Here is a 72,089-nt window from a genome sequence, read left to right as displayed (position 1 = left end):
AAGAAAGGCTTCCTAAACCTAAAGATAACTGATGGATGGTAATTATTTGTTGAGAAGCCACTTCCTCTGCCTTCAGAGGCAGAGTTCCAAAGTCATACAACCCCCTGAGAGAAAAGGGGCGGGATTCTCCGACCCCCTGCCGTGTCGGAGAATCGCCGGGGGGCGGCGTGAATCCTGCCCCCGCCGGCTGCCGAATCCTCTGGCGCCGGGGATTTGGCAGGGGCGGGAATTGCGCCACGCCGGTCGGCGGGCCCACCCCCCCGGCGATTCTCCGGCCTGCGATGGGCCGAAGTACCGCCTGTTCTATCCAGGTCCCGCCTGCGTAAATTAAAGTTGGTCCCTTACCGGCGGGACCTGGTGGCGTGGGCGTGTTCCGGGGTCCTCGGAGGGGCGCGGGGTGATCTGGCCCTGGGGGGGGGGGGTGCCCCTACGGTGGCCTGGCCCGTGATCGGACCCCACCGGTCCGTGGGCGGGCCTGTGCCGTGGGGGCACTCTAATCCTACGCGCCGGCCGTGCAAACCTCCGCGATGGCCGGCGCGAAGGTGAACCCCCCCGCGCATGCGCGGGGATAATGTCAGCAGCCGCTGATGCTGCCGCGCATGCGCGGACCCACGCCGGCTGGCGGAGTCCTTTCGGCCCCGGCTGGCGCGGCGCCAAAAGCCTTCAACGCCGGCCAGCGGGGAGCAAACCACTCCGGCGCCGGCCTAGCCCCTGAAGATGCGGAGGAGTCCGTACCTTTGGGGCAGCCCGACGCCGGAGTTGTTCCCGCCGGGACCCCCCGCCCCGCCGGGTACGGGAGAATCCCGCCCAAGATTTCTCCTCATCTCTATCCTATAAGGGCAATCCCTAATTTTAAAACAGTGCCCCCTAGTTCTGGACTCACCCACAACAGGAAACATCCTTTCCACGTCTGCCTTGTCAATACCGTTCAGGATCTTAAAGAAATAAATAATCTTTATTAGTGTCACAAGTCGGCTTACATTAACAGTGCAATGAATTATCTGTGGAAATCCCCTAGTCGCCACACTCCGGAGTCTGTTCGGCTACAATGAGGGAGAATTCAGAATGCCCAATTCACCTGACAAACATGTCTTTCGGGACTTGTGGGAGGAAACCGGAGCAACCGGAGGAAACCCACGCAGAGACAGGGAGAACATGCAGACTCTGTACAGTCAGTCACCCAAGCCGAGAATCGAACTTGGGTCCCTGGCGCTGTGAAGCAACAGTGGTAACCACTGTGTAATCATGCCTCTCACTTCATATGCTTATATACCGTAATCAAGTTACCCCTCATTCTTCTAAACTCCAGTGGAACAAACTCAGCCTTTCCAAACTGTTCTTCTAGGACAACCCATTCTAAGTATCTCCAATGCATTTGCATCCTTAAATAAGGAGAACAAAACTGCACACAGTATTCGAGATGTCATCTCAACAATGCCCTGTACAACTGGAGCATAACACGCTTAGTTTTGTGATCAATATCTCATAATAATGGATGGCATTCCATGAGCCTTCATGATTGCATGCTGCACCTGCAGACTAACTTTTTGTGACTCATGCACGAGAATCCCTCTTCACCAGCCTTATGTGGTCATGCTCCATTTAAGTAATATTCCAGTTTTTTATTCTTCCTGCCAAAGTGAACAACTTCACTCTTTCTTAAACATAGTGCAGCTGCTCTGAATTCCAGCCAGCATTCTTGGCCATTGGTTCTCACCGCTCTTTCGGCCTTTCCCTGAGCTTATGGGTGAAGAGGAGAACTGATGACATAGCTGATCCTATCGTCATTGACAAATTTTAAAAAGCGGTCATTGGTGAATTGAGGCCCATTATCAGAGATAGTTTCATCTGGAAACAGGGGCGAAATTCTCCGTTATCGGCGCAAAGTCCGCCGATCGGCGCAAAAAACGGCGCAAATCCGACTTGCGTCACGCTGCAAAAATCGTCGCGAGGTCTCCGGCCCGAAATGGGCTAGCAGCGACGTGACGGGATCCGTGCTTGCTCACGTGGTTCACGCCGTGCAGCGTCATACGCGCCGCACGGCTTGACGGCTCATAAGGACGCGCTGCTCCCCCCCACCCGACCGGAACACCTGACCGGAACACCCGACCGGATGGCCGGCCGCCGCTCAGCTCCGAGGTTCCAGTCACGGGATGTGGAGGCGCTCCTGGACGCAGTGGAGCAGAGGAGGGACGCCCTGTATCCCGGGCATGGCCGCAGAGTTGCCCCACGCCACAGCCGGCGTCTGTGGAGGGAGGTGGCAGAGGCCGTCACCGCTGCGGCCCTGACACCACGGACAGGCACCCAGTGCCACAAGAAGGTGAACGACCTCGTCAGAGCAGGCAGGGTGAGCCTCCCTCCCTGCCCGATATCCATATCCCCCATATCCCCCTCCCCATCTCCCCATATCCCCCATCTCCCCATATCCCCCCTCCCCCATATCCCCCCTCCCCCATATCCCCCATATCCCCCCTCCCCCATGTCCCCCCTCCCCATAACCCCCATATCCCCCCTCCCCCATATCCCCCTCCCCCATATCCCCCCTCCCCCATATCCCCCCTCCCCCATATCCCCCTTATCCCCCCACCCCTATATCCCCCATATCCCCCCTCCCCCATATCCCCCCTTCCCCATATCCCCCATATCCCCAAGTGAATCCAGCCCTAAACTTAACCTCTGCAATACACGCGCAAGCGATGGCGTGCATTCATATACCTGTCTAACACTGTTGCCTTTTACCCCTGCCACCCCCTCCACCCCCCGCCACAGGAGAAACGCGCACACAACACCAGGGAGCATGTGAGGACTGGCGGAGGCCCCGCTGATGAGAGGCCACTGACCAAACACAAGGAAATGGCCCTGGAACTGACTGGCGGACCTGAGGACCGGGAGGTTGCTGATGCAGAGGTCGGGGGCGTAGCAGCAAGTGAGCCACCGACAGCCCGTCCCCATATACCCCCTCCCCTATATCCCCCTCCCCCATATCCCCCCTCCCCTATATCCCCCTCCCCCATATCACCTGATCACTGCCTGCGTGTCTAACTATTCATGCTTCATTGTGTATCGCAGGAGCAAACGTCGAGGCACCCATCCCCGCAGATGCAGACCTCCCGCAGGATGCCCCTCGGAGGCCACGGGAGATGGAGAGACCCGGACCCTCCGGCATGCGACGCCCGCAGGATGCCCCTCGGACAGCACGGGAGACGGAGAGACCCGGACCCTCCGGCATGCTACGCCCGCAGGATGCCCCTCGCACACCACAGGAGACGGAGAGACCCGGACCCTCCGGCATGCGATGCCCGCAGGATGCTCCTCGCACACCACGGGAGACGGAGAGACCCGGACCCTCCGGCATGCGACGCCCGCAGGATGTCCCTCGGAGACCACGGGAGACGGAGAGACCTGGAGCAACAGGGAGACGACGCCCCCGTCACGTGCGGGTGCAACGACGCAGGCGTGTGCCACCCAGCGACGAGAGGGGCAGCCACAGGCCCCCGTCACAGCCGGGCCAGGACACCACTACCCAGGACACCCCTACCCAGGACACTCCTACCCGGGACACCCCTACCCGGGACAGCGCTACCCAGGAAGACGAAATACCGGACAGTGACACAGAGTGGATGGGTGGAGACGAACCCCCACCCCAAAGTGCCATGGACTCAGAGTGGGACAAAGAGCACGACACAACGCCACTGCTGTCACCAACACCCTCCACCATCGCAGAAACACTCACCTCGGTTGGGCACTTTAGTGATGAGACGTCTGGTACACTCACTGGTGCGCACAACACAGCCGTCCTGGTACAGCAGGTGGAGGTAGGAGCAGCAGAGGGGCCGGGCGGTCGGAGGGCAGCCCAGCCCAAGCGAACATCTGCCGCCCAGATGGATCCCGGGTTCCTGGAGTTATCACACCCACCCATAGATCCGATGCAACCACCGACCAGGAGACGAGCGAAGAGGTTGACGGGAGGCTTGCGGCGGCTGCGGTCGCAGGTGGAGGAGTCCACCCGCGTCCAGGAGCTGGGAGTGGTCCCGGTCATGCGTGCCACCCAGGCCGACACCGCACGGGTGGCGTCCGCGGTGGAGGCAATGGGTGCGACGGTGTCAGACATGGGGAACGGTTTGCGAGGCCTGGGGCTTTCTGTGCAGGCGGCGTCTGTGGCCCAGGACATGGCTGCCCTCTCACAGGAGGCCATGAGCCAGTGCCAGCGCCAGATGGCAGAGGCGCTCAACGCCATGGCCCAGTCTCAGCAGGCCATAGCCCAGTCTCTGCAGGCCATGGCCCAGTTTCAGCAGGCCATGGCCCAGTCTCAGCAGGCCATAGCCCAGTCTCAGCAGGCCATAGCCCAGTCTCTGCAGGCCATCGCTGAGGGCATCGGCGCCATTGGCCATGTGCGAGCCAGCGTCGCACAGTCACAGACAGGGTTTGCCAACCCCCTGGGCTCCATGGCTGCAAACCTGCAGACCCCTGTCGATACCAGCACGGGACTCCAGGACTGGCAGCGCCAGATGTCGGGGGGGCGTCGGATGGCCAGTCCGTTCACATCCCCCACCCATGTAGAGGCCTGGGGGCCATCGGGCACCCCGAGGGAGGAGGAGGTGGTGTGGTCCGTCCCGGGTCCCCCTGTAGGGGAGGTCCCGGAACACCACGACACCTCGGACTCCCCCCCTTCCGTCCCAGGTGCATCGGGTGGGTAACGGCAGGACAGGCTGGCAGCTCGCCATCCCAGTCGCCCGGGCCGCAGCCTGGCCCATGTAGGCCAGGACGCCCCAGGAAACAGCCGCCAAAGGGATCCCGTGTCAGAGGGCAGGAATCACAGGAGTCCACCTCCAGTTCTGCTGTACCGTCTGGGGAACCACGTAGACGTAGTCAAATGGCCCGTAAGGCCAAACAATTAGACACTGAGTAAGTTGGCACGGGTGCAGGGCACAGATGAGTTTTAGGGGCTAGGGCTCGTGCATGAACTCCTTTGGTTATTAAAGTCAATGTTACACCTACAAAAGCTGCCTTTGTGCTCTGTCCAAAGCGTGCGGGGGTGTCATGTACGTTGAGCGCAAGTATGTGTATGTGAGGGGTGGTCTTACCTCAGCCCCAGGTGAGTCTGCCCCTTCCCCCTGGGCCGTCATCAACATCCCCTCGGGCAGAGGACGGGACCGTGCGCTGCAGTGTCACAGCCGCATGCAGGGATCGTCCGGGTGGATGGTGGTACTGTGGCCATGGGTCAGACATAGTCCAACGATGTGGAGCCAGGAGCTCACCGCAGGGAGGGTTGTCAATATCCTCCATGGCCTGCAATAGACACGCGTCCACCCGCAACTGTGTGAGCCCGGCCGTTGTGCCGCAGGTGGATCGGCAATGGGGGGGGGTTGGTGTGCATGCGGGTGGGGTTGGGGAGGGGGGTGAGGGTGCTGGGTGGATGGATGGTTGGGGGGTGTGGGTGGTTGGCTGTTGCCATGGTGTGCAGTCTGTGGCCATACTACCCGATTCCCACGCCTATCTAGTCAGTGAAGCGGGCGGCTATCAGCCTCTCCCGTGCCCGCTGGGCCAGCCGGTAACGGTGGACAGCCACCCGCCTGTGTCTAGCCCGTCTTCCCTGACCATTGCCCCCATCCCCCTCATCTGGGGAGGACTGCGCCTCTTCCTGCTGCTCCTCCACTCAGCCCTCCTCTGCCTGCGGCACATCGCCCCTCTGCTGGGCTATGTTGTGCAGGACGCAGCACACCACAATGATGCGGCCGACCCTATCTGACCGATACTGGAGGGCGCCCCCAGAGAGGTCCAGGCACCTGAAACGCATCTTCAGCACGCCAAAGCACCTCTCTATCACTCCCCTTGTCGCTACATGGGCATCATTGTAGCGGTTCTCCGCCTCATTGCGTAGCCTCCGTATAGGCGTCATCAGCCACGATCGCAATGGGTAGCCCCTGTCGCCCAGCAACCAGCCCCTCAGCCGGGGATGGCGTCCCTCGTACATGCCGTTGATGGATGACAGCGACAACACGTATGAGTCGTGTACACTGCCCGGGTAACGGGCGCAGACGTGCAGGATCATCATGCGGTGGTCGCAGACCACCTGTATGTTCATCGAATAGGTCCCCTTCCTATTGGTGAACACGGCCCTGTTATCTGCAGGTGGCCGCACGGCGACGTGCATCCCATCAATCGCGCCCTGGACCATGGGGAACCCGGCCACGGCAGAGAAGCCCACGGCACGGGCATCTTGGCTGGCCCGGTCCACGGGGAAGCGGATGTAGCGGTGCGCCATGGCATATAGGGCGTCTGTCACTGCCCGGATGCACCGGTGCACCGATGTCTGCGATATGCCGGACAGGTCCCCACTTGGTGCCTGGAATGAACGTTGCATAAAAGTTCAGGGCCACCGTAACCTTGACGGACACGGGGCGACGGTGTCCCCCACCAGTGCCACGCGGTGACAGGTGTGCCAGCAGGTGGCAGATGTGTGCCACGGTTTCCCGCCTCATCCGGAGTCTCCTCCTGCATTCCCGGTCCGTGAGGTCCTGGTATGACTGCCGGGGCCGGTACACACGGGGCGCCCTCGGGTGCCTCCCTTGCTGTGGGGTCGCAACGTCCTCCTCCCCCTCCTCGTCCTGTCGGTCAGGTGTCCCTCCAGCCTGGGCGGCTGCCGCCTGCCCCTCTGCGGCAGCCTGCGCCGCCTCTCTGGCACGCTCCTCCTCATCCAGGGCAACATAGACATTAGCGGACATGTCATCATTGCCCATACCCCCTCCTCCCCCCAGCCAGGTGGCATGAACCGCATGGGTCCAACTGTTGGAGGCTGGCACCTGGCCAGGTGGAGCAACTCACTTGCCCTCGCACCCCCCCTCCCCGTCACGGACCCCATCCTCCTCCCCTGCACGGACCCCCCCATCCTCCTCCCCGGCCCTCCCGGGCATGGACCCCCCCCATCGTCCTCCCCGGCACGGACCCCCCTATCCTCCTCCCTGGCACGGGCCCCCCATCCTCCTCACCGGCACGGACCCCATCCTCCTCCCCGGCACGGACACCATCCTCCTCCCCGGCACGGGCCCCCCATCCTCCTCCCCGGCACGGACCTCATCCTCCTCCCCGGCACGGACCCCCCCATCCTCCTCCCCGGCCCTCCCCAGCACGGATCCCCCCATCCTCCTCCCCGGCATGGACCCCCCCCCCATCCCCCTCCCCGGCACGGATCCCCTCATCCTCCTCCCCGGCACGGACCTACCCCCCATCCCCCTCCCCGGCACAGTCCCCCCCCATCATCCTCCCTGGCACGGAACCCCTCCCATCCCCCTCCCCGGCGCTCCCCGGCACGGACCCCCCCCCCATCCTCCTCCCCTGCACAGACCCCCCCCCCATCCTCCTCCCCGGCACGGGCCCCCCATCCTCCTCCCCGGCACGGGCCCTCCCATCCTCCTCCCCGGCACGGACCCCCCCCATCCTCCTCCCCGGCACGGACCCCCCCCCATCCCGGTCCCCGGCCCTCCCCGGCACGGACCCCCCCATCCTCCTCCCCTGCACGGACCCCCCCATCCTCCTCCCCGGCACGGGCCCCCCATACTCCTCCCCGGCACGGCCCCCCCCATCCTCCTCCCCGGCACAGACCCCCCATCCTCCTCCCCGGCCCTCCCCAGCACGGATCCCCCCCATCCTCCTCCCCGGCATGGACCCCCCCCCATCCCCCTCCCCGGCACGGATCCCCCTATCCTCCTCCCCGGCACGGACCTACCCCCCATCCCCCTCCCCGGCACAGTCCCCCCCCCATCATCCTCCCTGGCACGGAACCCCTCCCATCCCCCTCCCCGGCCCTCCCCGGCACGGACCCCCCCCCATCCTCCTCCCCTGCACAGACCCCCCCCCATCCTCCTCCCCGGCACGGGCCCCCCATCCTGCTCCCCGGCATGGGCCCCCCCATCCTCCTCCCCGGCACGGACCCCCCCATCCTCCTCCCTGGCACGGACCCCCCACCCCATCCCCATCCCCGGCCCTCCCCGGCACGGACCCCCCCATCCTCCTCCCCTGCACGGACCCCCCCATCCTCCTCCCCGGCACGGGCCCCCCATACTCCTCCCCGGCACGGCCCCCCCATCCTCCTCCCCGGCACAGACCCCCCCATCCTCCTCCCCGGCACGGACCCCTCCCCCATCCCCCTCTCCGGCCCTCCCCGGCACGGACATCCCCATCCTCCTCCCCGGCATGGACCCCCCAATCCTCCTCCCCGGCACGGACTCCCCCCATCCCCCTCCCCGGCCCTCCCCAGCACGGACCCCCCCATCCTCCTCCCCGGCACGGACCCACCCCCCATCCCCCTCCCCGGCACGGACCCCTCCATCCTCCTCCCCGGCACGGACCCCCCCATCCCCCTCCCCGGCACGGACCTCACCCCATCCTCCTCCCCGGCACGGACCCCCCCCCCCCATCCCCCTCCCCGGCACGGACCCCCCCATCCCCCTCCCCGGCACGGACCCCCCCCCATCCCCCACCCCGGCCCTCCTCGGCACGGACCCTACCATCCTCCTCCCCAGCACGGACCCCCCTCCCGGCACTCCCCCGGAGCCCAGCCCACTCTAACCACCCCCCAGGCCGTCACCCACCTCCACGCTGGTCGGCGTGAACCTGGAGCACAGGTTGACGTCGATTAAAAGGAGGTTTGATTTACGTCGACGTGACCAGTCATCACGTCGACGGGACTTCGGCCCATCCGGACGGGAGAATGTCGGCAGGCCCAAAATCGGCTGCCTTGCGCCCACCCGTGCCATTCTCCGACGTCAGCGGCACCATTAACGCTCCGCCGACTTTTCTCCCTTCGGAGACTTCGGCAACCGGCGGGGGCGGGATTCACGGCGGCCAACGGCCATTCTCCGACTTGCTGGGGGGTCGGAGAATGACGCCCCAGGTGTTTGTAGAACATGGTTTGCAGCACTCTGATCACCGACTTAGTGGTAGTGGTGTGAAGTCTGGCCATTTCCAACTGCCTGGATAGTGATCTTACAGCATTGAGGTATGCCTTGCACAAAAAGTCAAAGAGGTCAAGCTCTGGTTCTGTCTGGGAAGAGGGAGGGGACTGGGGGCTCTGCAGGTGGCTGGCTGTTAATTTTGCAGGTATGGCAGGACACAGCTGACTCCTGGATGGCCTGTATAATGCCCGACCACCTCACCACCTTCTCAGCACTTTGCAGTCCCCAGGTGGTCTCCATGGAGTCTGTGGAGAATCTCTTCCCGTCTCAACTGACCAAGAGACCACCCGCAGTGGTTAAGTGCGTTGTTCATGGTATTGTTGGAGGAGCTGATCAGCAAGACGATATTTGGACCAACCTTTATGGCAGAGTTCTCAGACGTGGGCATGTCCCATGTCTTCTTTCTATGCTCCTCGGACATTTTTCAGCTTTTTGGTGGAGATCAGTAAGTTTATTCTGGTTGATGAGAATGCTTTCTCCTCGAAAGGAAGTATAAAATGCTGGGTAAGATCCCGGCGCACCATAGATCTGGGTAGGGCATCGGCCATGGTGTGTGACTTTCTTGGAGCTTACATAGCTATGTGCTGGTAAAACATCAACTAAACCCTGAACTGGTGAATACGTGAAGGCATTTTGAGTAACTCTGCGGAATTCAATAGGGGTATTAGCAGTGTAGGGTCAGTTTCAATGTGGAAAGGTATGTCTATCAGATAGTCAGAGAACATCCCTAATAAGAACATAAGAACTAGGAGCAGGAGTAGGTCATCTTGCCCTTCAAGCATGCTCCGCCATTCAATGAGATCATGGCTGATCTTTGTGGACTCAGCTCCACTTTCCTGCTCGAATACCATAACCTTTATTCCTTAATTCTTCAAAAAACTATCAATCTTTGTTTTGAAAACATTTAGTGAAGGAGCCTCAACTGCTTCACTGGGCATGGAATTCCATAGATTCACAGCCCTTTGGGTGAAGAAGTTCCTCCTAAGCTCAGTCCTAAATCTACTTCCCGTTATTTTGAGGCTATGCCCGTGTGACTGTCAGTGCTTCCTTTTCCATGGTGATATATCATTGCTCTGTTTCTGTCAACACGCTGGAGGCAAGGTACACAGGCGTTCTGTTGCCATTCTTTTGGACTTGAATGAATTCAGCTCAAAGGCGTGTTGAGGAGGCATGGCAGCCACCACTGTGGGCAATGTTGGATCAGAATGTGCCAGCACGTAGAGACCAATCTTTCTATGATACATTGAAATGCCTTAGTTTGTTCAATGCCCCAGAATCACGGTTGACTCAATCATAGATGATCTCTTAAAGATTCTGTATTGGTGGCTAGATTTGGAATAAATTCACCAAACTAATTGATGATTCCAGGAACTTCTGGACATCAGTGACTTCAGTGTGGGAGGTCGCTGATGACTTTAGTGTGTTGAAGGTCTACTACAGTGGGCGGCATGGTAGCACAGTGGTGAGCACTATTACTTCACAGGTTCGATTCCAGGCTTGGGTCACTGTCTGTGCGGAGTCTGCACGTTCTCCCCGTGTCTGCGTGGGTTTCCTCCGGGTGCTCCGGTTTCCCCCCACAGTCCAAAGATGTGCAGGGTAGGTTGGCCATGCTAAATTGCCCTTCGTGTCCTAAAAGGTTAGGTTGGGTTGCTGGGTTACGGGGATCGGGTGAAGGTGTGGGCTTAAGTAGGGTTCTCATTTCAAGGGCCGGTGCAGACTCAATGGGCAGAATGGCCTCCTCCTGCACTGTAAATTCTATGATTCAACTATGATACATATCTTTGAACAATGTCGAGGTGAATTCACACTCCTTATTTAAATTGAAGCCTGACACTTATCCGCCTTTGAATATACTCTTTTGAAGCAATAGTATTCTGTTCGGGAGAAACAAAAAGGTTGAAGTTATGCTTCTGAGATAATACTTGAACGCATACTCGCAAATCCAGCGGGATGAGAACGTCCAGAGATGAGATTGAAACCCGTGATTTGTGGAGAGAATCCCCAGTTTAGATCTTTGAAGATGACAAATGGAATTTCATGAGATTCAGTGAGATTGGTCAACTCAAAATGTTTACTGAGGTCATCGTGAGTTTCTGAGAAATCCGTGGATTTTGTCTTGGTCACATCTGCCATTTATTTTGCAGTGTGGTGTGTTCGACCACAGTTTGTTTGTTAATTCACATTTACCTAATGGTTTACCATGAACGTTAGCGTATAAGTTAAATATTGTAAATTGTTTTATCTTTCTGACCACGTATAATAAAGTTCATTTTTCTTTGTTCAAACGCCCCAAGAAATTTTGTGGCTTTATTCACTGAGGAAATGTGTTGAATCTCAAACTTTGTCTACCTTAAACAAAACGTTATTGGTCCATAACTGGATCTTACCAACAACGTGGGGCTCTGGCCTAGGATAATAACATCATCTATGTTCTGCGTGGTCTGTAAGCCGCTTTGAGTTGTTTTCTTCCCTTAGAGGAGTATTTAAATCTACAGAATTTTGGACATTGGCAGTGTCCTATTTTCCCAAATCAGGAACACTCTGCGCCCCCTGCTGGGAAGTCTTGCTGGCTGTGCTGCTTCTTTGTGCCGCAGTGTAAGCCCTTCAAGATAGCTGCTGTAGCGTTACCCGCCCTTTGGCCAGTTTGGTGGGCTTCTTCATGGGCGTGGCTAGCACCTTTGGGCCGAAATGGTTAATAGATATCTCCAATGCTTCCGTGTATCAGCAGATGAGAGGCTAATTTCACTTTCTTAGTTTGGTCTGGCTAAAGCCGTGAAGTGGTCGATCGAGTGTGCCATTGATTTTCAATGCCCCATGTTCATGACTGACTTGAGCAGGTCAGAGAGGAGCAATATGGTGGATTCACATGGTTTTGCGGGACCTCTGGTTGAGATGAGCTCTCCCAGCAATGAGGTTTCATTTCCAATGTTTAAAAAACTCATGTAAGCCATTTAAACAGATTCAAAATCTGCCAAAATCCCTTCTACTCCCTATCTGAGAAGGACTTTGTAGGTGATAAGCCCTGCAGCAGAGAGAATGTACTAACCTGGTGCTATTGCTCTTTGGCAAGAAGACCCAAGGCTACTTGATATCTCAAGAAGTTCTCTCACCACATCATCCAATTTTGGTCCCTGTTTGGGCCCGTGACACTTTTGATCGGGCGGTGTAAGTACAGTTGCTGCTTGTTGAGTGCTGCCATTGCTACCACTTCTCTGGTGGCTTCCTTCTTCGGGAAATTCGATTTTCCTTCTGATGGTGGTTTGTTGCAGTTGTGGGCGTTGGGTGTTCTATTGATGGCACCAACACTTGGTTAGATTGGTGCCATCCCCATTGCTGTCATGTTTTATATACTTGTGCCATTGGCTGTCTCATCTGGAGACAATAGCCTGACTTAGGTAGTTAGTTCAAATTGGTTTACTTACATTATGCACACCATATACATGGTGAGCTATTCAGTAGGCAGATCTCTTCTGAGTGCTGACTGCTCTATCTGCTCTACAGTGTATCTAGCACATGACTGCTAGTATCATTGCTACATCATGTTCTACCTCATTTATTGCCATTATTATTCTATTAACCCAACAGAGGCTCTCTTTCAATCTTTCCATTGAGAACAGTGTGATATCGGCTGCCTCAATTTCTCAGCACCTCTCACACATCTCCCTACAGCAAAAAAACTGATGAAAGGACATGGCAGAAATATTAACTCCATGTTTCCCTCTCCACAGAAGTTGCCAGACCTGCTGAGTGTTTCCAGCATTTGCTGTATTTATTTCTGATTTCCAGCATTATTTCGCTTTTGATGTTGGTGGCACTGGTGACAAAATTACAAGCGTGCTTCTTCAGGGCTGGTGAATATTAAAAAACAAATCACTGTAAACAAAAAAACAATGCTTTGAACAGAAGAGCCGTAAGAGAATTTTAAACGGGTGCAAGCTGAGAGACGTGGGGTGCGATTTTCCGCTCCCCGCGCCAGTTGGGAGAATCGCCGACGTTGAGTTGGGTCCGACGCCCTCCCGCGATTCTCCCAAGCGGCGAGAACGGCCCCGTCGAGTTCCACGCGGCGCAGGCCGGAGAATCGCCCGAGACACCCAAAGTGGCGATTCTCCGGCACCCCTGCTATTCTCAGGCCCGGATGGGCCAAGCGGCCATCCCAAAACGGCGGGTTCCCCCCGGCGCCATCCACACCTGGTCGCTGCCGGCGGGAACAGTGCGGGAACGCTGGGGGGTCAGCCTGCGGGCGGGGGGGGGGGGGGTGGATCCTGCACCGGGGGGGGTCTGGCCCGCGATCGGTGCCCACCGATCGTCGGGCTGGCCTCTCTGAAGGAGGACCTCCTTTCTTCCGCAGCCCCGCATGATCTGTCTGACATCTTCTTGCGGGGCGGACTCGGAGAGGACGGCAACCACGCATGCGCGGGTGACGCCAGTTATGCGGCGCCGGCCGCGTCATGTATGCGGCGCCGCCTTTACGCGGCGCCAAGGTCTGGCACGTGTAAATGACGCGGCGCCGCTCCCAGCCCATTATCGGGCCCTGAATCGGTCGGGAGAGGGGCCGTTTCGGCCGTCGTGAGCCTCGACGGCGTTCACGATGGCGCGAACACTGCCTCCATTTTGGAGAATCCCGCCCGTGAGCTTCGATCACAACCCAAGCTGAAGTGAAAATTAATACAACTTTCTTTGAATAGTAACTTTCAATCAAAAAGTACCTTTGACGCACAAAAAATAACCCAAGTCATTCACAGAGGCAGAATCAAGAATTAAGGACAACAAGCCAGGTAACTAATCATTAGCTAATAACGGGCGGCTCGGTAACACAGTGGTTAGCACTGTTGCTTCACAGCTCCAGGGTCCAGATTCGATTCCCGACTTGGGTCACTGTCTGTGCGAAGTCTGTACGTTCTCCCCGTGTCTGTGTGGGTTTCCTCCGGGTACTCCAGTTTCCTCCCAGAGTACAAAGATGCAGGTTAGGTGGATTGGCCATGCTAAATTGCCCTTCGTGTCCAAAAAGGTTAGGTGGAGTTAATGGGTTATGGGGATAGGGTGGAGGTGTGGACTTAGTTAAGGTTCTCATTCCAAGGGCTGGCGCGGACTAGATGGGCGGAATGGCCTCCTTCTGCACTGTAAATTCTATGATAAATCTATGATTAGAGCGATGCTCAAAAACCGCCCCGCCGCTCCGACGCTAGCTACCGTATTCTCCGGAGCCGGTTTTCGGGCGGGGACAACGCCACGCCGGTCGGAGGCCATTGGCAGCGGCCCCCCGGCAATTCTCCGGGCCCCGATGGGCCAAGCGGCCGCCCGTTTTTGGTCAGTCCCGCCGACGTAGATTGGACATGGTCCCACACGGTGGGACCTGGCAGTAAGTTGGCTGGTGCGGTCCTCGGGGGAGTGCGGGGGGATCCGACCCCGGTGGGGGGGGGGGGGGCACGGTGGCCTGGCCCGCGATCGGGACCCACCGATCTGCGGACGGGCCTGTGCCATGGGGCCACTTCTTCCTTCCACGCCAGCCCCTGTAGAGCTCCGCCATGGCCGGCGCGGAGAAGACACCCCTCTGCGCATGCGCCAGAATACGCCGCCCGGCCTGCGCATGCACGGAACCACGCCTGCTGTTCTGCGCATGCGCTAACTCGCACAGTCCCTTCGGCGCCGGCTGGCGTGATGCCAACCCCTCCAGCGCCTGCCTAGCCCCCGGAAGTGTGGAGAATTCCGCTACTTCCGGTCGGCCCGACGCTGGAGTGGTTCGTGCCGTTTATTACGCCGGCGTCAGGCCATCGCACCGATTCGGGAGAATCCCGCCTAATGTGTGTGTAAGACTTTTGGATTCTTGGGCCACAGAATTTTTGGATTCTGTGCTTGCATTCTTCATTGTTTGGAAGTGATAAAACACTTCAATAATTAATGCTGTTTAGTGAATCACATAGGAGTTCGATAGCATGCAGAAAATACCAGTTTATTAAAGACCCCAGTTTCTTACAGTGGGATTAAGCGTGGGATAGGATATGTGCAACAGAATTTAGATTAGCTAGCAATGAGAATTGTGAAAGGGTGAGTCCAGGGGGTGAACACCCTTATTCTCTATTGACTAGATACAGCAGGAAATGCCAAAACTGCAAGGATTGTAATCCATAGAATCCCTACAATTGAGAAGTATAGGGTGGGGGAGTGGGCCTAGGTAGGGTGCTCTGTCGGAAGGTCGTTGCAGACTCGATGGGCCAAATCGTCTCCTTCTCACCCGAGGTGGGAATCGAACCCGGGTTACTGGTGCTGTGAGGCAGTGGTGCTAACCACTGTGCCATCAAGCCACCCATGATGTCAGTCATGGTTTTTGTCCTTGCAAGCCTGCAATGGGAAGGCTGTGTAAAGATGCTAACCAAAAGCCTTTCAGGAGTTTGCCCATCTGGCCATGTTCCCAGCTCCTGCAGTCAGCTGAGTTAAAAGGAGAACTGGGAATATTTTCAGGGTATAGTATGCCAGCGTATAATCCTGAGCTGAGCTGGCTCTCATTTTTTCTGTATGAAAGCTACATGCTGTAGCTTTGAAATTCCCTGTTTGGCTCAGTAGGGTCAGAGGTGAGTTTGCCATCTGTTCCCGTAATTGATGCCACCACTCCACTTTGCATTTGCTTTTGGAGAGTGTATGCAGGTAGCTTTCCTGGCTTCTTGCCCTCATTAATATCATTGATAGTGCTGTGTCAGGAGAGCTTTACAGCACCAGTTGCCAAATATCATTTCTGGTGGACTTTGAAATGATTTTCATCTATTGCTTTGTGTTTGGGTTTGATAGATTACTCCAGAACCTTTCGATTTTGTTATGTTATGTATCAGAGGATATATCTCTGCTGATGAAGCATCACGTGATCTGTAGTGGCATCAGCAATGAGTGTATGCGTGGGCTTCAGTTCTCCATCTTAGATTGTGTGAGAGAAATCCCTAATAAATCCTCTCATCATGTTTGTGTGAATCCAGAGTGTGGGATCTCCATACCGTCCCTCTTTGTGGCAAACTCAAAGATATAACTGATTTGAAACCACCTACATCTCTGACAGATGAGAAAATCATGACATAACTCCCACAGAAATATCAAAACTCTTACTCTCAGTTAGGCATTTGATCCGTACCTGTAAAAAGGATAAGAAATCCAGTTCACCAATTTGTTTCTCATATAACAATTTTGTATTTTTTACATGAGGGAGAAGGGGCTGGTTTAGTACAGGGCTAAAGGGGCTTTTCACAGTAACTTCATTTGAAGCCTACCTGTGACAATAAGCGATTTTCATTTCATTTTCACTTCAAAACATGTTAAGGGAATTTCAAATCTGCCAGCTTAGCATTGGCAGCAGTAAAAATAATAGAATCCCTATGAAAGAAAAAAAGAACAAAACATCTTGAAAACCCAAGTACAATAATGAATAGTCAATGGGGATTTCAAAAAGGGAAAGTTTTTCTTGACACAACTTTTTTTAAACAGTTAACAGAGAAAGTAGACAAGGTAATGAGGTAGGTGCATTATATTGAGGTTTCCAAAAGTCATTTGTGAAGGTGCCACAGAAAAAATAAGCGGAGCGTGTAGAGTCGAGGGACAAGTAGCAGAATGGATAGCTGGCTTGCCCACCTTCTGAAGAGCAATTAGGGATGTGTTATAACCTGCATGGGTCTTACAGGGTAGGGATGATTAACTATCCCATGGATCTTGCAGAATTTGAGCTCCCCGATAAGAGGAAAGGAGACAGTTAATAATGTCTGCCTATGTATATATAGAGTCAGCCAGTAAAACACCAACTAGAGAATACGCAGTCGGGAACCATTGGAGCTGTATATAATAGTTATTGTCATTCATGAGTGTCCCGCCTTCTCAACCTTGCCCCTCGCCTTAGGTATGTGATCCTCAGATTAAATCACCGCCGGTCAGCTCTCCCCCTTAAAGGGGAAAGCAACCTACAGTCATCTGGGACTATAGTGACTTTCCTTACTTTTCTTGTATGATAGTAGTTGTAAAATAAAGGAAGATTTTATTTCAACATACTCGGTGTTGATTCTTCATGGCCCGTACAAAAGGAAGGCCAATAAAGGGCGGCCTACCCAGTGACGTCCAAATCCCTTCAAAATTACTTATAAAAGAAAGGAATAAGAGTTCGGAAGTGGGATCTCAACAGGGTCAGCACTGGAAACACTGGGTGGGATTCTGTGATCCTGAGGCTAAGTGTTGATGTCGTCGTAAACGCCGTCGCGTTTCAACAGCATCAACATGCCCTCAGGAGCTGAAATTCTGAACCCTACAGGGGGCCAGCATGGCACTGGAGCGATCCACGCCGCTCCAGATGCCGATCCCCGGCGTCAGATGGGCACTGTGGATCTGCGCATGTGTAGTGGGACCGGCGCCACCACGCGCATGCGCAGTGGCTCCCTTCTCCGCGACGGCCCTGATGCAACATGGCATAGGGCTACTGGGGCCGGCGCAGAACAAAAGAAGCCCCCAGCCCGAGAGGCCGGCCCGCCGATCGGTAGACCCCAATTGCGGGCCAGGCCACAGCGGAGGCCCCCGCCTGGGTCGGACCCCCCTCATCCCCACCAGGCCGCCCCCAGATGCATCCACGCCGAGATCCTGCCGGGTAAGAGCAGGTGTGAACGGTGCTGGTGGGACTCGGCTTTTCTGCCGTGGCCGTAGAGCGGCCCCCGACTGGCGTCGCACCGGCGTCGCGTGATTCACGCTGGTCCCGGTGATTCTCTGGCCTTGCCCCGGGGTGAGAGAATCCCACCCAGTATTGCTGAAATTTATTCTCAAAATGTGAACTTATAAAAAAATGGAGTGGTGTTCGTTAACATTGAGGTGGATTGAAAGAGGTTGGAAGAAAACATTGGTAAACTTGCAGAGTAAATTTCAACACATCCAAGTGTGAAGTGGTTATATTTTGGGAAGATGAATCAGGAGATCACCGACAGGGTTTTCCGGCCTGCCTGCGGTGGGGTTTCCGGCAGCGGTGGCAGCTCATTATTTGCCGCCTGCTGGCTCTTCCGTGTCAAGAGGGCTACAATACAAGAGCAGGGATGTACTTCTTTTTTTAAATTTAGAGTACTGAATTATTATTTTTTCCCAATTAAGGGGCAATTTAGCGTAGCCAATCCATCTATCCTGCCCATCTTTGGGTTGTGGGGGTGACGCAGACACGGGGAGAATGTGCAAACTCCACACGGACAGTGACCCAATGCCGCGGTCGCACCCAGTCCTCAGTGCTGCAGTCCCAGTGCTATCCACTGCGCCACATGCCGCTCTGCAGTGATGTACTTCTGAGGCTGTTTAAGGCTCTGGTCAGACTCCATTTGGAGTATTGTGAGCATTTTTGGGCCCGGTATCTAAGGAAGGATGTGTTGGCCTTGGAAAGGGTCCAGAGGATGTTCACAAAATTATCCCTGGAATGAAGAGCTTGTCGTATGAGGAATGATTGAGGACTCTGGGTCTGTACTCATTGGAGTTTAGAAGGATGAGGCGGGATCTTATTGAAACTTACACTTACATCTTATTGAAACTCTGTGGAGAGGATGTTTCCACTTGTAGGAACAACTAGAACCAGAGGACACAATCTCAGACTAAAGGGACCTTTAAAACAGAGATGAGGAGGAATTTCTTCAGCCTGAATCTGTGGAACTCTTTGCCGCAGAAGGCTGTGGAGGCCAAATCATTGAGTGTCTTTAAGACAGAGATAGATAGGTTTTTGATTAATAAGGGGATCAGGGGTTATGGGGAGAAGGCAGGAGAATGGGGATGAGAAAAATATCAGCCATGAGTGAATAGAGGAGCAGACTCGATGGGCCGAGTGGCCTAATTCTGCTCCTATGTCTTATGGTTTTATGGTCTTATGGGATGAACTTTTGGAATTCTGTTCTCGGGACTTTAAAGGTGCCAGGATGCCCTTTCACATACATTACTATCTCATGCATACTCATTAAGAGGCCATCTGGAATTACGTTTCCTGCCAGTCAGAAACTAGAACATTCAGTTTTACAACTGTAGATAAGTGCTGTGCACCTGGCGAACTTCACATCTTCTGTGGCTATGAGGCCCGTAAATGCTGTTTTGTTCCTTCTTGTGAATCACTCATAGCTTCACTCATATTGTGTGCTGGTGGCAAAAGCAGCAGCAAGTCTGGACACAAGAGGCAGGCAAAGAGTGGAAAGGGGGGTAGGGTGCGGTGAAGGAGCAGGAGAAGGTAGAAATGGGGTGTAGGGTGCAATGAAGGCTAGGCAGGGGAGGTAGGTGAATGCTGGAATGCGGGGAAAGGGTAAAGCAAAGATTGGACTGGGGAGGCAGGCTGAGTGATGAAAGGCTGTCTGGGTGCCTTTTAAATATAGCGACTGGACAATAGACCCAATGAGATAATGATGGGAATGGCGACTTCTTACCCACCCCCACCATGAGGTGCGCTGTGCTCTGCATAGATGCATAAGTAATGAGCTGAACAGTGCAAGAGTGCATATTTTCAGCCATCCCGCTCACCCACCACAGTGAGAATCACTCCCGCCTCTGTGCCTACCGCTGAACTTGGACTTCAGAGCAAAATGTCCTGCTCCCAATCTATGACAAATCTAATTATTGCTGGAAGGGGAAAGGGGACGGGGCATGACTTACACAGGAGGTAAATCCAAATAGAGCATCAGGGAGCAAGGTTATTACTGATGTGGTGCCACTTCATAGCTCTGTTGGTGACCCCTTCCATCACTTTACTGATAATCAAGAGTAGACTGATAGGACAGTAATTGGCCAGGTTGGATTTGTCTTGTTTCTTGTGTACAGGACATATCTGAGCAATTTTCCACATTGCTGGGTGGATGCCAATGTTGTTGCTGTACTGAAACAGTGTGGCTAGGGGTGTGGCAAGGTCTGGAGCACAAGTCTTCAGTACTATTGCCGGAATATTGTCAGGACCCATAACGTTTGTTGTATTCAGTGCGGATACAGCCATTTCTTGAAATCATGTGGAGTGAATCATATTGGCTGAAGACTGGCATCTGTGAAGGTGGGGACCTCTGGAAGAGACTGAGATGGATCATCAACTTGGCACTTCTGGCTGAGGATTGTTGCAAATGCTCTAAGGTTATCTTTTGCATTGATGTGCTGGGCTCCCTCAGCATTGAGAATGGGGATATTTATGGAGCCTCCTTCTCCAGTGAGTTGTTTAATTCCACCACCACTCATATTTGGATGACACAGGGCTACAGAGCTAGTTTAGATCAAATCCATTGGTTGTGGAATTGCTTAGCTCTGTCTATAAATTGCTGCTTTTGCTGTTTGGCACAGAAGCAGTCAGTCCTGTATTGTAGCTTCACTGGGTTGACACCTCATTTTTAGGTACGCCTGATGTTGTTCCTGGCATACTCTCCTGCACTCTAGGCTGATGTCCTGGCTTAGAGGCAATGGTAAAGATTACTGGTAAGACAAAGGATTGGGAAAGTTTAAAAAAAAACAATAAAAGATGACCAAAAAATAATAAAGAGGAAGAAGATAACCGATGAGAGTAAACTAGCAATTAATATAAAAATGGACAGTAAGAGCTTCTTTAAAGACATAAAAAGGAAGAGAGAGGCCAAAGTGAAGATTAGCCCCTTAGAGAATGAAACTGAGGAAATAATAATAGAAAACCAGGAAGCGGCAGAGTAGTAAACAAATATTTTGTATCAGTCTTCATGGTGGAAGAAGACACAAATAACATTCCAAAAATACTAAATAATTCCGGGGCAAATGGCGGGAGGAAAGAAATACAACAACTATCACTAGAGAAAAAGAACTCGGGAAACTAATGGGGCTGAAGGTCGATCAATCCTTTTCGCCTGATGGGTTGCAAGCCAAGATATTAAAGGAAGTAGCTACAACGACAGTGGATACAGTGATAGTAATCTCCCCAAAACCTTTATATTTTTGATAGAGGAATGGAAAACTTACATTGTAATATCATTATTCAAAATGGGAGGGAGACAACAAACAGGTAACTATGGGCCTGTTAGCTAACACCTGTCATTGTGAAAATGTTGGGTCCATCATAAAGGATGTAATAGCAGAGGAGCATTTGGAAATACATAAATAATCACGCAGAGTCAACTTAGCTTCATGAAAGGGAAATCATCCCTGAAAGATTGATTAGAATTCTTTGAGGTGGCAACGAGCAAATGGATAAAGGGGAACGAATAGGTGTAACATACTTGGATTTCCAAAAAGCATTCAATAAGCTACTTAATAAGAGGAGAGCCCATGGTGTTGGGGGTTGAATATTAGAATGTTAGAGGATTGGCTAACTAATAGAAGGCAGAGAGCTGGGATATGAAAGACATTTTCAGGATGGCAAACTCTAACTAGTGGAGTGCCAAGGGATCACTGCTGGTGCCATAATTATTTACAATATATATTAATAACTTGGATGAGAGTTGTAGGGCTGGATTCTCCACAGCCCTGTGCCGAGGGGCGGAGAGTCCAATTTCACGCTGAAATCGGGCCCGGCGCCCGTCCGGTGATTCTCCAGGGCCCGGGAATCAGCGTGATCGCGGAGTACGCCGCACGGCTGGGGGCCCATTGACAAAGGCCAGTCCAGCGATCCACCACTCCCAACTGGCCGAGTTCCTGACAGAGTGGAACTTGGAATTGCCGGTCGGGTTGCTGGCCTAGCGGCTGCAGACTCAGTCCATGGCCGCCCTGATGGGGGCGGGGGAATCGGACACAGAGGGGGCCATATAGGCGGCCGGGGGTTAGATCCACGCGGTCAGATGCTCGGGCACGCGGCCGATCGGGGGGGTCTAATTTTCATGTCTGCCTCCGCGGTCCAAGTCTGCCATGGAGCAGCAAAAGCTGCGATAAACATGCCAGCTTCCTGTTAGCCCCCTGCAGGGCCTTGCGTATGGGGCCTTTACACGCAATTTTCTTTGGCGTGAAACTCCACTGTTTTTACGACGGCGTAGAACATAGAACATAGAACATAGAAAATACAGCACAGAACAGGCCCTTCGGCCCACGATGTTGTGCCGAACCTTTGTCCTAGATTACTCATAGATTATCATTGAATTTACAGTGCAGAAGGAGGCCATTCGGCCCCCTGAGACTGCACCGGCTCTTGGAAAGAGCACCATACCCAAACTCAACACCTCCACCCAACACCAAGGGCAATTTGGACATTAAGGGCAATTTATCATTGGCCAATTCACCTAACCCGCACACCTTTGGACTGTGGGAGGAAACCGGAGCACCCGGAGGAAACCCACGCAGACACGGGGTGGACGTGCAGACTCCGCACAGATAGTGACCCAAGCCGGAATCGAACCTGGGACCCTGGAGCTGTGAAGCAATTGTGCTATCCACAATGCTACCGTGCTGCCCTTAAGAACAAATAAATCTACACTATATCATTTTATCGTAATCCATGTACCTATCCAATAGCTGCTTGAAGGTCCCTAATGTTTCCGACTCAACTACTTCCACAGGCAGTGCATTCCATGCCCCCACTACTCTCTGGGTAAAGAACCTACCTCTGATATCCGTCCTATATCTTCCACCTTTCACCTTAAATTTATGTCCCCTTGTAATGGTTTGTTCCACCCGGGGAAAAAGTCTCTGACTGTCTACTCTATCTATTCCCCTGATCATCTTATAAACCTCTATCAAGTCGCCCCTCATCCTTCTCCGTTCTAATGAGAAAAGGCCTAGCACCCTCAACCTTTCCTCGTAAGACCTACTCTCCATTCCAGGCAACATCCTGGTAAATCTTCTTTGCACCTTTTCCAAAGCTTCCACATCCTTCCTAAAATGAGGCGACCAGAACTGTACACAGTACTCCAAATGTGGCCTTACCAAAGTTTTGTACTGCTGCATCATCACCTCACGGCTCTTAAATTCAATCCCTCTGTTAATGAACGCGAGCACACCATAGGCCTTCTTCACAGCTCTATCCACTTGAATGGCAACTTTCAAAGATGTATGAACATAGACCCCAAGATCTCTCTGCTCCTCCACATTGCCAAGAACTCTACCGTTAACCCTGTATTCCACATTCATATTTGTCCTTCCAAAATGGACAACCTCACACTTTTCAGGGTTAAACTCCATCTGCCACTTCTCAGCCCAGCTCTGCATCCTATCTATGTCTCTTTGCAGCCGACAACAGCCCTCCTTGCTATCCACAACTCCACCAATCTTCGTATCGTCTGCAAATTTACTGACCCACCCTTCAACTCCCTCATCCAAGTCATTAATGAAAATCACAAACAGCAGAGGACCCAGAACTGATCCCTGCGGTACGCCACTGGTAACTGGGATCCAGGCTGAATATTTGCCATCCACCACCACTCTCTGACTTCTATCGGTTAGCCAGTTCGTTATCCAACTGGCCAAATTTCCCACTATCCCATGCCTCCTTACTTTCTGCATAAGCCTACCATGGGGAACTTTATCAAATGCCTTACTAAAATCCATGTACACTACATCCACTGCTTTACCTTCATCCACATGCTTGGTCACATCCTCAAAGAATTCAATAAGACTTGTAAGGCAAGACCTACCCCTCACAAATCCGTGCTGACTATCCCTAATCAAGCAGTGTCTTTCCAGATGCTCAGAAATCCTATCCTTCAGTACCCTTTCCATTACTTTGCCTACCACCGAAGTAAGACTAACTGGCCTGTAATTCCCAGGGTTATCCCTAGTTCCTTTTTTGAACAGGGGCACGACATTCGCCACTCTCCAATCCCCTGGTACCACCCCTGTTGACAGTGAGGACGAAAAGATCATTGCCAACGGCTCTGCAATTTCATCTCTTGCTTCCCATAGAATCCTTGGATATATCCCGTCAGGCCCGGGGGACTTGTCTATCCTCAAGTTTTTCAAAATGCCCAACACATCTTCCTTCCTAACAAGTATTTCCTCGAGCTTACCAATCTGTTTCACACTGTCCTCTCCAACAATATCGCCCCTCTCATTTGTAAATACAGAAGAAAAGTACTCGTTCAAGACCTCTCCTATCTCTTCAGACTCAATACACAATCTCCCGCTACTGTCCTTGATCGGACCTACCCTCGCTCTAGCCATTCTCATATTTCTCACATATGTGTAAAAGGCCTTGGGGTTTTCCTTGATCCTACCCGCCAAAGATTGTTCATGCCCTCTCTTAGCTCTCCTAATCCCTTTCTTCAGTTCCCTCCTAGCTATCTTGTATCCCTCCAATGCCCTGTCTGAACCTTGTTTCCTCAGCCTTACATAAGTCACCTTTTTCCTCTTAACAAGACATTCAACCTCTCTTGTCAACCATGGTTCCCTCACTCGACCATCTCTTCCCTGCCTGACAGGGACATACATATCAAGGACACGTAGCACCTGTTTCTTGAACAAGTTCCACATTTCACTTGTGTCCTTCCCTGCCAGCCTATGTTCCCAACTTATGCACTTCAATTCTTGTCTGACAACATCGTATTTACCCTTCCCCCAATTGTAAACCTTGCCCTGTTGCACGTACCTATCTGAAAGTCACAGAATTGTGGTCACTATCTCCAAAATGCTCCCCCACTAACAAATCTATCACTTGCCGTGGTTCATTACCCAGTACTAAATCCAATATTGCCCCTCCTCTGGTCGGACAATCTACATACTGTGTTAGAAAAGCACAGGGTTAGGGTTAGGGTTAGGGTTAGGGTTAGGGTTAGGCATGGGGATATAGTCCCAAAATCATGAAATCCAGCCCCATAACTTCACATTTTCCGACATTACATTCCATCTCCCACTTAACCTGTCGACGTCCCTCTGTAGACTCTTTATGTCATCCACACCACTTGCCTTCACAGGTATTTTTGTGTCATCTGCAAATTTGTATACCACAGGCTGGGTTCTCCCAAAATGGAACTATGTCCCCATGCCGGCGTAAATTCTTGGACAAAAGTACAGCTAATTCAATGCCCTGCAGGGGGCGAGCAGGGACCCGGAGTAATTCATGCAGCTTTAGTTGCGGATATGGGCCCCCGCATGTCCGGTTTTGAGTCCAGCTTGCGCACGCGCACGGCGGCGGCATTCAGTGGCGGCATTTTCAGGGGGCTTCACCGGTTAGATGCTGAGAGGTTGTTTCCCCTTGTGGGAATGTCTAGAACCAGAGGGCATAATCTCAGAGCAATGGATTATTGGCCATTTGAGACAGAGATTAGGAGGAATTTCTTCTCTCCGAGGGCAGTGAATCTGTGGAATTCATTTTTTGTTTTATAAATTTAGAGTGCCCAATTCATTTTTTCCAATTAAGGGGCAATTTAGCGTGGCTAATCCACCTAGCTTGCACATTTTTTTGGGGGGTTGTGGGGGCGAAACCCACGCAACACGGAGAGAACGTGCAAACTCCACATGGACAATGATCCAGAGCCGGGATCGGACCTGGGACCTCGGTGCAGTGAGGCCGCAGTGCTAACCCACTGCGCCACCGTGCTGCCCTCATCTGTGGAATTCTTTACCGCAGACGGCTGTAGAGGCTGGGTCATTAAATATGTTCAAGGCTGAGATAGACAGATTTTTAATCAGTAAGGGAATCAAGGGTCTGGGGATAAGGCAGGAAAGTGGAATTGAGGATTATCACATTAGATCAGTCATGACACCGTTGAATGACAGCAGACTTGATGGGTTGAATGGCCTACTTCTGCTCCCACGTCTTATGATCTCATGGTCTTATCGTAGATCAGGAAAAGGCTGGGCCATTAGGTTACAGATTGCGGTTGTATACAATTATACTGCTGCTGATGGCCCACAGACAGTCACTTGGTTGCCAGTCTTGGGTTGCTAGGTCTGTTTGAAATCTATCTCATTTACCACGGTTGTAGTGCCACAGAACACAATGGAATGTATCCTTAATGTGAAGGCGGGACTTTGTCTCCACAAGGACTGTGCAATGGTCATTCCTACCGATACTGTCATTTTCAGTTGTATCTGTGGCAGGCAGGTTAGGATGTCAAGTATGTTTTTCCCTGTTGTTGGTTCCCTCACCACCTGCTGCAGACCCAATCTAGCAGCTATGTTCTTTGAGACTCAGCCAGCTCAGTAATGGTGCCACCAAGACACTCTTGGTGATGGACATTGAAGTTCCTCACCCAGAGAGCATTCTTCAAGCTTGATACCCTTAGTGCTTCCTCCTAGTGGTTTTCAACATGGAGGAATACTGGTCCCTCAGCTGAAGGGGAAATGGCACGTTATTCAACAGTAGGTTTTCTTGCTCATGTTTGACCTGATGCCATGTGACATCATGGGATCCGGAGCTGATGGCATCCCAGCTGATGTATCCAGGAAGGAAGGGACTCACATAGTCAGGAAGCTCATTAGTCTCTTCTGCCTAATTGGGAACCAGCGGCTGTGCCCCAAGGCTACAAGGATGCTCCATGCCTGATTTCTACAAATGGAAGGAAGTAAATCCACCTATGACAATCATCATGGAATAGCACGTCTTTCAACAGCAAGAACAATTCTTGCAAGTGCTATTCTTAATCGGCTTGTCACTCACCTCACTGACTCTGTACCCAGAATTACAATCTGGTTTCCATGCCAAATGGTGAATGGTAGACACGGGGCCGGATTCTCCGCAGGCCCGCTGAAATCGTGTTCAGCACGGGGGCGGAGAATCCAATTTCACGTCGAAATCGGGCCCGGCGCCGGTCCTGCGATTCTCTGTGACCTGGGAATCGGCGTGATCGCGGAGTACGTCGCACGCCTGGGGGTCCCTTGTCAGAGGCGGGCCTGGCGATCCTCCTCTCCCGACCGGCCGAGTTCCCGACAGCGTGGAACTAACCTGGAATTGCCAGTTAAGATGCTGGCGTGGCGGTTTTGGACTCAGTCCGCGTCCACCCTGGTAGGGGATGGGGTGATCGGACACTGGAGGGGGCCACATAGGCGGCCAGGGTTAATATCCACGCGGTCAGATCCTCGGGCGCACGGCCGATCGGGGGGAGTCTAATTTCTGCAGTCCGAGTCCGCCATGGCGCTCGGCGCGGCCGCTGCCGTGCGCATGCGCGGACGCAAAACCAGAAGTGCAGGGGCCCGTATCCGCAGCTAAAGCTGCGTGAATTAGTCTGGGTCCTTGCTCGCCCCCTGCAGGTCAGTGAATTAGCTGATCTTTTTTGCAGGAATCTCCAGCGTAAAACTCCAGCGTTTTTACGCCGGCGAGGGGGACGTAGTCCCATTTTGGGAGAATCCAGCCCATGATCTTTGGAGCATCTCAAATTCAAGAAAAGTCCCATGAACAGAATAAGGGGCCGGGATTGGCCGAAAACCCGGCCAAGTGTTTACGCCGGTGTAAACACCGGAGTGGTGTACGCAGACGTCGACTGGCCTCCTGGCCCAGCGATTCATCGGTCTTCAGGGGGCGATCAGGGCGACGGAGGGCTGCGTGCTGCTCCGGCGCCGAAAGGCGGCCCTGCACAGCCAGCGTGGATCCACGCATGCGCGTGGTTGCCGCCTCCGCACATGCGCGTAGTTGCCGTCTCCACGCTGGCGCGGAGCAACGTGTCGAGGATCTTACAGCTGGCCGCGTGGAAGGAGGTAGGCCTCCTCCAGATTGCGGCCGCCCGCCGATCGGAAGCCCCCGATCGCGGGCCTGAACCCCGTGGAGGCTCCCCCGCAGTCAGATACCCCCGCCCACCCCCCCCCCCCCCCCAACCAGGACGTCCACACGGCCGCGGATTCCGAGCTACCACCGGGTGGTACCAGGTTGGAACCACGCCGGCGGAACTTGGCGGAACTTAGTGGGTGTTTGGCCTGTCGCTCGCGGATAATCGCCGCGGGGGCCTATTTCAGCGGCCCCCGACCGGCACCGCAGTGATTGCGTGGGCGCGATTGGCGGTGATTCTCCGGTCGCCGGAGAATCGCGTCCCTCCGTCGGAGCGGTGTGGCGGGAATTTCCCACGCCCCCAGTGATTCTTCGACCCAGCTGTTGCTCGTTTTAGCCTTAGTTTAATTGCTCTTGTTCTATCACCTTTGCTCTTGAGTCGCCAGGTATCTTTCTGATACCGCCACGTGGTTCAAGTCCGAGTAATAATCAATAATCCAACACACCGCTTAGTAAGAGTTAAATCAACACTCATTTATTATATACAGTAATCAATACTTATACATCAATTCTACTTCTAAGCTACTTCCTACAACTAACAGGCCAATACGTAACTTTGGAAATGGCCCACCAGGTCAGGGAAACGAATGGCCTTTCGTATGGGTTCTGAGCCTGCGGGATTCAAAGCGGGTACAGGTCGATAGTCAGGAGCGCCTATCTCGTAGCGAGCGTTGAAGTAAGACTCACAATTTTAGCGGCTGCCGCAGAAGGTCAGCAGAAGGGTCTCAAAGGATGGAGAGGAGAAGAAGGGTCGATTTGAACTTGGACTCTATTCTTATAGTGCCCAGGGGTTTCCCGCCTTTCGGAGTGGACTCTGTACCTGGTTCCAAGTGATTAGACTTCGTCCCAATCACTTGGTTCGATATTCTCCAATGCTGGAGCGATTCCTTGATCGATGGGCGGTTTTGGGGTGGTCGTTCACCTCTCTTTTGTGTAGGCTCCTGCTGGCGCTGAAAAGTCTGGGTTGGCTTTGTGTGTCTAATTTGTTTCACATTGTTCCCGGGGATTGCTAATTAATATTCAGATGGCTGGTGTGTTGTTATGTTGATGGCTGCAGGTAACGATTCTGTCTGGCCTCCCCAGAGGCGAATACACAGTTTTGCCTGCAGCTGCCTGTTTGAGTCCTGCCTCTTCCCTTTGCCATTTTAAATCGGGGTTTGGCCATTCTAATCGGGAGTTAGCCATTTTAACTGGCTACACAGCGCGGGCTTGGAGAATCCCGCCCAGGATCTCCATGTGGTGTTTGTTAGCGTGACAAAGACTTTGGACCCAGCAAACTAGGAATGCCTGTGGAATATTCTGTTCACGTATGGTTGCCCTGAAAAGATGATCAGTGTCATTTGCTCATTTCCTGATGGCCTGATCACCAATGTGATGCAAAGAGGCACTTCATTAGATGCCTTTCCTGTCATCAAGGCTGAATATTGACTCCAGCTCTGTTTGCCATTTACTTCTTAGCTATGTTCCAATACACACTCAAAGATCCTGATACAGGAATACACATTCAATTCAGGACAAATGGCAACCTCTTCAACTTGCAAAGACTCAAGGCCTGCAGAAAGGTTGGCGAACAACTGCTGGTGAACTCCTGTTTGTGGACAACTGCTGGAGTTGCACAAATAGCACAAACGCTGGAGGGCATTCAGCTGCTTGTTGATCATTTTGCCCTCGTCTCAGAACACTTTGGCCTGCTAGTAAGTCTGAAGAAGACAGAAATCTTGCCCCAATCTGTCCCTGGCCACACACTCCAAGACTCTACAGTCAATATCAACAATGCATCCCTCTACTTTCTCACTTAATACAATATGCTGGGTGTCAATATCAGTCACCACCTGGTAAAAGCAAATTCAGTGTTTGGCTGACTCACTCACAGACTTTGGAAAGAGCATGGAGTTTGTGTCGGAACAAAGATTAAAGTCTACCAGGCAGTGGTTCTTAAATCTCTTCTATATGGATGCGAGACAAGAAAAACCATACAGCAACTAGAAGCATTCCACCTTCGCTGTCTGAAGTCTATTTGCGACATTAGATGGCAGGGCAGAATCCCCAACACCGAGATTCTACCTGGCATCGAGAGCGCGCTCATTAGAGCTCGGCTTCGCTCATCTAGATCAGACATGTGTTTCACACGGAGGATTCGCACATACGAGGGGCAGTACTTGACAAACATCTGAGCATGGGAATTCACACCACAGGACGTACAAAACTTTGATACAAAGACAATTTGAATGCTAACCATAGAACTTGCAAGCTGGGTCACAAGGCATGGGGTAAAAAACAACCTTGGACAGACCCAAATGACACAGATGGATGGAGATGGTGGCATAACGATAAAATCATTGGATTCAGTAATCCAGGGCCCAACTAATTCTCTGGGGGCACAAGTTCAAATCCAACCACGGCAGATGGTGAAACTTAAATTCAATTAATACATTTGGAATATAGATCTAATCTCAATTTCATTTCCAGTTGCTTCACCAATGACCTCCCTCCCATCATAAGATCAGAAGTGGGGATGTTTGTACCATTCAGCACCATTCACAATTCCTCAGATACTGAAGCAGTGCATGCCGAAATGCAGCCAGACCTGGACAATATCCAGGCTTGGGCTGACAAGTGGCAAGTTACATTCACGCCACACAAGTGTCAGGCAGTGACCATCTCCTAAAAGAGAGGATCAAACCATTGCCCCTTGACATTCAATGGCATTACCATCGCTGGATTCCCCACAATCAAAATACTGGGGGTTACCATTGATCAGAAACTGAACTGGACTAGCCACATTAATACTGTGGCTACCAGGGTAGGTCAAAGGCTAGGAATCCTGCGGAGAGTAACTCACCTCCTGACCCCCTAATGCCTGTCCACCATCTACAAGGCACAAGTCAGGAGTGTAATGGAATAATCAACACTCCAACAACACTCAAGAAGCTCAACACCATCCAGGACAGTGCAGCCCACTTGATTGCTCCCCTTCCACAAACATTCAAACCCTCCACCACCGACAAACAGTGGCAGCCATGTGTACCATCTACAAGATGCACTGCAGTAACTCACCAAGGTTCCTTAGACAGCACTTCCAAACCCACAACCACTACCATCTAGAAGGACAAGAGCAGCAGGTACATGGAAACCCCACCATCTGGGGGTTCCCCTTCATGTCACTCACCATCCCTGACTTGGAAATATATCGCCGTTCCTTCACTGTCGCTGGGGCAACATCCTGAAACTCACTCCCTAACAGCACAGTGGGTGTACCTACATCCCTGTGGGCAGTCTCCCTATTACATGGGTCCCTGGGGGACCCCCTATTACAGGGGCCTGTTTGGGGGTCTCCCTATTACAGGTGGCCCTGGGCGGGGGGGTCCCTATCGCAGAGGTCCCTGTGTGGGGGTGGTCTCCCTATTACAGGATTCTGTGTCATGGTTCTCCCTATTATAGGGGTCCCAGGCGGTGCGGGTCAGATCACCCCTATTATTGGGGTTGGATGTGGGCTCCCAGGCAATCCAGGGGTGGGGGCTGCTGTGCAGTATGGGCGGGGTTTGGCCCGAATTGTGGTGCAGGAGGTGTAGCTGGCCGCAGGACCTCGCTATCAGGCTGCCCACTCAAGATTGCGGCCAGATAGCAGGATTCTCTGGGAATCCCTCTACGTCCATGCCATGCATAAATTTTCATGGCATGGAACACTGAATTGCTTAGTGGTTCCCAGGGGGAATGTAAACCAGTTGCAATTCAGCTCCGGCGGGAGATCATAGTCTTCCTAATGGAGAATCCAGCCCATGGTATCTCATGAAGTTGCCCCTTGCATTTCCTGAACTCTGAGATGCCCCTTTTTGCCAACAACGTCCAATATTTTATAAAACTCTGAACTGAATGCAGCAGGTAGTTACCATGCACATGTTACTTGCCAACATTTGCGAAAGCCGTTTTCAGTTTCAGTGAAGAAATAGTTTGAGTTTTTAATTTTAACAGCAGTCTTTTAGCAATAACCTGTTTTCACACGAGACTGTTTGTTGCAGCTGGGTGTGGGTGAGATAGTGCCTGATTCTAATGTCTCCCGTTCTCCAGTTATCTTGCTATCGATATATAATTTTTTTCCCATTGATGTTACCCACCCTGTGGACCTTTTAGCATATAAGTGCTTTTAGCATATATTTTAGCATATAGGCTTTTAGCATATAAGTGCCAACTCCCTTATCTCTCCACTTTGATGTCACCTCTTCTACACCAGTGTTTTCCCCTGTGGTCACATAGGTAAAGACTCGTTTGTCTCACCGCTATGCTAATTCACATCCGCATCAAAACAACCCTTCAGATTGCTGCACTTATCAATCCCCTTTATCCCCTTTCTTTTACTTAATACCAATTTAATTTTTTTATCTTAATTTTCCTCAATTCTTAACATATGTAATGCCTCAAAGTTCAAAATTATTAACTGTTATGCAATGGACTTTCTTTAAACGTTCATTTTTGAAATATGCGCACTGCTGGAAAGTCCAGCATTTATTGCCAGTCTCTTGAGAAGTGCCTTCATAGAACATAGAACATAGAACATGCAGTGCAAAAGGAGGCCATTCGGCCCATCGAGCCTGCACCGACCCACTTAAGCCCTCACTTCCACCCTATCCCCGTAACCCAATAACCCCTCCTAACCTTTTTGGTCGCTAAGGGCAGTTTTTCATGGCCAATCCACCTAACCTTCATGAACTGCTGCAGTCTGTGTGGTCGAGGTACTCCCACACTGCCGCTTTCCTTTGGTCATATAAGTTCTGCGGAAAATTCTGCTTTCCCACATAAGTAATAATATCTACTGACCCAGCTATTCTACCTATAATATCTCAGTCAAATAAATAATAGGTAGAGCAAATATTAGGGCTTCTTGGGAATAGCCCCTTTGATCGCAACTCCCAATAAGACCAATTACCACTAATATCTGTTTCTAAATATGTGGATGATTCAATGGCCTACTTGAAGCTTTGCAAATTTAAGGTACACCAACAATAACACTAGCTGTCACTCAGGGAATCTACTATTACCTCAAAGCATATTGTTTGCTCTGCTTTCCCTTTCATCAACTCATGTTGGTTTAGATTTATTGCTTTCATCAATAGATGCTTTTTTAAGCAGTGCCTTTTATAATGGAGTCCAGTATTTCTGTTGCTGTAGATGTCAGTAACCTTCCCAGCATAGATGTACAACCAGCAAGCTTGTCACTTTTAGACTTGTGCCTTTGACCTTGATTTTAGAAGATTGGACTAGCATTACATATTTTCCAGAGATTGTATTGCAATTGACAGAGCAGCAAACTAATTCTGAAGTGAAGAGGAATGCGGAATTTCCCCACAAAACTATTTGGTGCCCAACTTCAGAAACATGGTGAACATGGTAGCGCCAATACTGCGAACCTGCCACCTCACACTGGGCCACATTCACCCATTTCAGTCACAGGGTGCCTGACTTGAAAAATAAAGCATTGAAGTTAGAACCTGGCATCTGAGGATTTTGACCTTCTGCAAAAATAAAATGATATTTTCAAGTATTACCTCAAAGAGGGCGAAGTTGAGCATTAGTAAGTGCGCAAAAGGGGCATTAATTTAATGGCCACCTGGCATTTTCACAGTAAGACGTCTTACAACACCAGGTTAAAGTCCAACTGGTTTGTTTGGAATCACTAGCTTTCGGAGCACAGCTCCTTCCTCAGATGAGTCACCTGATGAAGGAGCTACGCTCTGAAAGTTCGTGATTCCAAACAAACCTGTTGGACTTTAACCTAGTGTTGTAAAACTTCTTACTGTGCTCACCCCAGTCCAACTCTGGCACCTCCACTTCATCACATTTTCACACTTTCATTTTTCTTTGCCTTGGTTTCAACATGCAAAACAAGTGTCCAATTCACAACCATCCATCCTGCCTAATGCTGAAGTTAAATCGCAGCCCTAATAAGTTTAACTGATGGCATGATTTCATGGGCCGGATTGTCCGTTTTTGAGACTAATGTTGTCACCAGGACAGGATTTGTGGACTTTCACGACAGCAAAACTGGCACTGAACCTACCCGATTCAGCAACTGTGGGGGGGCTGGCACCGGCGTCACATGGAACACAATCGATTCCAATGAAAAATGGTGCAGGATTCGCTGGGTCCGTGATTGACACTCGGGAGGATGACAAGCTGCAGTCGCATATTCATGGGCAGCATAGTGGTTAGCACAGTTGCTTCACAGCTTGGGTCACTGTCTGTGTGGAGTCTGCACCTTCTCCCCGTGTGTGCGTGTGTTTCCTCCGGGTGCTCCGGTTTCCTCCCACAGTCCAAAGGTGTGCAGGTTAGGTGGATTGGCCATTCTAAATTGCCCTTGATGTCCAAACAGGTTAGACTGGGTCACGGGGTTAAAGGGGATAGGGTGGAGGCATGGGGCTTAAGTGGGGCGTTCTTTCCAAGGGCCGGTGCAGATTCGATGAGCTGAATGGCCTTCTTCTGCACTGTAAATTCTATAATTCTATGATTTACCCATTACAATCCCCACACACACTCATCCCAGCCAACAAGATGGAACTGGTTGTGCTGGAGCGCATCCATACAACTAGTGGGTTGGCTGGGGCCAGAGGTCACCTAGGGGAGTGGCCTGGGGGGGGACTCCCATAGCGACCCGTGGCCCTAAGTTCCCAGTGGGCTATTAGCGGCATGTGCAGCTGTATGGCTGTCTTGCAGGATGCGGCAATAGTATTCCGTACCTTTACACACCGACCCCACAGCCTACCACCTGGCCACGCCCCCACTACTCCCCCTGGCCCTGGCAGAAGCCCCGCAGCCACTGGCACAACTGTCAGCAAACTATGGCGATGTTGGATACTTTCCGTACCCCCTCTCCCTCAGCAGCGTCAACGGCAGTTTCATGATTGACCGCGCTGTCGGGAACTCGACCCATCGGAGACGGAGCATTGCGGAGGCCCCGGAGAACATTGGGTCTGGCCCGATAATGACATGCAAATGGTTTTTACTGTACATGCGTTCCGGATCATATTGATGTCACTGTCGAAGTGACGAAGAATTGCGATTAGGCGTCAAATCGGCGCCCGCTGCGATTTTAGCGTTGGAACCTATTCTCCCCCCAATCACGGTTCACGATTTTGGCGTCAGTCAATGGAGAATCCCGCCCCATACATCGCAACAGCAGTTAATAGTGCAAAGTGGTTTTCTGCCCATAACCATGGATGTAATGGCCATGAATGGATTTGTTTTGGCTGGGCCAGCACCTACTACCCATCCCTAATTGTCCTTGAATGGCATAGTTTGCTAGGGCATTTCAGAGGGCAGTTAAGAGTCAATCACATTGCCGTGGATTTGGAGTCGAATGTAGACCAGACCAGGTAAGGATGGAAGATTTCCTTCCCTAAGGAACTTTAGTTGTTTTTTTACGACAATCACAATGGTTTTATGGTCATTAGCCTTTTGATTCCAGATTTTTTTATTGACTTCAAGTTTCGCCATCTGTTGTGATATTACTCTGGGTCTCTAAATTGTTCGGCCAATAACAATACCACTACGCTACCGTCCCCCCTTAATGAATGATGAATTGCAGTGAAAAAGGAGGACAAGAGAGTGCCCAGAAATCATCACATGACTCTCAGAAAATCCTCAACCACAACAGAAGTAATCAGTGAGCGCAGCATGGTGGAGGAATGTCAGGCTCACTCGTGGGTTGTGACAGAGGCGTGTCATCTAATCACGATTTATTACAAAATATCCGAGCTGTCGAGATTACTTCTGCCACAAGGTTCTCCGAGGCATCCACAAATAGTTCAAGAATCAGCTGCTATATATTTCTCCTAATGCTCCTTACAATGAAAGAATGGCATAACAACATATATAAAAGTGAATATTGTAAAAATTAATATTATTACATTTACCAGTGCTGAGGGCATTATGTTTTGAGTGTCTCCTTTCCTGTCTTCCTCATGTGTGTTAGTTTCTGCATTTTCACTGTCCGTTTGCCTTACCATTTCAGTTTAACAAGCACAGGAACGAATAACTGAATAGAAAACTCAAGAGCTACACCGGATGTAGAAGGCCACTTAAGGGCTCCTCTCACTACCACTGGTATCTTACCAAAAGCAGGAGTTTCCCGCATCATTCAGTGAGGTTATCATGTTTCACCTCATCGCGTTTTGTGGGTTGAGAGGGACATCCCTCTCGTCCGGGCACCCTATGGAGGCCCTCCACCGCAGTATTTGCCCCACTGCTGCTTGTTTATCTCTCTGCCCTCCCATGGGGGGCATATGGGGATAAGGTGGAGGTGTGGGCTTCGGTAGGCTGACTCGATGGGCCAAATGACCTCCTTCTGCACTGTAAATTCTATAAAACCCAGTCCTCCGATCTACTCTTTGCTGGGACCCAGATAAAACACCCCTCACTCACCTTCTAATCCAGTTCATGGGACCCTCAGTAATAATAATAATAATCATCTTTATTAGTGTCACAAGTAGGCTTACATTAACACTGCAATGAAGTTACTGTGAAAACCCCTAGTCGCCACACTCGTGCGCCTGTTCGGGTACACTGAAGGAGAATTCAGAATGCCCAATTCACCTAACAAGCACATCTTTCGGGACATGTTGGAGGAAATCGGAGCACCCGGAGGAAACCCACGCAGACACGGGGAGAATGTGCAGACTCCGCACAGACAGTGAACCAAGCCGGGAATCGAACCTGGGACCCTGGCACTGTGAAGCAATGGTGCTAACCATTGTGCTACCGTGCCGCCCGTGTAATGGGCTTTTTCCTCTTTATTCATTAATGGGATGTGGACGTCGCTGGTTAGGCCAGCATTTATTGCCCATCCCTAGTTGCCCTTCAGAAGGTGATGGTGAGTTGCCTTCTTGAAATGCTGCAGTCCCTGAGATGTCGGTACATCCACTGTGCTGTTAGGGAGGGTGTTCCAGGATTTTAATGCAGTGACAGTGAAGGAACAATGATATATTTCCAAGTTGGTGTAGTGAATGACTTGGAGGGGAACCTCCAGGTGGTGGGGTTCCCAGGTTTCTGCTGCTCTTGTCCTTCTAGATGATAGTGGCCGTGGGTTTGGAAGGTGCTGTATAAGGTACCTTGGTGAGTTACTAGTGCATCTTGTAGATGGTACACATGGCTGCCACTGTTTATCGGTAGTGGAGGGATTAAATGGTTGTGGAAGAGGTCGCAATCAAGTGGGCTGCTTTGTCCTGGGTGGTGACGAGCTTCTTGAGTGTTGTTGAAGCAGCACTCATCCAGGCAAGTGGAGAATATTCCATTACACTCCTGAATTGTGCATTGTAGATGGTGGACAATCTTGCGGAGTCAGGAGATGGGTTACTCGCTGTAGGATTCCTAGCCTTTGACCTGCTCTGGTAGCCACAGTATTAATGTGGCCCATCCAGTTCAGTCCTGGCTGCAGTCGCAGCAGTGGCCACTGTTCCGAGTGGTGCTGTTGGGGCTAGAAATGTGCCAGACTCCCGATTGGCCAGCAGTATTCAGAGTGAACGGGGCAGAGGATGCTGCCTACCTCCCAGAAAGGGTGGAAGTCCTGCCCTGAGAAAATTTACAGTCCCACAGTCATAAAAGTAGGCCAAACAGTGACTGGTTTGCACCTCAACCCCGCACAACTTTTAAAACAAAGGGGGCAGGGCCACTGCCTTCACATAAAATCCAGCCCTATATGTACCTACCCTCCACTTATTGCATTTTGCTGGAGAATTCATTTTTATTGGGAGAGGTTCCTGCAGTATTGGTTACAAATTCTTTTTGCTGCAGTTCAGGGAGATTCTTTTATTAAAATATACTCTGTTCATAGACTTTATTTGGTTTGCTGGTTCTTTTGTTTGGAGTAAAATAGCCTGCTTTGAGCCCTGTTGTAAATACTTTAATCAATAATAATTAATAACAATAATCTTTATTGTCACAAGTAGGCTTACACCGCAATGAAGTTACTGTGAAAATCCCCTAGTCACCACATTCCGGCACCTGTTCGGGTACACAGAGGGAGAATTCTGAATGTGCAAATTACCTAACAGCACGTCTTTCAGGACTTGTGGCAGGAAACTGGAGCACCCGGAGGAAACCCACGCAGACACGGGGAAAATGTGCAGACTCCACACAAGCAGTAACCCAAGCCGGGAATCGAATCTGGGACCTTGGGGCTGCGAAGCAACAGTCCTAACTACTGTGCTACCATGATACCTCCCATTATGGTGTATGTAGCTGGATAAACCAGCATGCTAACTAACATCTTCAACTATTTGGAAATCATCTTTGTTTACCAAATATCCATATTACACTCTATTATCAGCTGCCAGTAGGTGATGATCTAACCTATCCTCACTTTATAAAGCCATGCTCGGCACAATGTATGCATTCGGTAGCTGTATCAATAAACTTTATATTAATACCGCTCAACAGGCATATTGACTATTTCAGAGCATTGTATAATTATGCAGAAGCACCATTAATGGCTGCAATTGTTGATTCTGCCGAACCAAATTGCAATTTCGGAAGTCATATTTTAAACCCTGAAGTGTTTCACAATTTGTCATGTCACAAGATAAACAGGGAAGGCAGTGCCGTAGTGGTATTGTCACTGAACTAGTAATCCAAGAGACCCAGGGTCATGCTCTGGGGACCACAGTTCCAATCTCACCATGGCAGATGGTGAAATTTGAGTTCAGTAAAAATCTGTGATTCAAGGTCCATAAAAACATTGTCGAATGTCGTAAAACCCATTTGGTTCACTCATTTATATTAGGGAAGGAAATGTGTCGTCCTTACCTGGTCTGGGCTATATGTGACTCCAGACCCACAGCAATAAGCGCCACCGTAGCATGGTGGTTAGCACTGTTGCTTCACTGCGCCAGGGATCCGTGTTCGATTGCCTGCTTGGGACACTGTCTGTGTGGAGTCTGCACGTTCTCTCCATCTTTGCGTGGGTTACCTCCGGGTGCTCCGGTTTCTTCCCACAAGTCCTGAAAGATGTGCTTGTTAGGTGAATTGGACATTCTGAATTCTCCCTCTGTGTACCCGAACAGGCGCCAGAGTGTGGCGACTGGGGGATTTTCACAGTAACTTCACTGCAGTGTTAATGTAAACCTACTTGCGACAGAAACAAAGATTATTATGATTGTTATAATGTGGTTGACTCTTAACTGCCCTCTGAAATGGCCTTGTTAGCCACTCAGTTCACGGGCAATTAGGGATGGGTAATAAATGCTGTCTCAGCCAGAAATGCCCATGTCCCATGAACTAATAAAAAAAGCTATTTCTCTCAATGTTATGAACAGAGGAAGAACTAGTCTCGTGAATTTAACCAAATGTTTCCATGATCAACTAACTGAGGAGAGAGCAGAGGAAGATACAAAAGGAAGTGATTACTCTGTTGGTCTTATTTTGTAGGAACATTGGACCAGCAGGAGGCTATTCAGCCCCTCGAGTCTGATTTGACATTAATCAGATCATGACTGAGCTTTACATCAACTCTAATTATCTGCCTTTATTCCATATATCTTTGATACTTTTTACACTTACCTGAGAAAAGGTATCTGTGTACTGAAGGTCACAATGGGCCCAGCAACCGCAAACTTTTGAAGGAGAGAGATTTCCACTCGCATTTGCTGTGAAAATGTGTTTTCAGCATTCACTCCGAAATGGCTCAACTCTGACATCAAGATTTGCCCTGAATTCCCACACCAGAGCAAATACATTTTATGCATCTGACATATCAAACCCCTTTATGACTTTAAAAACCTTGATTAGATCACCCTCAACTGTCTGAACTCAAGGGAATGCAAACCAAGGACTGACTGTTCCGTCTGGTGGTGGGCAACAGAGGTCGGGACAGTTTCCGGATGCCAAAACTGACCCCCTGGTCTGGGGGGGTGGGGAGCTGCCACTTGTCATGATTTTCTCAGTGGGAGGGTGGAGGCAGGGATGGAGGGGCCTTCTTTGGCCAGGAGTCAGGTTCATTGTCCAATTCTGGACAATGGGAGGGCTCTCAAGGCTGAAGGGCTAATCATTGCAGGCTGCAGAGAAAGGTAAGAAAGATAGAGGTCCCTTCAAGTTGGAGGTGCCTTCCCTCCAAATGTTTTAAACTTTAAATTTAAAAATGGATCCTGCAGCTAGAACAACACTGTGCAACCACCTCAAACCTAACCCTGGTAGGCGACAAAATTTCAACCCTAACGTTTTGCAAACAGTCCTCATAATTAAAAGCTTGAAGCTTGGTACATGTGTGTATTGTACCACACCAAGTCAAATGGTTTGGTGCCTAAAACTGAACAGCATACCAGATGGTCTCTGATCATGACTCTGTAGAAGTGCAGCATCATTTCCTTACTTTTGAAGTCCAACCCCCTTGCGGTAAAGGCCAAAGTTCTTTTAGACATTTTTGAATGCTTGTTTTTTTGGCACTGGTGTGCAGTGGTTTTCATCTATGGACACCGAAACTGCTTTGTTGCTCCACAGCTCTGAAGCTGTTGTTATTAAACAATTCATGGAGACCAAATTCCATTCAGTCTCCGGGTTCCCGCAGGAGGCAGGGACCAGTTTAGATGCCTGGAGTTGGGAACCCAGCACTCTCCATAGGTCTGGAGGCCCTCCCTGCATCCTGGTGCAGAGGCAGACACACGGCAGCCTATGGAGGGATTTCCACCCTAACCCTGGGGTTTGCATTGTTATGATTGCAGTTGAAGTTATAACCGGAAGCGAAAGATCCCAGAATGGAACCCTGGCTCAAAAGACCGTAAATAAAAAAAATTGGCAAATCATGTTGCAGCTATACAGAATCTTAGTGAGGCCGCACTTTGAATATAGTATTCAATTCTGGTCGCCACACTACCAGACGGATGTGGAGTCTTGGGATTGAAGACCGATAAATCCCCAGCGCCTGATAATCTACATCCCAGAGTAAGGAAGTGGCCCTAGAAATAGTGAATGCATTGGCGGTCATCTCCCCATGTTCCATAAACTCTGCAACACTTCCTACAGATTGGAGGGTAGCTAATGTAACCACACTATTTAAAAATCTAGATAGAGAGAAAACAGAAAATACTGGACAATCTTAGCAGGTCTGACAGCCTCTGCGGAAAGAGAAGGGAGCTAACGTTTTGAGCCGGGATGACAAAAAAGGTCTCTCCACAGGTGCAGCCAGGCCTGCTGAGATTGTCCAGCATTGTCTGGTTTTGTTTCAGATTTCAGCATCCGCAGTAATTTGCTTTTATCTGGAGAGAAACAGACCAGTCAGCCTGACCTCAGTAATGGGGAAAATGATAGAGTCCATTATAAAAGAGTTAATAGCAGAACACTTTAAAAACAGTGGCAGGGTCGTACAGAGTCAGCATGGATGGAGGAAAGGGAAATCATGCTGAACAAATTGACTGCAATTCTTCAAGGATGTAAATAGTAGAGTTGACATGGGGGAGCCATTGAATGTGGTTTATTAGGACTTTCAGGAGTCTTTCGACAGCAGAGATTAGTGTGTAAAATTAAAGTGCATGGGATTGAGGATAGCGTATTGAGATGGGTAGAAAACTGGTTGGCAGACCGGAGACATAGAGCAGGAATCAATGGATCTTTTTTCCAAATGGCAGGCAGTGACTAGTAGGGTACAGCAGGGATTATATCTGAGACCTCAGCTAGTCACAATACATATCAATGATTTAGTTGTAGTATCTAATGAACTAAATGTAATACCTTCCAATTTGCAGATGATACAAACTTGGGTGGGAGGGGCAGTTGTGAGAACGATGCAGAAATGCTTCAGTGTGATTTGGACAAGTTGAGTGAGTGGGAAAGTGCATGGCAGATGCAGGACAATTTGGATAAGTGTTCTACTTATCGACATTGGTCGCAAAAACAGGAAGGTATATTATTATCTGAATGGCTATAGATTGAGAGAGGGGAATGTGCCACCCAATGCAGGAAGGATGTCCCGATGGTGAGGGAGTCCAGAACCATGGGGCAGCACGGTAGCACAGTGGGTAGCACTGTTGCTTCACAGCTCCAGGGTCCCAGGTTGAATTCCCGGCTTGAGTCACCGTCTGTGCGGAGTCTGCACGTTCTCCCCGTGTCTGCGTGGGTTTTCTCCGGGTGCTCCTGTTTCCTCCCACAAGTCCCGAAAGACGTGATGTTAGGTAATTTGGACATTCTGAATTTTCCCTCTGTGTACCCAAACAGGCGCCATAGTGTGGCGACTAGGAGCTTTTCACAGTAACTTCATTGCAGTGTTAATGTAAGCCTACCTGTGATAGTAAAGATTTTTATTGTCATGTGAGAGTACCTTTAAGAAATGGGTGTTTAAGAAATGGGTGTTTAGAAAAATAGCTGTAGTGGATGTACCTTTAAGAAATGGGTGTTTATCAGCGATGCCGGAGTGTGGGTGGAGCTGGGCTGTCTGTCTGCTTTACTTTTATTTTAGGCTGTTTGCTACAGGGTGTCTTTAGTTTTGTTTTGTGAACTGGATAGCTGCAGGCAAAACAAGGAGCTGTATAAGGATCTCTCTGCAAACTAAAGACAGTCTCCATATAAATGAGGTGATTTCAAAGTGCTGAATTTAAACCTGATCTCTGTGTTAAAAAGTGTATTTTGTCTTATGGATGTTCATAAGGAAAGATTAAACTTTACTTATAAAATATTGTATCTGTGGGAGGATTGGTGATGATAGTTGTTAAGATGTTTACTGTGGGTTTATAAAGTGTTAATTGGTTTCATAAATAAACATTGTTTTAATTTAAAGGTACTGTGGATCTCTGGTGCATCACACCTGTAAAGTAACCCCATGTGCTCCCCATAACCACAACTGTGGGTCAGGTGAACTCCATGATACACTTTGGGGTTCTCTAAACCCTGGCCCATAACATTATTATTAATATTATTATTATTAAACCAGGAGTCACATTCTAAGGGTATGGGGTAAAACCCACCGCGATCGGGTCGGCGTCCGGCAGCGATTCTGAATTTGCCCCGGCGCTCGATTCTCTGTGCCATCGGGGTACGATCCCACCCATAGTCTTTCAAACGGAGAATCTCACCCAGTATGTTTTCAAGAAGGAGCTGGATACATCTCTTGGGGGCAGACAAACTGAATAGTTGCTTTGCATCAGTCTTCACGGTGGAAGACACCAGTGGATGCCAGAGCTCCAGGAGAACCAGGGGGTAGAGGTGAGTGTAGTGACCATTACTAAGGAGAAGGTTCTGGAGAAACTGAAAGGTCTGAAGGTGGATAAGTCACCTGGACCGGATGGACTACACCCCAGGATCGTAAAAGAGATAGCTGAGGAAATTGTGGAGGCATTAGTGATGATCTTTCAGGAATCACTAGAGGCAGGAAGGGTCCCAGAGGACTGGAAGGTGGCTAATGTAACACCACTGTTTAAGAAGGGAGGGAGGCAGAAGACGGGTAATTATAGGCCGCTTAGCCTGACTTCGGTCATTGGTAAGATTTTAGAGTCTGTTATTAAAGATGAGATCGCAAAGCACTTGGAAGTGCATGGTAAAATAGGACTGAGTCAGCACAGCTTTGTCAACGGGAGGTCGTGTCTGACAAATCTGTTACAGTTCTTTAAGGAGGTAACAAGCAAGTTAGACAAAGGAGAACCAGTGGATGTGATTTATTTAGACTTTGAGAAGGTGCCGCATAGGAGACTGTTAAATAATTTAAGAGCTCATAGTGTTCAGGGTAAGATCCTGGCATGGATTGAGGATTGGCTGACTGGCAGAAGGCAGAAAGTGGGGATAAAGGGGTCTTTTTCAGGATGGCAGCCGGTGACTAGTGGTGTGCCTCAAGGGTCTGTGCTGGGACCACAACTTTTTACAATATACATTAATGATCTGGAAGTAGGTACTGAAGGCACTGTTGCTAAGTTTGCAGATGATACAAAGATCTGTAGAGGGACAGGGAGTATTGAGGATGCAGGCGGGCTGCAGAAGGACGTGGACAAGCTAGGAGAGTGGGCAATGAAGTGGCAAATGAAATACAATGTGGAAAAGTGTGAGGTTATGCACTTTGGAAGGAGGAATTTAGGCATAGACTATTTTCTAAATGGGGAAATGCTTTGGAAAGCAGAGACACAAAGAAACTTGGGAGTCCTTATTCACGATTCTCTAAAGGTTAATGTGCAGGTTCAGTCGGCAGTTAAGAAGGCAAATGCAATGTTAGCATTCATGTCAAGAGGGCTAGAATACAAGAGCAGGGATGTACTTCTGAGGCTGTATGAGGCTCTGGTCAGACCCCATTTGGAGTATTGTGAGCAGTTTTGGGCCCCATATCTCAGGAAGGATGTGCTGGCCTTAGAAAAGGTCCAGAGGAGGTTCACAAGAATGATCCCTGGAATGAAGAACTTGTCATATTAAGAACGTTTGAGGACTCTGTATCTGTACTTGTTGGAGTTTAGAAGGATGAGAGGGGATCTTACTGAAACTTGCAAGATACTGTGAGGCCTGGATAGAGTGGACGTGGAGAGGATGTTTCCACTTGTCGTAAAAACTAGAACCAGAGGACACCATCTCAGACTAAAGGGACAATCCTTTAAAACAGAGATGAGGAGGAATTTCTTCAGCCAGAGGGTGGTGAATCTGTGGAACTCTTTGCCACAGAAGGCTGTGGAGGCCAAATCACAGAGTGCCTTTAAGACAGAGATAGATAGGTTCTTGATTAATAAGGGGATCAGAGGTTATGGGGAGAAGGTAGGAGAATGGGGATGAGAAGATATCAGCCATGATTGAATGGCGGAGCAGACTCAATGGGCCGAGTGGCCTAATTCTGCTCCTATGTCTTATGATCTTATGGTCAAAGGGATCAAAGTATATAGGGGGAATGCGGGAACAGGTTAATGAGTTGGATGATCAGCCATGATCATAATTAATGGCAGAGAAGGCTTGAAGGGCTGAATGGCCTACACCTGCTCCCATTTTCTATATTTCTAAGTTACAGTGCCTCCAAATTAAAGCTATATCCCAGTGCAATAGCTATATCACCACAGGCAGGATTTTCCATCACAACTGGTGGAGAGGTTGGGTTCGGGTGTTCTTTCCTTCCCCCATCCCACCCCCCTCCCCCTCCACCCTCTTCCCCAGTGTTGGCAGGAGGGAGGGGGGGAGGGGGGTGGTGCAGGTGGTCTATCACATGCTTCTTACTACCTTGCTTGTAATCTCTTTAAGAACTTGTTAACAAGCCGGTGGGGGACAGAAGAAATTTTCAAAGGACAGAAAAGAAAGATCAAACAGTCTCAGGCAGTTTAGTGCACAGCTGTTGGGAGCACAGAGAGAAGCCATTATTTATTGTGACTAAAATCCTGAATAAAATGATAGTCAAAGTGAGGAGCTCATGCAAAGTGGCAAGTTGTCATCACTCAAACAGTGTGGATTAAGTAGGAGGTGAATTGAGTATTTTGGGCAGTGTTTTGGACCATGTGTTTACTGGGCCTTTGCTTTCCTGCCTGCATCATTCCTGTAGACTACTATAAGCTCAGTCACGGCAGCTGTCTACCTTTGAAATTGCCATCCAGAGATGGTTATCATCTCCAGCACCAGTCACTGGGGATTATTAATTGGAGCCGGGCATATAAAAACAGTTTCACACCATTGACAAAGATGCAGCATGGGGCAAAGATCTGGAAACAATCTGAGCTTCAGGTTTCTGACCGCAGCTTGAAAATCCAACCCCATGTGTCACATCGCTTCCAACAAAATACATTCCCTTCATCCTTATTCTCTGCCTCCTGCTTCCCAAACAATTAGATACCAATATCAAAGATGTGCAGGTTAGGTAGATCATAGAAAATCATAAGATCCCTACAGCGCAGAAGGAGGTCATTTGGTCCATCGAGTCTGCATCAACCCTACAAAAGGGCAACCTACCTATGCCCAAGACCCTGCACTATCCCTGTGACCCCACCTAATCTTTTGGACACTAAAGGGCCATTTAGCATGGCCAATGCACCTAACCTGGGAGGAAACCGGAGCATCCAGAGGGGACCTATGCAGACACAGGGAAAACGTAAAAATTCACCCGAGATTATAATCGAACCTGGGTCACTGGCGCTATGAGGCAGCAGTGCTAACTACTGTACCACCATGCCGCCCTGCTAAATTAGCTGTGCTAAATTGCCCCTTAGTGTCCAAAGGTTAGGTGGTATTACAGGAATAGGGCAGGGGAGCGGGCCTCGGTACGGTGCAAATTCGGAAGTTCAGTGCAGACTCAATGGGCTGAATGGCCTGCTTCTGCACTGTAGGGATTCGAGGACTCTATGATAATATCAGAGAATTACCTCCAATTCCACATACTTTTGTTTTTGCTAGCAATGGCCTGTATGGAATCTTAGCAGATGTCTTCTGGAAGTGAATATAAACAATATTCAGAGACAGTCCCTCATAGTCGTGATCTGTTCAAAACATTCAACTTAGTTCATCAGAAATGACATAACCGTCCGATATTCATGCTCACTCTCTTTATTGAATTATGGTTATCCAGATGCTAAACACATTTCTCTGAGGATCAATTCCAGTAACTTGCCCAGAACTAATTTTTTTTCACGGAAAAGACCACAGATCCTCCGCACTTCGCCTCAGAAATGGAGAATCCAGCCTTGGGCTCGTTTCTCCATTTCTGAGCACGGCTCCAGTCCGCAGCAGCCACGCCGGTTTCCCGACCGCTGAGACTACATGTCCCCAGTGCGGTTGGGAACTTGGCCCATCGGGGCGGAGCATCAGGGGAGGACCTTCAGGTGACGCGCTGAGGCCGTCCCAATGGCATCCGGTGCGCGATGCAACTATGCCGTTTTGGAGGGGGCGGAGCATACAAAACTTGCGACAAACAGGCACCGCCCCCGATTTCAGCGTCTCAAGGGATTCTCCGCCCGATCGCCAATCTCGAAATCGGCGTCGGGGAATGGAGAATCCCACCCCTTGTATCCAGGAATATTGATATTCTGCCCTTTTTCTTAGTTGGGTCATAGCCACAACATCATGGGGTGGATTCTCCATCGCACACCGCAAATAGCGGAGTTCCTGATGCGGCATAGAATCACACGTCAGGCATAAAATGGGATTGGCGTCCCCGTTCTGATGATCCGGTCCCCGCCAGTGGTGGCAGCGAGCTATACCCCCGTCCAGCGGGAGGATGCAAATAGATCATTTGAACCCATTTTCATCTGGTCAATGGACTGGAAACCCAATTCTTCATGGCTCCGGGCCTCTCGGCTGGGATTGTGCAAGTATCTTACAGCGTGGCCCTGACATGGTGGACCTCGCAATGGGCCAAACTCTATTCAGGAGTTGCCCCCTGAGTCCATTGGAGGGCCACCCTCCCCCACACAATGCAAACCCTGCCCATCCCACCCCCGCCAGACCATCCCAGTGGCCACCCCCACCAGAGGTACTCCCATTAGACAGATCCCCACCAGAGAACCCCCATGAGCGAGACTCTCCTCCAAACCCCTTATTACAGAGGCCCCACCAGAGAGCCTCCATAAGAGAGACCTCCACCAGAATTCCCGCATTGCAGAGACCCCCACCAGAAACCCCCCACTACTGAGATCCCCACCAGAGACACCACCTCACAATAGAAACTCCCACCAGAAACCACCCATAAGAGAGACCCCTGCTTGGAAATCCCATATTATAGAAGCCCTTGCCTGGTAGCTGGCACTCCAGAGATCCCTGCTTAAGTAGTCAGTTGTGAAACTAACGGCAATATTTATAAATATCTGGCTATGAGTGGCAGCTCTTGGACCACATCAAAGACAGTTAAGAGCTCTCACTTCCTCTTTTTCTCTTTGGCATCTCTGTAATGCAGGGCTACTGTGCAGGGATCTCTGCAATGGGGGGTTTCCAGGCATGGGTCTCTGTACTGGGGATCTTGCAGGCCCTCATATGGGGGCTACCTGGAGGGTGCCTCTCTTATGGGGTGTTTCTGGTGGGGGGTGTCTCTTATGGGGGGTCTCTGGTGGGGTGGTCGGTGGATGGGTCTGGTCAGCCTCATACTGTTTGGGGGAGTAGATTCGCCTTATCTCTTGCTCACAGATAAGTCAGTCCGGTTGAGTGAATTTCAGTAATGTTTATTTCTTTAAGAACACATTGAAAAAATGAATGACTGAAATGAAATTCACTCAAAATTAACTGGAAAATATTTTTTTCCTGTGTGTCTCGAAATGTCCTTGAGACACCAATGAATGGAAGCAAAAACTTCAAGATAAAAGTGACTTCAGATATACAAAACTAAAAGTCATTTCAATAAAGGCCTTTAAAAGTAATTTTTACCAATGCTCAAGGATTCTCCGATGGCTTAAATTCTCTGCTAATATGTTTAACGGATCACATTCTTAAGGGAATCCTTATCTGGGTTTAGCCCCTTACTTAGTTTCATTGGTTCTAATTCTTAGCTGAGACCCCATTGATTTGTTCAGGAAAATGTCAGTCACTTAACAGGTGATTGGTTAATTAGACATTAATCAATTACTCCAAATTAATTAATTAACTTTCCCACGACTTTTGTCCCACGACTCTTATCCCACGTTCAAACTCCCTACGTTATGTCTTGTCTCAGTTACGAGATTGTTTCAAGCTTGCTGAATGTACCTTCATACCAGTACTTAGAGTACATTATTCGTAACATTTGAGACAGTCATGAACAGTATTCAAACAATTAGCCAATTTATAACTTACTCAGATTTCTACAAATTCAGTAATTTTCAAGAATCATTTTAGCTAATATTTTAAAGGGCCCCTCTCTATAATTGTTGAATCCAACAGGGGGTGATCCAAAAATCCCATGGTGGGGGCTGAAATTGGGTTGTGGCGGTGAGGGGGGCCGAGTAGCCAGACATCGCAATCGGGCCACCCGCTCAAAATGTGTCCGTTGGTTGGATTTGCAAGGGAACCCTCACAATCCCCGCCATCTATACATTTACATGCCAAGGGATAGTGAATCGCCTCTGGATTTGTGCTCCCAGCGTGAATGCAAATCAATGGGAATTCATCTCCGGTGAGAGAAAATAGTCTCCCAAACCGAGAATTAGGGCCAAAGCTCCCTTTGCGTTTGAATGTGTCTCAAGTACCTTGTTGTGAACCTAACCACAATGTTCATAAACATTCAGGAGATAAGTGCTTTAATTTCCTCTTTTTCAAAGCAGAAAACACTTAACTGCTTTTACTGTGGTGACAACCTATTAATCATAGCTAGATGTTTATAAATATTGTGGTTGGATTCAGAGCAGGATAATTCAGATACATTCAAGCTTGATGGGAGATGAAAATAAACAATCCAGACAACTGGCTGCCTGGAAGTTATTATTTGTCAATTACAGCCTAGTAAAAGGTATTTTTCTTTGAAAGTGAATAGAAACCTCACAGATCAAGAGATCTAAAGTGTTGTGATCTGCTTTGACTTTCTATAAAGTAACAACTGCTGCTTTCTATACTTATGTCTGAGGCAGCAGGTGTAAGGGACAAGTAAGTGAAAAGCAGTGATTTTTCACTGTTTCTGCCTGGACCGCTCTTTAATAATAATAATAATTTTTATTGCCACAAGTAGGCTTACATTAACACGGCAATGAAGTTACTGTGAAAAGCCCCTAGTCGCCACTCCGGCGCTTGTTCGGATGCACAGAGGGAGAATTCGGAATGTCCAAATTACCTAACGGCATGTCTTTTGGGACTTGTGGGAGGAAACCGGAGCACCCGGAGGAAACCCACGCAGACACGGGGAGAACATGAAGACTCCACACAGACAGTGACCCAAGCCGCGAATTGCACCTGGGACCATGGCGCTGTGAAGCAACAGTGCTAACCACTGTGCCACCATGCCGCCTATTTAGCTTCCAGGTCGGGGTAACTAATGAAGGCTCTCTGACATGGGGCTCTCTCAAATATAGGGGGTCTCTAATGGTGGCCTTTGATATGGGGGGGGGGGGTTCTCTGATATGGGGACCTCTAATGGGGGGGGTCTCTGAAATGGGGGGTATCTGATATGGGGAGTGTTGCTGATATGGGGTCTGATTGTGGTATTTGATGGTGGTAACCCAGCAATGGTTGGGGAGGGGGGGGGAGGGATGCCGGATGTACCAACTTGTCAGCAAGGGGGGGGCAGAATTTGCATTGTCGGGGGGGGGGGTGGGGGGGAGCCAGCCGCCGGACCTCGGAATCAGGCCGCCCGTTCAAATCTGTGGTTTTCTTTCTTGCCCCTAATGCCGAAAACACATTCGACCTTCCGATTCCTGATCAGGTGCTATCTTTCTCTCCCAGTATTCTGTGCAGCTCTGTATCCTTTTCTGATATTACCCACTGTTCCTACATCTCTGCTCAGTTAATTTGAAGCTTCTCCAAGAGCAAATTGCTCCACACGGGAATTGGTCCTGGCTGTGTTTGGATACAACCCTTCCAGCCTGTACAGAGCCAACTTCCCCAAAACTAGTCCCAATTAATGAAGAACCTAAAGTCCTCCCCCCCTCCCCCCTGACCATTGTACCATTGCATTCATCTGTTTTATACTCACTTGTAAAATATTTATACAATGCTTCCGAATTTGAGGCTGGATATGAGTGATCATACAATTACATCAGATTTTATTGTTTTGTTCAATAAAAAGTTTTGCTGTCAGCTTTGATATCCTGTGAAACTTTTTCTGAATCATATTTCTTTCCTTTGTTTGATAAAGTTCCAGTGATGCACCTTGGGATACTTAACCATGTTAAATTGTTACATAAATGCAAGTATCATTGTTGTTGCTTTTGCTCTATAGCTCTCTCGGGTCTAATGAATTTCTATTAGTTTAAACTGTAAAAGATGAGAAGCATGTAATATTTTTCTTTCCATATGCTTTTTGTTATAGATACATACTGTTGTACATTTATGAAAAATAAAAATGATAAGAGCTTCATTAAAAAACTGCTCTGAGCGGAAATTATTTTCAGATTTTTTCTGGCTGTGCATCTATCCACAGAATATCCTTTTGTTTCCCTTAATGTTTTCTCTTCACTTCAACTTAGCTTTATAATATCTCCTAGTTAATTATTCTATTAAAAAAAACATTCTGCTTCATAGCCTTTATTTAACTGTTCACACTTTGGTTTTGGTATTTGTCTCAATGGTAGAATTAATCTGTACACTTGCTGAGGGAGACCTCAGGCTGGTTTAGCACAGTGGGCTAAACAGCTGGCTTGTAATGCAGAACAAGGCCAGCAGCGTGGGTTCAATTCCAGTACCAGCCCCCACAAACAGGCGCCAGATTGTGGCGACTACGGGCTTTTCACAGTAACTTCATTGACTACTTGTGACAATAAGCAATTATTATTACCTCGAAGCCTTATTTTTAACCGAGTGTTTTTGTTTGCCTCCAGCATTACTTTTCAATTTATCCTCTCCGGCTCATGCCTCATTGACTTAAAATCACCTTTTCTGAAATCAGGAACGTTCTTCAGCCAGTAAGACGTGATGACATGTTTGATCATTAATATCCAACCTCAAAATTCCCAACCATTTTAGACCCCCTCCTCAATGCTTGGTATGGCCTGGCACACTCCCAACAAGTTGTGCGGCAAGAATCAGGGAAGAATAAGGGAAGAATTTAGTTGAGATGTGCTGCTTAACTGGGTCTGAGAGAGGCAGTAGAGACTCAAAATATAAGAAGCAGTGATCTGAAAAATGAACTGAGTTTCTGAATCCTCCTCTCCCTGGGGATCAGGAATAAAAATGAAAACGTAATGCTGAAAAATGTGAAGAATACTTGTGTTTGACAAGAAGGAGGGGAAACAAAACAATGAAAGATTGATTTATTTCCATGATGCCACGCTAATAATCCCAGGATGTTTATACACTGATTGCCACTTACCGTTGAGCAATTGTGACAGAGCGACCAGCCTTAGTGCATTTAATAGGATGGTTCTGACAAAAAGAAGGTTTTTCAAGAACTGTGCTCCCAATATAATGAGACAGATTTGCAACCTGCCAACCGGATGTGAAACCGTCTCTGTGGAATTGCCCTTCCATTATAGGAACTACCGAATTTTAATTTGTATTGAAATCATCAGAACTGGAGAGGTTTCTATAACAGACAGGCCATCCACAGTTCTATGCTTAGCTGGAAAATTGAAAATCCAATGCAGTCCGTTTTGAATTACATTTTTCCACTGTAGTGTTTTGGTGGATTTGAAGCGTTACCATTTCTTCAACAAAAAATTCCACCCCCTCGCCTGAATTTTATCTCCTGAAGGTACTGATTGAATCAGGTTTAGCACTGCATGGACACCGGTCGCTCTCAATCTGAGTCAGCCAAGACCAGACATTGGGTAGTGGTAATGTCACTGGACTAGGAAGACAGAGATCCAGGCTAATACTTTGGTGATGTGGGTTCAATTCCTACCACAGCAACTGGTGGAATTTCAATTCATTAACCTGGAATTTCAGGCTAGTCTCAGTATTGGTGATGATGAAACCTATCATGAATTGCTGTAAATACCCATCTGGTTCCCCTTTAGGGAAGCAAATTTGTCACCCTTTCCTGGTCTGGCCTGTTTGTCATTCCACAGTCACAGCAATGTGATTGACTTTTAACTACGTTTTGAAATCACTGTGATGATATGCAGAAGCAGTTATGTAAATATTAACAGATACGACCTCCAACCACCAGGTGGCAGTAAAGAACAACCACGTGACACTGCAACCTCTGGGAGTCTGGCGATAGACGTCGCATGGATTTGTGGCATTTGTAGTAGCTCTTGGATAATTTTATAATAGTGATTTACTAGTTAGTGGTTTCAGTAGTTTTCATATTGTTATCCGGCCCACATTATTGTTAATCAATAAACATTCAACTAGTCACAAACTAGAAGTTCTCTAGTGCACTAGTTCCATCCAGCCAAGCACCAGAACATAACATGGTACCAGGAGTGGGGTACAGTTGATCGGGTCACTGCAGCAGACTGTATACTTCCACTGTTGATACAGTTTAAATTATTTACAGTTGCTGTAAGTTTGCTTTTTTTTGTCTCTGCTTCTGACTCCTTTCCACTAGAACAACTAGAGTTATCTTTCTTTCCTTTTTGATTTGATTTGATTTATTATTGTCACATGTATTAGTGTACAGTGAAAAGTATTGTTTCTTGCATGCTGTACAAACAATGCATACCGCACATAGGGAAGGAAGGAGAGACTTCAGAATATAATGTTACAGTTATAGCAAGGTGTAGAGAAAAGATTAATTTAATACGAGGTAGGTCAATTCAAAGGCTGATGGCAGGAGAGAAGAAGCTGTTCTTGAGTCGGTTGGTACGTGACCTCAAAGCTTGGCATCTTTTTCCTGATGGAAGAAGGTGGAAGAGAGTATGTCCGGGGTGCGTTGGTCCTTAATTATGCTGGCTGCCTTTCCGAGGCAGCGGGAATTATAGATAGAGTTAATGGAAGGGAGGTTGGTTTGTGTGAAGGACTGGGCTACATTCACAACCTTTTGTAGTTTCCTGCGGTCTTAGGCAGAGCAGGCTCCATACCAAGCTGCGATACAACCAGAAAGAATGCTTTCTATGATGCATCTGTAGAAGTTGGTGAGAGTCATAGCTGACATGCCAAATTTCCTTAGTCATCTGAGAAAGTAGAGTCGTTGGTGGGCTTTCTTGACAATAGTGTTGGCATGGGGGGACCAGGACAGGTTATTGGTGATTTGTACACCTAAAAACTTGAAGCTCTCGACCCTTTCTACTTCGTTCCCATTGATGTAGTCAGAGGCGTGTTGTCCACTACGCTTCCTGAAGTCGATGACAATCTCCTTTGTTTTGTTGACATTGAGGGAGAGATTATTGTTGTTGCACCAGTTCACCAGATTCTCTATCTCATTCCTGCACTCTGTCTCGTCATTGTTTGAAATCCGACCCACTACGGTGGTGTCATCAACAAATTTGAAAATCGAGTTGGAGGGGAATTTGGCCACACGGTCATAGGTGTATAAGGAGTGTAGTTGAGGGGGCTGAGGACACAGCCTTGTGGGGCACCGGTGTTGAGGGTGATCGTGGAGGAGGTGTTGTTGCCTATCCTTACTGAGCGTGGCCTGTGGGTTGGAAAGTTCAGGATCCAGTCGCAGAGGGAGGAGCCGAGGCCAAGGCCACAGAGTTTGGAGATGAGTTTCGTAGGAATGATGGTGTTGAAGGCTGAGCTGTAGTCGATAAATAGGAGTCTGACATAGGAGTCTTTGTTATCTTGGTGTTCCAGGGTTGAATGCAGGGCCATGGAGATGGCGTCTGCTGTGGACCTGTTGCAGCAGTCGGCGAACTGTAGTGGATCAAGGCAATCCTGGAGGCTGGAGTTGATTCGTGCCATGACTAACCTTTCGAAGCATTTCATAATGATGGGTGTCAGAGCCACTGGACGACAGTCATTAAGGCATGCTACTTGGCTTTTTTTTGGTACAGGGATGATGGTCGTCTTCTTGAAGCAGATAGGGACCTCAGATTGTTGTAAAAGGAGGTGGAAGATGTCTGCGAATACCCCCGCCAGCTGCTCCACGCAAGACCTGAGTGCTCGTCCGTGTACCCCATCCGGGCCAGTGGCTTTCCGTGGGTTGACCTTCGAGAAAGCTGCTCTGACGTCTGCAATGGTGATCTCAGATACAAGTTCATCCGAGGCTTCTGACGTGAAGGGCTCGCTCTCGCTGACCTCTTGCTCAAAGCGTGCATAGAATGCGTTGAGCTCATCAGGAAGGGGTGCATTGGAGCCTGCAATTTTACATGCCTTCATCTTGTAGCCCGTTGGTGCACGATCATTGACCACTAAAGCGAGGTTGTAGTCCAACTGAAGGCTTTAATAAGCTAGATGTTTCCCACAGCAGCTCAGGTACAGAATGAAGGCTGCTGGGGAGGCACGGGCTCTTATACCCCGCTTAGCAGGTCGGAGCTACCATACAGCTTGACCAATAGGAAGCATACAATATCTACCATTGGTGTTCCAGCATTACCAGGTACCGTAATACCTATACACAGACTACCACATTCACCCCCTGTTAAAAAAGAGTCTGCGGGGATGGTGGCCTGATGCTACAAACATGGCAACATGGTAGAAGTAGTTATGGAGGTACCGTAATACCTCCGTACAGCATTTTGTAACTATTTACAATTCTATTAACTATTTACAATTTATGATTTAAATTTACAATTTAAAGTGAAGCAATCAGTTGATCGGGGGCCCTGGTCGTCCTCTGTGATCGTCGGAGCTTCGGTGGTGACTCCGGTGGAGGCTTGGGCGTCTGTGACTCCGGGAGCGTGGCCTCGATCTCTGTGGCAGCTTTGACACCCCTAGACGGCGCTGGTGGGGAAAACGGTTGAACTGGGAAGGGAGCGCCTGCGGGGTGCGTCGGTGGGTGGGGGGGCCTAGACGGGGCCGGTGGAAGGACTGATCCTCCTGTAAGGTGCCCTGGTGGAGGGAAGGGTGGGACTGGTGGCTGGGGTATGCGTGGGGCTCCGTCGGGCGCCAGGTCTCGTAGGGAGACCATATCTTGTCAGCCGTCGGGGTACGCCACATAGGCGTACTGGGTTTAGCGTGGAGAAGGTGGACCCTCTCGACCAACGGGTCTGACTTGTGCGCCCGCACGTGTTTTCAGAGCAGGATGGGTCCGGGAGCTGCCAGCCAGGTCGGGAGCGAGGTCCCAGAGGAGGACTCCCAGGGGAAGACAAGGAGATGTTCGTGAGGTGTTTGGTTGGTTGTGGTACAAAGCAGTGACCGGATGGAGTGAAGGGCATCCGGGAGGACTTCCTGCCAGTGGGAGACCGGGAGATTCCTGGACCGTAGGGCCAGTAGAACAGTCTTCCAGACTGTTCTGTTCTCCCTCTCTATCTGTCTGTTACCCCGGGGGTTGTAACTGGTCGTCCTGCTGGAGGCGATGCCCTTGCTGAGTAGGAATTGATGCAGTTCATCGCTCATAAAGGAGGACCCCCTATCACTATGTATGTAAGCGGGGAACCCGAACAGTGCAAAGATGCTATAGAGGGCCTTGATGACGGTGGTTGCGGTCATGTCTGGGCAGGGGATGGCGAATGGGAACCGGGAGTACTCGTCAATCACGTTCAGAAAGTACGTGTTGCGGTCGGTGGAGAGGAGGGGGCCTTTGAAGTCCATGCTGAGGCGTTCAAAGGGATGGGAAGCCTTTATCAGGTGTGCTTTCTCTGGCCGCTAGAAGTGCGGTTTGCACTCCACGCAGATTTGGCAGTCCCTGGTGGCTGTCCTGACATCCTCGATGGAGTAGGGCAGGTTGCGGGTCTTCACGAAATGGAAAAAGCGAGTGACCCGGACTCCGGGTGGCAGAGGTCCTCATGGAGGGCTCGGAGGCGGTCCACTTGTGCGGTGGCACATGTGCCACGGGACAGGGCATCAGGAGGCTCGTTTAGCTTCCTGGGACGATACAAGATCTCGTAGTTGTAGGTGGAGAGTTCGGTCCTCCACCGCAAGATCTTATCATTTTTTATCTTGCCCTGGAAGGGGAGGGACTCGTCCATGGCATGCATCGTGGCCTTTGCAATGTCCGTTTTGATGCGGCTGAAGGCCTGGCGGGCCTCTATCGACAGAGGAAAAGCTGTGGATTGGATCGGGGACGGGCCTTGTCCGCATAGTTGGGGACCCACTGGGCGTAGTAACTGAAAAACCCTAGGCAGCGCTTCAGGGCCTTGGAGCAGTGAGGGAGGGGGAACTCCACAAGGGGGCGCATGCGCTCAGGGTCGGGGCCTATAACTCCATTTCGCACTACGTAGCCGAGGATGGCTAGGCGGTCGGTGCTAAACACACATTTATCCTTGTTGTATGTTAGGTTAAGGATCTTTGCGGTCTGGAGGAAATTTTGGAGGTTGGTGTCGTGGTCCTGCGGGTCGTGGCCGCAGATAGTGACATTATCGAGATACGGGAATGTTGCCCGTAAACCGTACCGGTCAACCATTCGGTCCATCTCGCGCTGGAAGACCGAGACCCCGTTGGTGACACCGAAGGGAAACCTTTAGAAGTGATAGGGCCACCCATCTGCCTCGAAAGCAGTGTATTTGCGGTCACTAGTGCGGATGGGGAGCTGGTGGTAGGCGGACTTAAGATCCACCGTGGAGAAGACCTTGTAATGTGCGATCCTGTTTACCAGGTCGGATATGCGGAGGAGAGGGTATGTGTCCAGCTGCGTAAACCTGTTGATGGTCTGACTGTAGTCGATGACCATCCTATGCTTCTCCCCGGTCTTTACCACCACTACTTGAGCTCTCCAGGGACTGTTGCTAGCTTCAATGACTCCTTCCCTCAGTAGCCTTTGGACCTCTGACCTAATAAAGATCCGATCCTGGGCAATGTACTGTCTGCTCCTGGTGGCGATGGGTTTGCAATCTGGGGTGAGGTTCGCAAACAGGGATGGCGGATCGACCTTGAGGGTCGCGAGGCCGCAGACAGTGAGAGGGGGTACAGGGCCGCTGAATTTGAAAGTTAGACTTTGGAGATTACACTGGAAGTCTAAACCTAGGAGTGTGGCCGCGCAGAGGTGAGGAAGGACGTAGAGCCGGTAATTTTTAAACTCCCTTCCCTGGACTGTGAGGTTTGCTACACAAAACCCCTTTATCTCTACTGAGTGGGAACCGGAGGCCAGGGAGATTTTTTGATTAACGGGGTGGACGAGGAGAGAACAGCGCTTTACCGTATCGGGGTGTATGAAGCTTTCCGTGCTCCCAGAGTCGATTAAGCAGGACGTCTTATGCCCATTGATAAGTACAGTCGTTGTAGCAGTTGAGAGTGTTTGAGGCCGGGACTGATCCAGAGTCACCGAGGCTAATCGCAGCAGTTGAGTGTTCTCTTTGGGCGGTGTGTGGTCAACCGAGCTAGGGTCCTGGGGGTCCATCCAAGATGGCGGCACCCATTGGTCGCACATGGCTGGGGGTGCACAAAATTGTGGCGCCCATCCATCTAACATGGCGTCCGTGGGACACGATGGCGGCTCCCGGGGGCCGCACGTGCCCCTAGAGTAGAAAGATGGCAGTGCCCGCTGGCCGCACGGAGACCGTGGAGAGGTTTGTGGTGGCGGTCCGCATTCGCCACCGGATACCGCGGCAACCGCACCGGCCTGGCATACCACCACGAAATGGCCCTTTTTACCGCATCCCTTGCAGGTGGATGCGTGGGCCGGGCAGCGCTGGCGGGGGTGCTTGGCCTGCCTGCAAAAGTAGTAGCGGGGCCCCCCGAGGTTGCCAGGCCACCTTGCACCACAAGCTTGTGGGGGGATGGGGGATATCTCGGGGTCGGCTGCGGAGGGGTTCCACGCTGCCCAGGAGGCTGCCGCGTGGTTGGGAACGTAAGCGCGGGCATTTCTGGAAGCCACGTCCAGGGAGCCGGCAAGGGCCCGTGCCTCCTTGAGGCCGAGGGTGTCTTTTTCCAGCAATCACTGGCGGATCTGGGAGGACAGCATACCTGCCACAAAAGCGTCCCGGATCAAGAGTTCTGTGTGGTTGCTCGCTGAAACTTGAGGGCAGCTGCAGTTTCTCTCCAACACCAGGAGTGCACGGTAGAATTCTTCCAGCGATCCCCAGGAATTTGTCGCCTCGTTGCTAGCAGATGTCGGGCATAGACCTGGTTTACTGGGCGGATATAATGTCCTTTTTGCAGCTCTATTGCCGCGTAGAAGTCTTCCGCGTCCTCCATGAGGGTGTAAATTTCCGGGCTCACCCTCGAGTGCAGGACTTGCATTTTCTGCTCTCCTGTGGGTGTGTTTTCGGCCGTTCAGAGATATCCTTTAAAACACGCCAGCCAGTGCTTGAAGATTGCCGCTGAGTTCGCCGCGTGGGGGCTGAGTTGCAGACACTCCGGCTTGATTCGGAGCTCCATCCTTTTAAATCTAGCTTATTAAATTGGTGCATGATCAATGACCACTAAAGCGAGGTTGTAATCCAACTGAAGGCTTTAATAAGCTAGATGTTCACCCAGTAGCTCAGGTACAGAATGAAGGCTGCTGGGGCGGCACGGGCTCTTATACCCCGCCGAGCAGGGCGGAGCTACCATACAGCTTGACCAATAGGAATCATACAATATCTACCAATGGTGTTCCAGCATTACCAGGTACCGTAATACCTCTACACAGACTACCACACCCTTTATGTCTTGCAGATCTTGCCATAGATGGTGTGGGTCCGTGTGGCTAGGCTGGGACTCGAGCTTGGCCCGGTACTGTCTTTTGGCATCTTTGATGGATTTCTTTAGATCATATCTGGCTTTCTTGTATAGGTCAGGGTCACCTGACTTGAACGCCTCAGACCTAGACTTCAGCAAGCAGTGGATACGCCTGTTCATCCCTGCTTCTTTGGCACACAGTCTTCTACACACTTACTAATGAAATCAGTTACTGTAGTGGTGTACTCGTTCAGGCTGGTCGCAGAGTTTTTAAATACTGACCAGTTCACTGACTCTAACAGTCCCGTCGGAGATCATCCGATTCCTCAGACCAACAATGCACGACTTTCTTTGACGGATTCTCCTGCTTCAGTTTTTGCTCATAGGCCGGGAGCAGGAGCACAGCCTTGTGGTCAGATTTGCCAAAGTACGGGTGAGCGATAGAGCGGTATGCATGTTTGATATTTGTGTCGCAGCGGTCCAGGATGTTTGGGCCTCTGGTGAAACAGGTGACGTGTTGGTGGTAACTTGGTAGTACGCTCTTGAGCTTGGCCTGATTGAAGTCCCCAGCTACAATGAACAAGGCCTCGGGATGTTTCATTTCAAGGCTATTTGTGGTGGTGAATATTTTGTCCAGTGCAATTTTAATGTTCGCCTGGGGTGGGATGTAAACTGCCGTCAGGATTTAGGAGCTGAACTCCCGCAGAAGGTAGTAGGGGCTACATTTCCAGGTCCAGGGAGCAGAAACCCGCCAGTGTTGTTACATCTAGGCACCAGGAGATGTTGATTAAGAGGCAGACCCCACCTCCCCTTGCCTTGCCTGAGGCCGCGGTATGGTCCATTCGGTGGATTGAGAAGCCCTCTGGTTGTAGGGCACAGTCCGGTGAAGCAGGAGTGAGCCATGTCTCCGTGAAACAGAGCACACAGCAGTCCCTTAGTTCTCTTTGAAAAGTGAGTCTGGCTTTAAATTCGTCTAGCTTGTCCTCTTCGTCCACATTCGCCTGCTCCAGAGGCTCTATATGCACTGGAATCTTTTGTTCATTCAGCAGGGTTTCTTTACTTCTCACATGTTTAATTGTTAGTTGTTCTCCATTTTTGTACAGTAAGAAGTCTTACAACACCAGGTTGAAGTCCCACAGGTTTGTTTCGAATCACTAGCTTTCGGAGCACTGCTCCTCCCTCAGGCGAATGAAGAGGTGGGTTCCAGAAACATATATAGAGATAAAGTCAAAGATGCAATATGTCTATATATATGTTTCTGGAACCCACCTCTTCATTCACCTGAGGAAGGAGCAGTGCTCCGAAAGCTAGTGATTCGAAACACACCTGTTGGACTTTAACCTGACGTTGTAAGACTTCTTACTGTCCTCACCCCAGTCCAACGCCGGCATCTCCACTCCATTTTTGTAGTTGACTTGATCATTGGTGATTTATTTGCTTGTTTCTCCCTAAAAAGCATATTCTGCCTTTTTTGCAACTCTTCTAATTACCCAAAAATGTCTTAACCTGTTACATCAAAAGCTGTCGGCCCCACTTTGTTGATCGTCTCCATATCGCAGAAGCTTTTGACCAGGATTCGGCAGGTTTCCTCTTCACCCCAGTGTGCTGCAGCGTGAAGTGGAGCCCAGCCATCATAATTTTTGACATTTACCTCATAACCTGCCTGAATTACAAGCTTTAAAACCTCTGTGTAGCCTTTATCTGCAGCTACATGAAGAGCTGTTCCCCCAGATTTGGGATGCCTATTGTCATTTATTTGCCCACTATTTAACCACTGCTTGGCATCGCGGAGCATGATTCATTCTTCTTCTTCCGAGCTGCTTCTATATCCACTCCTTGCCTACTAATTTCTTCCTGCAAGAACTCCTCCATGGCCTCTTCTTCAGCTATATCTGATGGAGTTTCTCTATAACTGTTGACTGCAGCTACATTTGCTCCATGGCTAATTAAATACTCTGCTATGTCTGCAGGAAGCAGCTGCATGCAATGGTATCTAACCCTCATTATCTGGCTGATTAATATTTGCAAAATGCTCCACTAGGAAGTTCACCATATCCAGGTTATCATCTATACATGCCTGGTGCAGGATGGTCAATCTATCCACATTCGTGTTGTTAATGTCTGAGCCACGACCCATAAGCTTCTTCGCATCATCCGTGTCTCCGCCCGAGCAGGCAGTCAGGAAGACGGCACCATCGTCAAACTTGACCTTGGTTTTCTTCTTCTTGAGGACGGATGGCTCGAGCTCGGTCTTGGAGCCCAGCCAACGCTTCAACTGCTCATTCTGTTCCTGTTTAGCATCCACCATCTTGTGTGGCCTGTCTCCCTCTGGCTATCCCAATACCCTGGGAGGCAGTGCTTAGAAGCTCAACAAGACACAGAAGAAAGCCAGACAGATTGGAATCCTGATGGACATTGAACATGTAAATAATTGAGGTATTATGCATATCATATGTATCGTGTATTGAATTTAAATAATGCATGTAAATATTATTCATTTCCAAAGGAAAGGGGATGTGGTGATATTCTATAAATATTAACAGATATGACCTCCAACCAGCAGGTGGAAGTATAGAACAACCATGTGACACCACAACCTTGGGGATTCTGGAGATGGCCATCGTACAGGATAGTAACATTTGTAGTAGCTCTTGGATACTTTTATAATAGTAATTTAATAGTTGATGGTTTTAGTAGTTTTCATATTGTTATCTGACTCATGTTATTGTTAATCAATAAACATTCAACTAGTCACAAACTAGACGTTCTCTAGTGCTCTAAGTCCATCGCCAAGCATCAGAACGTAAAAATTACCTCTCAGCTCAAAGGGAATTTTGGCCTTGCCAGTGATGCATGGGTCCCATGAAAGAATGTCTGTGTCAAGACAGTGAGTTCTGGCAGCTGCTTGGACATTGGAGGCATATCATAACCGTATCTCATCCTCAGTTCTCTTGACATGCACATTTGCCAGAGGTGATGTATCTCAAGGAAAGCTACGTAAGCACATGAGGGAGAAAGGATTGGAGGGACATGTGGTGGGGTGAGGTGAAGTTGGATGGGAGGAGGCTCATAAACATCACCATGGATCAGTTGGGCTAAGTGGTCAGTTTCTGTGCTGTAAATGTTGTATGTTTCTTCATATTTTAAAGTGATAACACTGAGAATTATTTCCCCCAACCTAACCTGGAGGCTTCCAGGTTTTTAACCACACGCTGCGCAAAAAGGTTTCTCCTCATGTCTCTAATGCTTTTTTTTTTTAATTACCTAAATCTGTGCTTCTTCATCCTTTCATTGTTGGGAACAGTTTCTCCCTGTCCATTCTGCCCAGACCTCTCATGATTTTAAATACCTTTATCAAACTTCCTCTCGACCTTCTCTTTCCCGAGGAAAACAGTCCCAACTTCTCCAACCAATCCACGTAACTCAAGCTCCTCATCCTCAGACCTATGCGTGTGAATCTTGTCCGCATTCTCCCTCATGCCTTCACACCTTTCCTAAAACCTGGCACCCAGAACTGGACACAAATCAATACGTCCTCACAGAAAGTTGTGGCTGGGTTCCTGAAAATCACAGCTTCAAGTGAAATGGCACTTGATTTTCTCAATCAGCAAGTTGAACACTAGCCTGGAATGGAATCTAAAGCAATGGAAAGTTATTCATGAATTCACCACCTTGAAAAAATATCTCGGGGTTTTGTGGCTGTAAATCTCAGCAACTGAATCCAGTCAGAGAAATGAACTGTGTGCGTCTTGAAGGCAAAATTGTTCTCCTAAGATTTGATTTCCTCAAGAGAAAAGATTAAAAGATTCTTCTCCATCAACTTACTGTGATGCACATCATTAGCACAGTGAAAGGGGGAGGGGCGTGAAAGCTAATTTATTGTGGAAGCTCAAGTGATACCAAACTGAATTTTATTTTAACAACACTAATTATTTCACTATACAATACTGCACTAGTACGGTTTTTAATATTTAAAAATAAATCATTCCCTCCTGAATAAAACCGCCAAAGATATTTTCTCTTTTTCTGACATTGGTAACATTTAAATTTTTTATCACCCAATAAAAGTAGAAAAAAGGGGCCAAGGTGGTGTGTCACAGTGGTAAAGATCACGAACAGGCTTTAAATCCTTCCTTTTTTGGTCGAGCATGCTCCCTGTTGCCTGCAGTGCCTCACCTGTCAAGCTATTTTCCCCCTCGATGTTCGAATAGTTCTCATGCCAAAGAGCATTTGGTATCCTTTCAGCTCTATCATAGCAATTAACGTTGCAGCATTTGCAGGGGTCTGAGTCCAGTTTGCAATGCCTGTATTCTCAGTTGTAAAATGAAAATGATGGGTAATGCAAAGGGAAACCGCGAGGGCATGTTTGTGCAGCTAAGCTCATTGCAGTATTAGACAAACGTTGCTGTTAACTGGAAGACACATGCACGAGCATGTGTCAAGCATGTAACAATATGACATTATAGCAAGCCACCAGAACAAAAAGATGGGAAGAACAGTTGGCATTTAGGAATCTGGGGGCGGGATTCTCCGACCCCCCGCCGGGTCGGAGAATCGCCGGGGGCCGTGTGAATCCTGCCCCCGCCAGCCGGCGAATTCTCCGGCACCGAAAATTCGGCAGGGGCGGGAATCACGCCGTGCCGGTCGACGGGCCCCCCCGGCGAATCTCCGGCCCGCGATGGGCCAAAGTCCCGCTGCTGTCATGCCTGTCCCGCCGGCGAGAATCAAACCACCTCTTTTACTGGCGGGACTAGGCGGCGCGGGTGAGCTCCAGCGTCCTGGGGGGGGGTGGCCCCGATGGTGGCCTGGCCCGCAATCGGGGCCCCCCGATCCGCAGGCGGGCCTGTGCCGTGAGGGCACTCTTTTCCCTCCGCCTCGGCCACAGCCTTCACCATGGCCGACGCGTAAGAGACACCCCCCCATCGCATGCGCGGGGATGACGTCAGCAGCCGCTGACGCTCCCGCGCATACGCGGACTTCCGCCGGCTGGCGAAGTCCTTTCGGCCCCGACTGGCGTGGCGCCAAAGGCCTGACCCGCCAGCCGGCGGCACGCCAAACACTCCGGCGTGGACCTATCCCCTCAAGGTGAGGGCTGGGCCCCTAAAGGTGCGGAATGGTTTACGCCACTCCATCCCGCCGGGACCCCCCCGCCCCGCCAAGTAGGGGAGAATCCCGGCAAAGATAAAAATTTAACGGGAAGACGGCTTATTGGGATAATTTTCCAAGTGTTGATTGTTGGCAGGGAGCATTGGAAGGTCATGCATTTCAGAAAATTGTGGGCTTGCAGTCCACTGGAAAAAAAAGTTTATTTTTTTAAGTTGCAATTATCACTGAATCAGGTAGTTGATGTTGCATGTCAGGACTTGAGCACATAATCTATGCCTTTTAAAAACTAAATTTAGAATATTCAATTCTTTTTTTCCAATTAAGTGCCAATTTAGCGTGGCCAATCCATTTACCCTGCATCTCTTTGGGTTGTGTGGGTGAGACCCACGCAGGCGCGGGGAAAACGTGCAAACTCCACACGGACAGTGACCTGGGGCTGGGACCGAACCTGGGTCCTCAACGTCGTGAGGCAGCAGTGCTAACCACTGCGCCACCGTGCCGCTCTTAATCTAGGCTTGTGCAACACTTCAGAGAGTGCTGTGATATCAAAGGTGCCATTTTTTATCTGAAAAATTAAGTCTGTTTTCACGGCTCACGCAATACAAAAGTCTGTGAACTATAAAACTCAACTTGAGAACAATGCACTCAAAATAAACACTTTCCCGTAAATAATATGGAGTTGAGAGGTCAGGTGATCTCCTTTGCTACCAATACACATGGAACTGCAAGGCCCATGAGCTAATATTCTTATATGGACAAGTTTGATGAAGTTGTTAAAATGCGAATGAAGGAAGCGATTTAACAACCTCCTTATGCCCAACTTGGTGCTGGGATGAGGCTCTTAAGTCTCATGAGAGGCCTCTCACGAGATTCACAATGCTTGAAACATCTTGCGAGATTCAACCGAACCTCGCGAGATGTCGTGATCTGGATCTTGCTCTCGCTGGGCGAGATCCAGGGGCGTCATTCTCCGACCCCCCGCCGGGTCGGAGAATCGCCTGGGGCTGCCGTGAATCCCGCCCCGCCGGTTGCCGAAGTCTCCGGCACCGGAGATTTGGCGGGGGCGGGAATCGGGCCGCGCCGGTTGGCGGGCCCCCCCGCTGGATTCTCCGGCCCGGATGGGCCGAAGTCCCGCCGATAAATTGCCTGTTCCGCCGGCGTAAGTTAAAGTACCTATTTACCGACGGGACAAGGCGGCGCGGGCGGGCTCCGGGGTCCTGGGGGGGGGTGCGGGGCGATCTGACCCGGGGGGTGCCCCCACGGTGGCCTGGCCCACGATCGGGGCCCACCGATCCGCGGGCGGGCCTGTGCCGTGGGGGCACTCTTTCCCTTCCGCCTCCACCACGGTCTCCACCATGGCGGAGGCGGAAGAGACTCTCTCCACTGCGCATGCGCGGGAAACTGTCAGCGGCCGCTGACGCTCCCGCGCATGCGCCACCCGAGATGACATTTCCGCGCCAGCTGGTGGGGCAACAAAGGCCGTTTCCGCCAGCTGGCGGGGCGGAAATCCCTCCGGCGTCGGCCTAGCCCCTCAATGTTGGGGCTCGGCCCCCAAAGATGCGGAGCATTCTGCACCTTTGGGGCGGCGCGATGCCCATCTGATTGGCGCCGTTTTGGGCGCCAGTCGGCGGACATCGTGCCGTTTGGGGAGAATTTCGCCCCAGGTATGCAATTTAAGGGTTCAATTAAATATGCATTCGCCGGATTCTGCCAGTGCCCAGGGCCTAATAGCATCGCCTGGGAGGCCTTGCTAGTGCACCATTTGGTACTGGTCCTCAGAAATTAGGCGTAATGGCACCTGGGGGGGGGGTTCTTCCATGCTACTGGAGACCCCTGGGTGGGCTTGGTGGAACACTGGCACTCCCGTTGGCACTTTGGCACTGCCAGCTCGGCATCTTGGTACTTCCATCAGTGGAAGTCATGAAGGGGGGGCCCGAAAGGGGGGCTGGGGAGGCCTAGAAAAGGGGAGCGGTCTCAGCGACCCCATAGCGGCATGTTCTCACTTGGGAGGGGGGGGGGCGGGGGGGAGTAAAGCCCATTTGTGGAGGGTTACATTGTCCGTGGGTGGGGGTTGCAGGGGACCCTCAAGCTTACTTAGAGATTGGGGTATCCATTCAAAATGGTGGCCCAATCTCTCATAGCTGGTCTTGCCAGCGAGTTCAGCTCCCGACTGCTGAAAAAATTTCTCAGAGTGGGCTAGACAAGGGCGAAACTCCCCAAGGCCCACAAAAATGACAGAACGTGGGTGAATATCGTTGTGGATCGCACCCAAAAAGCTGGCAGGAAACATCCCACCAAACCTGCCCAAAATTGCACTTCGGGCTGGATTCTTCTGCCCCCTCCGGCCACAACAATGTCATGGGCGAGGTGCTGACAATGGAGAAATCCATTGACCTCGGATGGGAGTCTCCGTTTGCCAGGAGGACTCGACCGGAGAATTCCGCCCTTAGAAATGTTTTGGTTGAATTCCGGCCAAACGTTCTGGACATATCTTTGTGAAGTCATTAAAATGCAAACACTCCTTCCTGTAGTTAATGGCTGCACTTCTCTAATTAGTGCACTGTTCAGTACTGGTCCCCACAAAGGGGGAGCAGGCGGAATGGTACCGTGGGGAGGATCTGCTAGGTGATTGGAGGCCCCCAGCTGGTCAGCTTCCGGGCAGGGTGGCACCCTGGAACTGCTGGTGCCACCTGGGCACCTTGGAAATGCCAATCTGGCACCCTGCAGTGCTACCTAGGTGCCAGCCTGACACTGCCAAGGTGCCCAGGTGGCACTGTGCCCGTGCCGGGGCTTTGGCCCGGGGAGTGTCTTGCCCACATGAGGTGGGGTGCGGGAAGGCCCGAGGACCCCCCCCCCAATCAGGTGAGTTGGCGTGGTCCAGTGGTCATGTCGGGGGATCGAGTGGTCTGGGCGCCATTTTAAAATGTTGTCCCGATCCGTTCCTGCGTTCGTGCTGCGACCCCACTAATACCGCCCAGAACGGACATGTTTTATTTTGGTTGGATCCAGCCCCCTATGTCTATGACTGACACCCAAACTCCACTGTCTGACAATTTTCTAACCACCAAGTATGTTGAGAACAATGGAAAGAAATGTTCTGGTCACATGACAGAAATGAGGGGCGGGATTCTCCCGTACCCGGCGGGGCGGGGGGTCCCGGCGGGACGGAGTGGCGGGAACCACTCCGGCGTCAGGCCGCCCCAAAGGTACGGAATCCTCCGCACCTTCAGGGGCTAGGCCAGCACCGGAGTGGTTTGCGCTCGCCGGCCGGCTTGGAAGGCCTTTGGCGCCGCACCTGCTGGCACGGGTCCGCGCATGTGCGGGTGCGTCAGCGGCTGCTGACGTCATCCCCGCGCATGCGCAGGAGGGGTTCCCCTTCACGCCGGCCATCGCAGAGGCTGACACGGCCAGCGCGTAGGATTAGAGTGCCCCCACGGCACAGGCCCGCCCGCGGATAGGTGGGCCCCGATCGCGGGCCAGGCCACCGTGGGGGCACCCCCCGGGGCCAGATCGCCCCCCCCCCCCCGAGGACCCCGGAGCCCGCCCGCGCCGCACGGTCCCGCCGGTAAGGGACCAACTCCAATTTGCGCCGGTGGGATCTGCATAGAATCCACGGGTCGGAGAATCGCCGGGGGGAGCCCGCCGACCGGCGCGGCGCGATTCCCGTCCCCGCTAAATCTCCGGCGCCGGAGAATTCGGCAGCTGGCGGGGCGGGATTCACGGCGCCCCCGCCGATTCTCCGACCCGGTGGGGGGTCAGAGAATCCCGCCCCACGTTTCTGATAAATGGTTTCAATTAGACATATCCAGATCAGAAAGACACAGAAACATAAAGAGAACAGATCCTGCTTAAAACCACCACCTTCAAGCCACATGTTGACAGAGACTCAAGCCTTGAACTCTACCTGAGGAACCATACCAGGGTTTCACTACAGAACATCATTATTCCACCTTGACTGGAGTTGAATAAAAGAAATCTGCTACCGTGGATTCTGTGTGTCTTTGTATGTGTGCTTGTCTGTGTGTATGTGTGTGTCTGTGTGTCTAGTTGCACACATTAGGGCAGCACGGTAGCATTGTGGATAGCACAATTGCTTCACAGCTCCAGGGTCCCAGGTTCGATTCCGGCTTGTGTCACTGTCTGTGCGGACTCTGCACATCCTCTCCGTGTGTGCGTGGGTTTCCTCCGGATGCTCCGGTTTCCTCCCACAGTCCAAAGATGTGCGGGTTAGGTGGATTGGCCATGCTAAATTGCCCTTAGAGTCCAAAATTGCCCTTAGTGTTGGGTGGGGTTACTGGGTTATGGGGATAGGGTGGAGGTGTTGACCTTGGGTAGGGTGCTCTTTCCAAGAGCCGGTGCAGACTCGATGGGCCGAATGACCTCCTTCTGCACTGTAAATTCTATGATCTATGAACAATAGTCATATGTCTGTTTTTTAAAACTTAGGAGAATCTGTTCCTGACAATTATGACATTCAGGAGTTAAAACACTTTTCGAAGGCAGTTCTTCGTCAGCGGGATCCTCCGCTTCGCCGGCAGCACATTCACGCCCGCGGATTTCCCGATGGCGCGAGGTGCCCACAATGGGAAACCCCATTGACTGGCTGGCAGAACAGAGGATCCCGCTGTTGGCGGGGGCGCGCCTCACCAGAAAGCAGGTGCAGTGGGATGGAGAATCCTGCCCAGATCCATTGTCATTTGAGAGGATTAAAGAGAGGAGCCATCCCTATCTTCTCTCCCCTGTTTGTAACATTATCCATTCAGGTGACTGAATATTAGATCTTATGACACTATATTGAAGGAGAACAGGGAGGTTCTCCTTGGTGTCCTGGCCTGTATTTTTCACTCTATTAACAGCTCCAAAACTAATTAACTGATCATTCATTTTATTGCCTTTTGTGGGTCCTTGCTGTGTACTAATTGGATGCTGTGCTTGCCTGGGAAGGCAATAATGATTATATGTTAGTAAGCACTTCTTTTGGCCAGAAAACACTTTGAGGTATCAGAAGAGAATGAAAAATGTTAGGTTGAGATAATTTTTTCTCATTTCATTTATTGATGCCCCGAGTTTAGTCCAATGGCTGTTCTAAGTTGCCATGCAGGAAGTAACAATGACATTGATTAGGTGTATATGTTAGGAATAGCATTTCAATATAATCAATGGATGTGTCGGAAGAATTCTTACCCTTACTCTTAACTTCAGTGCTCAGTATATTCATAGAATCAGAGAATCCCTACAGTGCAGAAAGAAGGAGGCCATTCGACCCATTGAGGCTGCGCTGACCCTCCGAAAGAGCTCCCTATCTAGGCCCATTCCCCTGCCCTATTCCCATAACCTCACCTAACCTTTGGACACTAAGGGGCAATTGTAGCATGGCCAATCCATCTAACCTCACATCTTTGTAAGAAGTCTTCCAACAGGTTTGTTTCAAATCACTAGCTTTCGGAGCACTGCTCCTTCCTCAGGTGAATGGAGCAGCGCTCCGAAAGCTAGTGATTCAAAACAAACCTGTTGAACTTTAACCTGGTGTAGTAAGACTTCTTACTGTGCTCACCCCAGTCCAACGCCGGCATCTCCACATCATGGCTCACATCTTTGGACTGTGGGAGGAAACCGGAGCACCCAAAGGAAATCCACACAGACACGGGGAGAATGTGAAAACTCTACACAGTCACCCAAGGTGGGGAATTGCACCTGTGTCCCTGGTGTTGTGAGGCAGCAGTACTGACCAGTGTGCTAACATGCCGCCCATTGTGCAAATCATTTAAAGCAGTTCAAACCAGCATATAAGATTCTTGAGGTTTGTGACTCAACTTTATCACTTAGCCAGGAACCCAAGATGGGGCATAAGATGGCACCGGAGCATGGCGACGCTCTGCGAGCTCTCTCACCTAGACCCTCTTCTTTTATCTCTTATCACCTTTTTGACCGACTAAAACTTTTTTCTACTTCATATATAATTACAAATAATGTTCTTTTGTGTTTACTTCTCGTATATTTGCTTTGTTTGGCCCTTGTTCTGCACTGTAACCAATTGCTATTTGTCGATGTACTATTTGTCAATGTACTCGTCGATTATTCGTTTTGTCAACTACTATGTTCTGTGTACATTCTCTTGGCCACAGAAAAATACTTTTCACTTTACATGTGACAATCAATCAATCAATCAATCAATCCCTTAGTTCTCACACGCTACATGTGGAAACTTTTGAAGCAATGTTTTGACTAGCAAAGAGTATTGTGTTCTATCTGAATCCTTGGATGTTTTATTGACATTTTGCATGCTGCCGAAGCATTTGTTTCAGGTTTCATTTGATCAATGGGTTTGAAGTAATGCCAACTCAAGATCATCCCAAGGATCCCAAAATGTTGGTGTTGGAGAGGTAATTAACTTTCCATTTCAAGTCATTGAAAGAATACAACCTATCATGCTGAACTCCACAGAATGTAGCCCTGAAGAAATGCCATGGATTCCAAGCCAGCGAACATTTATGTACTAATCTGAAATTCCTCTTGCTAGTCTTTCAGTGTGAAGTCTTAATCAATTTATTTGAAATGAATACCTTCGCTAGTCAATAATGAGAGAGGGATTTCAGACAAACTCGCCAAATGTTTGTGTGTTAATATCCGATGGCATAACATCCATATTAAATGAGCAAGGATAATATAGGAAATGATGCTTTGCATACATGACCCAGGAAGCGAATGCTCATGGTGATAAGCCTCTTGATGTTTCCAGGCAAAGCTGCCTGTTGTGTATTCATGTTGGAACAAGGTCACTTTAAGAGTCCAATCACATGAAGTATTCATGACATCATTGGCCATTTGTGCAGGCAAATGGTCAGTCTATCCTAACAGCCTGTAAACACCATTCTAATAAAGCTCCTGTTTGTAACTTCATGATATGCAAGCGTCTCCTTTAAAAATACCACGTCGCCCCTGCCCCAAATATGATCAGCTTTTGGAAATGTGTCATATCGGCTCCAATTCAGTAAAAATGCAATCATTTCAGAGTTACAAACTCTCTTTGTGTCCCTAAATGTCCAGGTGACTGATATGTTTCATGTTACTTGAAAGTTCAGTATATATAAAACACATTACTTATCGCCTCCAGCCATCCACAACATTCTACATTGCAAAGAAAATCTTTTCCCGCCACACTGAGCTCAGCCATTGTTTTCCTCTCTGTGTTCCAATTTCAGAAGTTTTAAAAGCTTTTCGTCTTCATCCAAGAAAGAAACACACATCGATCAAAAGAAACATATGAAGAACAACCCCAATGTCAGCCAAAAGAAGTGTCCTACACACTTTGCTGCTTGTTGTTTTTCTTTTATTGTACATCCACAAGCTGAATTGCTCATTCAGAGAGCTAGCAAAGAAATGACAGGCCAGGTCTTTGTCTCTGCTGTACCCAGTCAATGATTCATTAGGCCGTATCAAACAGGGAGACACTTTTTTCCTGCAATAGAGAGTACCATGTTTCAGCAAATAAACGAGTTTTATTTTTGCACTGAGGAAATGGAAAATGTACAGTGAAAGCGTTATGTTATCACTGATGCTGGAGATCCCAGTAGGCTTCGCGCAAAAGCAGTGGGGGACCACATCATATCCGGAGTGAGACACAGCCCGAGTGAGTGTGGTTATTAGGAATTTGAAACAGAGTGGGAATTCGGCGCAGAGCAGGAAGGGGTGCTTTTTGCTTTTTCTCCTTGCTTTTTAACTTTTTAAATCTTCAGAGAGTGCTCTTGCCCGGCTGCAGCAGTTGAGGCTACAAGGGAGAGAGCTGATTGGTATGTAATGGGTAAGGTCGGGTAAGTCTTGACAACTTTCATCACTTACAATTTCAAAATACTTTTTCTAACTTAAAATCTGTAAGGGCTATAATTGGTAGTAACAAGGATCAGGAAAGGAGGGCCCAAGAGAATTGGATCTAATCTGATAGCAAGCATCTTCCAAAGGTTTAATTTAAAGGTGTAAGTTATAACAGGAGAGCTCAAAGCCATGGTTTGTTCCTCTTGCTACATGTGGGAAGCCAGGAACATGTACAGTGCCCAGGACCAGCATGAGTGCAGGATGCATCTCCAGCTGCAGCTCCTGGAAGCCCGAGTTTCAGAGTTGGAGCGGTGGCTGGGGCCACAGTGTAGCATCCACGAGGTGGAGAGTGTTGTGGGTATCATGTATAGCAAGGCGGTCATACTGCAGGCTCAGACTCCTCAGGCAGGAAGGGAATGGGTGACCACCAGACAGAGCAAGAGAACTAGGCAGGCAGGAAGGGAATCTCCTGTGTCATTTCCCTGAAAAGCAGATATACCGCT

The 72,089-nt window shown here is 50.0% G+C and overlaps 1 pseudogene; it reads right to left on the bottom strand.

The window, feature by feature from the left end:
* Positions 1-16,008: 16,008 nt before the first annotated feature.
* On the bottom strand, positions 16,009-60,976 carry LOC140427399 (protein phosphatase 1 regulatory subunit 12A pseudogene; annotated as a pseudogene).
* Between the last annotated feature and the right edge of the window lie 11,113 nt (positions 60,977-72,089).

Source organism: Scyliorhinus torazame, chromosome 7, assembly GCF_047496885.1.
Source record: "Scyliorhinus torazame isolate Kashiwa2021f chromosome 7, sScyTor2.1, whole genome shotgun sequence".
In the NCBI taxonomy this organism is placed as follows: domain Eukaryota; kingdom Metazoa; phylum Chordata; class Chondrichthyes; order Carcharhiniformes; family Scyliorhinidae; genus Scyliorhinus; species Scyliorhinus torazame.
This window is presented reverse-complemented; position numbering and strand designations above follow the sequence as displayed.